General features: G+C 55.4%; 2 protein-coding genes across 3 annotated transcripts; both read right to left on the bottom strand.

Moving 5' to 3' along the window:
• Positions 1 to 27,888: 27,888 nt before the first annotated feature.
• Positions 27,889 to 30,209, bottom strand: FOXL3 (forkhead box L3). Its single transcript, XM_060172288.1, has 3 exons — positions 30,112 to 30,209; positions 29,132 to 29,336; positions 27,889 to 28,714 (listed from the first exon to the last, which is right to left on the bottom strand). Exons 1-3 carry the CDS (start codon positions 30,207 to 30,209, stop codon positions 28,334 to 28,336), a joined length of 684 nt encoding a protein of 227 aa, XP_060028271.1. The 3' UTR covers positions 27,889 to 28,333.
• A 6,996-nt stretch (positions 30,210 to 37,205) lies between these two features.
• FAM20C (FAM20C golgi associated secretory pathway kinase) lies at positions 37,206 to 57,384 on the bottom strand. 2 transcript variants are annotated; one of them, XR_009545003.1, is made up of 11 exons: positions 56,580 to 57,384; positions 55,263 to 55,441; positions 52,496 to 52,574; positions 41,875 to 41,967; positions 41,022 to 41,137; positions 39,919 to 40,099; positions 39,530 to 39,639; positions 39,342 to 39,423; positions 38,624 to 38,683; positions 37,852 to 38,161; positions 37,206 to 37,812 (listed from the first exon to the last, which is right to left on the bottom strand). XR_009545003.1 is itself a non-coding variant. In XM_016189066.2 (10 exons), exons 1-10 carry the CDS (start codon positions 57,029 to 57,031, stop codon positions 37,912 to 37,914), a joined length of 1,602 nt encoding a protein of 533 aa, XP_016044552.2. In that variant the 5' UTR covers positions 57,032 to 57,384; the 3' UTR covers positions 37,206 to 37,911. The 2 variants fall into 2 exon arrangements, 1 of the variants encoding a protein (XP_016044552.2); XM_016189066.2 differs by having other exon boundaries at positions 37,206 to 38,161.
• Positions 57,385 to 69,087: the final 11,703 nt, after the last annotated feature.

The following is a 69,087-nucleotide window of genomic DNA, read 5'->3' as shown; positions in this document are numbered from 1 at the left end:
CCAGGAGCCAGCCACCGGCCCTCTGTACACATCCCGCTCTCCAGGAGGCCCCCCCCACAGAAGCTCCCCTCTCCAGGGGGCTACCCACAGAAAACGCTCTTCTCACCAGCTCAGAGGTAGTTGATGGGTCCCCCTGGCTTTGCTGTGGAGCTGGACTTCTGTAGGGGGAGGATGGCAGGCTGGGGCAGGTGCAGGCAAGGTGGGGTAACTCTTGGGACCACCCCCATGTGCTCCCGAGGGAGGCTACTCCAGTCCTCCATTGCCTGATCCCTCACAGCTCCCTCCTCTGCCCCAAGGGTCCTCCCCTATGCCCCCAGCCCCACTCTTCCTGGGTACTGCCCCCTCTGTCCCTAGGGCCCTCCCCTGTGTCCCCAGCCCCACCCCTTCTGGGGTCCCCTTGTCATTGGAAGCAACTCTGAGAATGTGGCATGGCCAGGTGGCTGGTACAATTACAAAACCCTCCAGTGGGGTAGATAGCATAATGGTTATGCAAAGAGACTCTCATGCCTGGAACTCCAAAGTCCTAGGTTCAACCCCCCATACCACCAATAAACCAGAGCTAAGTAGTGCTCTGGTGAAAACAAGCAAAAACAACAAACACATCAAAACCCTCCACAGGTCTTCCCAGCTGTCAGGCAGCCAGGTGTCTCTGCATGCTGCTCACTGCCCACTGCCCCTGCCCACTGTGCCGCCCCTGCCTGCTGCCCCTGCCCACTGACCCTGCTCACTGTGTCACCCTTGCCCACTGCCCCATCACCCCTTGGGGTGGGGTCTGACCCCCCTGGGATGGGGCCTGTCCTTCTGGGTGGGGCCTGCCTCCCTGGGTGGGGCCTGAGGCAGGAGCTGGGTGCAGCACCACTTTGTGCAGCTAATTCAGAGCTTGAGTGGCTCCTGGTCTGTGTCTCCCACATGGGACCACAACCCCCATATCATGATTGACTCTGCCAGGCCCTCTGAAATGGCATCCACCACGCCATTCCCATGGTCAGGTGCAGGGCACCTGGGCTCCCCAGGCCTCAGTTTTCTGCCGTGTCCTATGGCAGTGCAGGCAGGGGGTCCTCTCTGGCCCAGGTGACCAGGCGGGCAGTGGCCCTGTGCTCAGCCCTGCCCAGCAGAGCCCCTGTAATTTGGGGTGACATCACGTGCCTGTGTGATGGAGTTCCCGCAGGAGGAGGGTGAAATTTGTGGCTATCCCAAAATAGCCCAGAGCTGCCCGCCACCCCAGGAATGCCGGAAGCCACACCCTCTGGGGCCAGAGGTCGGCCAGCTCCCAGGCCTCCATGCTCCAGGGACACAGAAGCTTCCAGAAGATCAGGGTCAGGGCACCCCGGAGCCACGGGGGACCTTGCCTGGGATGGAGGATGGGGGTGGGAGTCTGGTAGGGTCTCTGGCCCCCATCATACTTCAGGCCTGAGGGCCACCACTGCCCCATCTATGCTCCCTTGGTTATATGGGACCACGGCTACAGCCTTGAGTGGCCAGGGACAGTCTGAGTGACTCACTGGACAGACTGGTGCCAGACTGCAGGACCCCAAGACTCACCCATGTGTCCCCCCAAAGGCCAGAGCTGCACATGTGGTCACATTAAAAGGGAGAGCTATGTTAGGATCTGGGGTTCTGTGCTTGGATCTTGGTCCTGTGCAGAGTGAGCGTTGGAGATAGCACAATGGACCCTGAATTGCCTTCCCTCTGACTTGCTGTCCACAGATACTGACTCATCTGTTTCCAGGTAGGGAAACTGAGTCTGTGTTAGAGATGAGCAGCTGGGCCACGCAGCCAGCACCTACCTCTCTGACTCCCCTGCAGTGGAGCCAGGAGTTGGGGGGACAGGCAGAGAGGGCAAAGGGGGGTCTGACCCCCAGCCCACGCTATGAGCACTCCTAGCTGCCCCTGGCCCAACTGCTCCACCCTGTGTCCTGGGCTCAGTGCTGGGGGCCACTGGGGGCTGTTCCTTCTGCCTGGGTCCCACCATAGCCACCCACAGTTACTGCCAACTCCATGCTGCCTCTGTGTGGGGGCCTGGGAGGGGCGCGTGAGTCTGGGGTGCAGTGGTGCTGGGGCATGTGCAGCCTCTCCCTTGGGTGCAGGCGCGTGCTGCCAGCTGGCCCTGCATGTAGGTGGTGGCCTATTGGCTCTTACTTGTGACAAGGGCAAGGGATGGAAGGATCTGCCCAGGTGGGTACCCAACCTGCTCCAAGGCCACAGTGCATCCCTCACACCAGTGTCACCTGCCAGCCTCTCCTGTGTGGGTGCTCCCAGGGCTCTGTGCAGGTGGAATGGTGGAGAGACCTGCAGGTTAAACTCACCCGCAGGCCCTGGGGGCCTCTGCCCATAGCCCTCCTTGTCCTCCTCTATTGGAAGCTTCTTCAGGGCAGATGGCTGGGGCCCTGGGAGTGAGGATGCCAGCCCCTCATTCATGGTTAAATCATCAGGCCTGACTGGGCAGGAGTGGGGCATCCCACTTTCTTCCCCCAGTTTCCCTGCAGAATGCCCCCCCCCCCCCCCGCACCCTGGAGATGCAGGGAAGGGCAGCAGGGGTTTGGGATTAAGTGTGTGTGTGGGGGGGGACAGTCTGGGAGTGCAGCACCTACCTCTCTGACTCCCCTGCAGTGGAGCCAGGAGTTGGGGGGACAGGCAGAGAGGGCATAGGGGGGTCTGACCCCCAGCCCACGCTATGAGCACTCCTAGCTGCCCCTGGCCCAACTGCTCCACCCTGTGTCCTGGGCTCAGTGCTGGGGGCCACTGGGGGCTGTTCCTTCTGCCTGGGTCCCACCATAGCCACCCACAGTTACTGCCAACTCCATGCTGCCTCTGTGTGGGGGCCTGGGAGGGGCGCGTGAGTCTGGGGTCTCCAGGGGGCACAGACCCCCCCTATGGCAGGACCCAAGGGAAGAGGGTGTTGGGGGCACATCCAGGGCTTGCCCTTCTGGGTGGGGCAAGCCTATGTGGACACTGCCCCCTCCCTGAAGCCCTGTGTTCTCTGATCCCCCAGTCTGGAACCCTGCTCTCTAAGAAGGCCCGAGTGTCCTTTGCCTCCTGGACTTCAGTCTCACCCCAAATTTGCTCTCAAGCATCCCCTCCCCCCAGATGGTTATAGTCTTCAGCAGACCTGGGGGAGGGGGAGGAGGATTCCTCCAGCCTCAAACTACTACTTATGCTGGCCAGAGGGCTGGCCCTAGGGGCATGGGGTGGGGTGAGGGGGCTCACAGTAGGCCTGATTAGTTGACCAGCTGGGTAGCAGCCCTACCCCTCCCTGGAGTCTCTCCCTGCCTTGCCCCCCCCCCCCAACACCCTCACTCCATTGAACCGTAAGGCCTTTAAGGTAGGCCAGCGCCTAGGCCCAGACTGGACAGCTGTCCAGGCCTGTGGTCCTCATCAAGAAAGGCTGGTGTGGCAGAAACTGGGGGAGGTATGGCAGAGGGTTGGGGTGGGGGGAGTTCCAGGCTGGCTGCGAGGCAAGGGCTGAGGGGCCTGGGGTGGTGTATACTCTGGGCAGGTACTGTCTGACCTGTGAACTGCTGACCCATTGGGTTGTGTGGCCAGGAACCTGGCAGCTGGTCTCTGAGGTCCAGGAGACAAGTTCAGGCCAGAGTCCAGAGGCTCTGAGGTCCAGAGGATGAAGTGATGGGGGCCAGGTCAGTTTCCAGGTGCTCTGAGATCCTGAGGACTAGGGGCCAGGCTTGAGGACTAGAGTCCAGGAGTGGCCACCAGGGGAAGGGCCAAGAGGGCAGGAAGCCTGAGGTCACCCTGAGGTCAGGAGAGGAACACCCCTTCCTTGAGGGGACAGAGACTGGCTCTCAGTAAGACAGGACACCTTCCCACAGTGAATGGTGACACTTTTCAGAGAAAGGCTCAAGGGGGGCCGGGCGGTGGCACATCTGGTTAAGCACACACATTACAGTGCGCAAGCACTTGGGTTCAAACTCTGGTTCCCACCAGCAGGCAGGAAGCTTCACAAGTGGTGAAGCAGGGCTGCAAGTGTCGGGGTCTGGGCAGTGGCCCAGTGGATAAGGTGCTGGACTCTCAAGCATGAGGTCCTGAGGTTAGTCCCTGGCAGCACACATACTAGAGTGATGTCTGGTTCTTTCTCTCCTCCTATCCCTCTCATTAATGAATAAATTAATTAATTAAAAAAGAGAGGGAGAGGGAAACAGAGAGGGAAAGGCTCACAGTGGAACATATCGCAGGAAAGTCTGGTGAACTATAGCACCATGGGGCTGGGGTGGGGGGGACTGTTTCCAAGGGGTGGGCCTGGCCTGCTCTGGGGCATGAGCCCCGGTGAGACCATCATCTATCATTCCGTCTGTCTGTCATCTATCATCCATCCACCACCTATCAATCATCACCTATCATTTACCAACATATCGATTCATCAATCAGTATCTATCTATCTATCTATCTATCTATCTATCTATCTATCTATCATCCATCTTCTATCATCCATCACCCATCTATATCAGAGCTATAAAGGACTGATGTGGCACACACCCAAGACCACAGTGCTAAGCAGACCAGTGAACAGGACCGAGAGGACTGCACAGCTGAGGAAGAGCTCAGAACCCAGCACTGGCCTCCAGCCCAGCCCGAGGTATGGACAGCCCCCAGCAGGGCCTGGCTCACCAGCTGAGGAAGCAAATAGGCAAGAGGTTGACTGTCCAGTGCTACTTGTAGCCACTGATACTGGACCTGGGAGGCCCCCTGATTTGGGTGCTGGTCCTCAGGACCCATGGGAGGCAGGGTGGCTGGAGGGCAGTGTCCTAGGGTTTCCCCTTGTGACATGAGGGCCAGAACCCCAGCTGGGAAGGATCACTCTTGTCCTCTTTAGTATGTCACCAAGGGCAGTGTGAAGCCCAGGCCACTCCTGGGGGACAGGGGCTGGTCACTTCTGGGGGAAAGGGGCTGGTCATTTCTGGGAGATGGGCTGGTCACTTCTGGGGGACAGGGACAGGCCACTTCTGGGGGACAGGGGCTGATCACTCCTGTAGAACAGGAGCTGGTCACTTCTGGGGAGCAGGGACAGGCTACTCCTAGGGGACAGGGGCTGGTTACTCCTGGGGGACAGGGATTAGACATTTCTAGGGGATGGGGGCTGGTTACTCCTGGCCCAGTTGGGGTCCTGCTCTGCTCTTTCCCTGTCCCCAGGGCTGGCATTGCTAGACATGCTGGTGACCAGCCTTGCACTGCCCAGGCAGCTGGGCTGCCTCTGTACCCTAGACTGTGCCAGCCTGGCTCTGTGCTTCTGTGCTGAGCCCCCCTCACTCCAGGCCTGGCGTGTTTTGTCTCCTACAGGTGAAGCTGGGCCTCTTAGGCTCCGCCCCTTGGGTGTCTGCTGCACCATGGCTCGCTTACCAGATAGTGCTGGCATGCTCCACCTTCTGCATGCCCTCCTGCTCCACTGCCCGCCTCCCAAGGCACCCATCTCTGGTTGGGTTGATGCTGTGGGTTGGTGTGGGGGCCACTCTCCTGGTTCTCACCAGGTGGTGGATGTCCTGCCCATCCTGGGAACCCCGATCATCTCCGATGCCTAATTAGCTGGCACATAGGCTGTTTCCAAAATATCTCCCTCTTTTTTGATCTTTGGAAAAGCTTGGTACCCAAGGCAGGTCCCAGCTCTCTGGAGCCCCCTCTGGCAGATGGGGAGTCTGGGGGCCTCTTCATGGGGGAGCCAGGCCATGGGCCAAGTGTGTGAACCCCAGCTGCTGGCATGGGTAGATGGATGCACACCAGGGTGGTCTGGGGGGTGTCTGGAAGCCCAAGGTGTTCTTGAGTGGGGGGTGGATTGGCTGGGGGCCCAGCCAGGTCCTGGTGTTGAGGTCTTCACTCTTCTAGAGCCCCTGGCAGTCACCCTCCTGCTCCAGAGACCACACAGCTGGAGCTGCCAATTGAGGAGACACCCCTGGCCCTGAGTATGGGTGCTGGGTTGGAAGGAGCAGGGGCAGAGGGGAGGCAGCTGCTGGGGACAGGAACCCAGGTGTGAGCCCCATGCCAGGGAGACCCCATCTGCTCCATGGCTACCCCAGGACCCCAGTGTACTCCTGCCCAGCTGGAGGTCCTGGGAGAGCCCTCTATGCTCCAGCTGGCAACAACTCCTCCTCCTCCTCCCAACTTTGGATTTCTCTGAGAAGACGCCTTAAACCTCTCAGGGGGTCAGTCTCTTCTTTCCCCTCCCAGGGCCTGTGACATGGGATGTATTGGCTTTCCTTAGAGGAAGGGCCTGAGAATGACCACAGCTCCCAGCAGATATCCAGGCAGTGGGCTGAGCCTCCCCAGAGGGGCTGCCCCTCCTGGGGGGAACACACACGGCCCCCTGCAGGTGTGAGACACAGTGACTCAAGGTGTGTCTGCAGGTATGGACACCTGTGTGTGGGGGGGGGAGGTGAGAGGGACAGTGGCTGCCAGCCAGCTGGGGGCCCCGTCAATCAGGAGTTCAGGGTTAAGACAGAGGTGAGAGTGAGTGCTTGAGAAGGAGTTGTCCCCCCCCTCCAGAAAATAAGAACTCCGAAAGTCCAGGTGGTTTTCAGGACTGTGGGGCTCAAGCAGGCAGAACTCTGAGTCTACAGGGAAGGGAGGCGGGCAGGATGGACCTCAGAGAATTCTCATTGTGTCTGCAGGCATCTGTCTCTCTCCTTCTCTATCTCCCTTCTCCTCTCAATTTCTTTCTCTCCTATCAAATAAAGTATAGAAAGGGGAAAAAAAGTAACAATAGTTACTGGGAGCAGAGGATGGACAGCGTCAGGGAAGTGAAGGTGGCTAATACGAGGAGAGAGAAGCAGCCACCAGCCGTGTTACAGAGGGCCTCTGGGGTCAGGGAAAGTGGGGTGTCAGTTGCCATCCCACCCCAAGGCAGAGCCTCAGAGACAGTGAGCACCTGATCGATGGCAGATGTTCACTCAGATCTTCTGGAACACCCTCCTGGCTGTGGACTGAGCTGGACAGGGTAAGCGGAGCCCACTATTCCAAGAGCCACAGTCCTGGACTCAGCAGGGCAGCTGGGCAGGGCTTTGTGCTGTGGCCTTTGGGCTGCTGCTGACTGTCTGCTGGGCCCTGCTGTGTCCTGGGACAGAGGCCCTGTGTGTGGAGGCCCAGCCCTGCTGACCACTGTTGGCAGAGCCCGTTGCCCGGTGAGGTGCTTCAGAGCCAGAGGGCAGCCAGGCAGTGGCCCTGGAGACCATGCTTCCCCAGGCAGAGCCAGGAGGACAAAGCTGGACTTCTATGCACCTCAGAGACAAGCTGCCTGGACCTGAGGTGGATTCTGATAAGCCACCTCCCCGTGTTCTTTGGAAATAAAGAGACAGTCTGAGAGGACCCCAGGGACAAAAATGGTTGACAAGACCATCCCACTGAGTGCAAAGGGGTGGTGACAGGGGCATGGCTGGGTGGAGACCCCAACAGGGTCTGGCCACCTGGTTACAGACAGCAACAGGCAGCTGGCACAGAACTTCCCTTCCCTCTCTCTTGCCCTCTCTTTCTCCCCCCTCTTCTCTCCCCCTCTGGTTCTCTTTCCCTCTCTCTCCTTCTCTCTCTTTCCCTACCTCTCTCTCTCTCTCTTTTGCTGTCTCTCTTCCTCTCTCCCTCACTCTCCCTCCATTTCCTTCTATCTCTCCCCCCTCCCCACCATAGATGAATCTAGAGAGCTGACCCAACAAGTTGGCTGCCCCAGGGCCCTTGTCTTCAGCTAGGCCCTGGGGTGGGGGGCATGCATCTCAGAGTCAGTGGGTGGGGGCATTTACACCCTGAAGATGGGCAGTATAATCCAGCCCCAGCCCAGGATCTGGGATATTGGTGGCTGGGTCCTACTGGGCCCTTTTGTCCAAGGCCCCTTTATCCCAGAACCACAGCTGGGGGTCCTGCTGGGTGGGGGTGCCTCTGGATAGGGATCATGTTGGGCAGGGCCAAGCTGTGGGGTCCAGAGGTGCCCAGAGGTGGCCCTGTTCCCGCTGGCCCCTTCTCCAGGCCCCCAGAGAGGACGTGCCAGTGCCCACATTCCACAGCCAGGAGCACACCTGGCTTCCCGGACCACCTGTCCCAGCTTGCAGCTGGAGGCCTGGTCTGTCCCCGCCCCCCCCAGGGCCCATCGACCCCAGCCTGTCACCTCCCTCACTGGGAGGAGCTGGCAGTGGGCCCCAGCCTGGGGACAGGCTCTGTGACCTGACGGAGTCCCCGCTTTCTTAGGAGGGGGTGTGGGCATGAGGGGTGGAGGGGGATGGCCTGCTAAAGAGATGTCTCTTCTTTAAGGGTGCTGCCTTCCTGTGGGTCCAGGGGTCCCCAACACTGAGTGTCCCCCCCTCCTGTGCCTGTGTCTTCTGCTTCCAGCTCAGCTGTGGGGGCTGCAAGGCCTCCAGCCAGCACTGCACTTGGCCAGACTCTGACAGCCTACCCCATGCACTCTGCTGGGCTATTCAGTGTCAGGGGACTTGCCAGCCCCTGGCAAATCCAAGTGGGGCTTCTCACTGGGCCTGTGTGCTCTGGAGGGACCCCAGAGTTAGAGCAGACCTGTTCCTGGGGGATGCCGGCCCCATCCCTCTGTTTTCTATCCACTGGCCCTCATTCCATCTATTCACCCACCTACCACCTCTCTCTCTATATATTCCACCCATCCATCCCTCTGTCCTCCACCCTCCAACCACTCACTCCATCTATCCTCCCACCATCCCCCCATCCATCATCTGTCATTCCTCCCCCCAAGGCCCCTCCTAAACCTGGCTGCCATCTCTGATGTGGTGAGGCCACTGTCAGGAAACTGAGCTTGGTTGTGTGTGTGTGTGTGTGTGTGTGTGGGGGGGGGGGGGTTGTTGGGGTCTTATGCTGGGACCAAGTTCTGAGCTTCCGCTGTTGGGCCCCTCCCACTGCCCATGCCCTCCCTCCGCCTTGCCCCCACAGTGGGGGAATGACAATGGGATCAGGGGGCTGGGGGGTGGTGGCTGGCGAGTCCTAACTCGTGGGGTGCACGCCTGGCTGGGCGGAAGCCCTCGGGCCCCAGCACGCTGCCACCTGCCCAGCCTGCCCCCCCCCCCACAAGCAGGAAAAAAGCTCATAGTCAACTAAAGCCTGGGCTGTCATTCCTGGGAGGCAGGGACCCTCCCACAGCCTCCCCAGCTCAGAGCCACAGGGCCCCCACAGATGGGCTCTCCTAAAGCCCCCTAGCCCAGAGCCATAGCCCCCCTGCCAGCTGGACTCTTCCACAGCCCCCCAGCCTAGAGCCATAGTCTTTCTCCCATAGCTGGGCCTTCCTATAGCCCCTCAGCCCAGAACTACAGCCCCCCCACCAGCTGAGCCCTCTCATGACCCCCAGACCAGACCCCCTAGCTGGACCTTCCCACAGCCCTCCAGCCCAGAGCCACAGCCCCCCCCAGCTGGGCCCTCCCCCCCCCCCCCGGCCTTCCATCACCCTCCATCTCCTGGGACTTCCAGCCATACCTCCTACCTGGGGAGTGAAATTTGGACCTAGGGCCTGGATTTTCTGAGAGCAGAAGTAGTTAGCCTGAGTGTCCCCTTCACAGATCTGTATAGGGTGGGCAAACACCAGTCCCCAGGGACACCAGGATGTTCCCATACTCCCAAGAGATGGATGTGCCACCGTCACTCACTGTGCAGAAAACCCCCCATCTCCCCACCCCACCCCACTCCACCCCAACCTGACCCCCACAGTCAGAGCAGATCAGCTGAGGCCACTCCAGTATGATGTTGGGGAAGCATCCTCCATCCCGGGCCTCAGGACGCTGTGGAGCTCAGGGGAGGGGTGAAGATGCCTCCCTGGCCCCTGGCCCCCTGGTCCACTGGCCCCCCTGTCCCCCAGCCGAAACTTACAGTGGCTGGGCCAGGAGGGAGGTGGTGCTGGCTGGGGCATCCAGTGCCAGGCTGGGCACCAGCCCGTTGTTCCTGGTGCCAAGTGGATGAAGGGTTGGCCGCCCAATAGGCCCCAGAAGAGCTCAGCCATGGGACACAGAGCTGGCTGTGGTGGAGGGGACACAGTGGGGATGGGGAGCAGGTCACGCCTAGCTCAGGACTTTCCTCTCCTGCTTTGGCAGTGGGCTTGGCTGCATGGGAAAGGGTGCATGCCTGGCAGGCAGTGCAGTGGGGGACAGTGGTGGGCAGTGGAATATGACCTATTTTTTTTTTTTTTTCTGTTTGGGATCCTCTGGGCTTCTTGAATCTTTATGTCTTTGATGTTGTCTAGAGAAATTTTCAGTTATTATGGCCTGGAAAATGCTTTCTTCCTCTCCTTCTCTTTCTTCCTCTGGTATGCCAATAATGCATATATTGTTTCTTTTTATTTATTTATTTATTTATTTATTTTATTAAAGAAAGGATTAATTAACAAAACCATAGGGTAGGAGGGGTACAACTCCACACAATTCCCACCGCCCAATCTCCATATCCCACCCCCTCCCCCGATAGCTTTCCCATTCTCTATCCCTCTGGGAGCATGGACCCAGGGGGAATATGACCTATTTTGAAGACAGAAGAGACAGCTCAACCTATTAGAATTTGCATGACAGGAAGTCGGGCGGTAGCACAGAGGGTTAAGCACACGTGGCGCAAAGCGCAAGGACCAATGTAAGGATCCCAGTTCGAGCCCCTGGCTCTCTACCTGCAGGGGAGTCACTTCACAAGTGGTGAAGCAGGTCTGCAGGTGTCTATCTCTCCCCCTCTCTGTCTTCCCCTCCTCTCTCAGTTTCTCTGTCCTATCCAACAATGACATCAATAACAACAATAATAACTACAACAATAAAAACACAAGGGCAACAAAAGGGAATAAATTAATTAATTAAAAAAATGAATTTGCATGACAGAGATCCCACGTTCAATCCCGGCACCACCTTGTTCAGAACTGAGAAGTCTTCTGGATCTCTCTCTCTCTCTCTCTCTTTTTACTCCATTCTCACCTTTTCTTTTCTTATTTTACATTTATTTATTTATTTATTTTCACTTTTGTTGCCCTTGTTTTTTTATTGTTGTAGTTATTATTGTTGTTGCTATTGATGTTGTCGTTGTTGGATAGGACCGTGAGAAATGGAGAGAGGAAGGGAAGACAGAGGGGGAGAGAAGATAGACATCTGCAGACCTGCTTCACCATTGTGAAGTGACTCCCCCGCTGGTGGGAAGCCGGGGGCTTGAACTGGGATCCTTGCGCTTTGCGCCAGGTGCACTTAACCTGCTGTGCTACCTACCACACGACTCCCCTCACCTTTTCTTATAATAAGTAATCTAATTGAATAACACCAAGTAAAGTAAAGGTGGAGAGACTGGTACATTCTTCTCTTCTTTCCACCATACCCTTGCTCAGCTCTGGCTTACAGTGTTGCCAGGAATTGAACTGGGGACCTGGGAGCCTCAGGCAGGAAGACTGCTGTGTGCACGGCTGTGCTATATCCCCCTTCCTGACCTTTGTGGTTGGTGCATTCATTCTAACACCCAGATTAAGAGACCTGGGGCCAGGAGGGACATCACAGAGCAGCCCAGGAAGCCAAATTCCCCACCCCAGAGCTGAGGAGAGCTCTGGTCTCCCTCTTTCATGACAATAATCATGAAAACAGCCTGCTTTGGTAAAAGGCACCATAAAAGGGGTGATGAGACACTGCAGTGGGAGGCTGGCCACACCTACACCCCAGAGAGGAAGGTCCAGTCTCCAGGCAGCTGTTTTAACCCAGAGGAAGCGGGATTGCTGGCCGGTGAGTGACCAGGAAAAGGCAGGTTCAGACCACAATGGGCCCGTTACTCACTGGAGCTCTGGTCAGTGTCCGCTGTCTGACTAGCTCAGGACTGCCAGCCGGGGTCAGTGGGGGAGAACCTGGCTGAGAGCCACCCAGACCTAACAGTCCACTCCCCAGTGTCCTCCCTGCAGAAACACCGCCGCAGTGTGTGTGGTTGTACTGTGGCTGACCTGTGACTTTCCCTTGGGCTCTGCACCTGCTCCCTGGGAATCCTGAATGCTGATCTCTGACTTGGAGCCATCGCCCACGCATGCACTTGTGACACATGGGGACCCCTGATTCCTGGAGCCCAGCACCAGGACCAGCAAGGGACGTGGGGACAGCAGGCAGTGGGCAGGCCCAGAGGACTGCAGGATTCTGGCCAGGGCTGCTTAGCAGCGTGGCAGGAAGAAGCGGCCCTGCCTTTGCTCTCACGTTTTAGGGCCCTGGTCAAGGCCAGAGCTGCTCTGGCCCTTCCTGGCTGGGCTGCGTGGCCATGGGACTGGCTGTCAGGGAGGGTGCTGCATTCTCAATTCCACAGTGAGTGGGTGCTGTGTGTGTGTGTGGGGGGGACACATGTGGGGAGCCCTAGACCACCCCCACACTGGAGTTGGCTGGAGAGAGTGGTGCTCCTAGGGTCTGGGGTCTGCTCACCTCTACCTGCTGGACAGTGTCCCCCTCTCTCCTGGAGAGGATCCTACCCCTCGACTCTGTGCTACAGGAAGCACTCCCTATTGTGGACCTGCCTCAGTTTCCCTTCTCAGCCCAGATACTGACTTGCAGCTTCTCTGGAATCATCCGGGAAAGCATAAACTGGAGCTCCCGGCTCAGCCCTGTCACCTCAGAGCTTGCTGGGGTGGTCAGCCCAGGCGGTCAGCCGCTCAGCTGTCCACAGTGAGTCTGAGGACATGGCAGTAGGCCTGCGGCTGAAGCTGCTGCCTCCCCCACCCTCTCAGGGCCCCAGGGTATCACGCTTCATCTGCAAACGTTAAGTGAACAAATCAGACTTTGCTGTTCCACTGAGGCGGGCGAGAGAGGATTCCTCTGGTTATGATTCCAGCAGAACAAAGCTAATTGGAAAGCATTTGATTTCAAGGTTAGACAGCTGACCGCGGATTAACTATGTTGGATTAATAAGGTTTGCTCTGGAAAACGCGTCTTTGTTGAACATTAATCAAGGGGTTTCATAACAGTGTTTGCATTCAAATGTCACCCAGAACTGTGCTCTATAGATACAGCCTGTGGGCACACATGCTGAAATGCTCTCTTGCACACATACACACGCACACACACACATGTACACAGTGATGCAGGTGTGCAGTACATACACTATGTACATGAAGGCACACGTATGAGTGTGAGGATGCACAGGTGTGTACACCATGCACCGAGCACACTGTGACTGTGCTATGAAATAGACCCTGTCCCTGCTGGCAGGCACCTGGCCTTGCTGACTGCAAGCCCCCTTGTCCCTGTGTCACCTGGGACACAGAATGGAGTTGCTGCTCTGCCCACTGGGGTCTGGCCACTGCTTTAACACCTGGCTTCCCAGTATAGGCTGCAGAGACGTCTGGATGCAATCAGTGCCTGCTCCCCTGGGCAGCCCTGTGAGGAGGGGGTGCCCACGGGGTGTGGGGCCCTTCAGGGGAGGGAGCTTCACGGAAGACTCATCGCCTCCCTCTGCCACTGGTCCCCCAGTCTGGGAGGACAGGTGGGTCCCTGGGGGTCACACTAGGAAGGGTGGCTGTGTGGCCTGCTGCCCCCTCCCCACTCTGGAAGCCCTCAGAAAATTACACCCTGAGCTCTTTGTTGGAGGTGGGGAGCTCTTGGTTGAGTCTTATCTGCCTCTGGTCTTGGTGGCTGTTTGTTCTGACGTGAGGTGGGGCTGCTGTCTTCGGGTGTCAATAAACTCGGCTGTGGGATTCTGGCTCTGGGGCCCTGGGAAGGTGGCAGGTCAACCTTCATTGAGCTGCCAACTCTTTCTTACTGACAATAGTCTCTGGGTGGGCATTCAGCCCCAGCCTGGACCTACCCATGGCCCAACTCTTGCAGCCTGGGCACTGGGTGGCAGAGTTGCTGTTTGTCCAGAAAGAATTTTCTAGCAAGAACTTCCCCAGCCTTTCTTGTTGGGGGTGAAGGGGAGGTCTCCCTTCTGGGGGATCAGGCTTTTTCTGAGTCAGCAACTTGCTGTGGAGCCCACAACCCTTTCTGGGGGACACAGCCTCCTCCCACCAGGCCCAGACCCTACAGCCCTTGGCTCCCCTATCACACCTGTTCCCAAATCCCCCACTCTCCCCTGAGCCCCTGCCCTGTCCCTACCCCCCACTCTTTCCTGAGCCCTGCTCTGGCCATGTCTGGCGAGGCCCTGCCAGTCAGCTGGCTGCCCTCAGCAGGGCAGACTCCCAGGCCTACCGGCTGCACCAGGAGCAGAGTCAGAGAGGGCAGGTGCTGTCGGAAGTGTGATTAGACGTGGCTGCCAGCGGGGCTGGGCTGGAAAGGCAAACACTGATAAAGGGGACATGCGGTGGCCTGAGCCCTGCCAGGTGATGTCACCAAAGCACCTGCTGTCTCCAGGCAGCTAAGGGACTGAGGGTGGCGAGTTCACATGTGTGTGTGCTGAGTACATGTTGAGTGCACATGTATGTGCTGAGTGTAGTGTGTGCTGAGCGCACGTGTGTGCATGCTGACTGCATACGTGTAAATGCTGAGCGCACACACATGTTCATGCTAAGTGCTACACATGCTGGCCTGGCCTCCGGAACTTCTCTGAGCTCATGGGGCCAGTGGGAGGTGTGGGGCTGCAGTTCAAGGCCAGACAACTAGGCAGCCAGTGGCCAGGGACCCTTCTTGCCAGCTGTGGGGACCCAGTTTTTGCAGGATTTGTAGGACGCGGGCTGTCCTGGCCTCGGGTCTGGTGGGAACCCTTGTCTGAGAGGGCATTCCGTCTGCCTGTGCCTCTGCCATGTGCCTTCACACACTGACTCATGTGGGTGGCCTGGGAGTTTGCAGAAGCACAGCCTTTGAATCCTGAGGTCTGGGGACTCCACGCTGTGGGGTTGTGGGGTGCAGGGCTGCTTTGAGGGTGCAGCCCCGTAGCAGAAGGAGCTGGAAGGTGCCAGCAGCAGGTATGGGGGGGGTTCTGGCCATTGACCATCTCCATGGAAACCCTCCTGGTAGCCCAGAGTCCTGAATGGGGCCACTCCCTGCCCTTACTGTGAGGTATCCCAAACCATACCTTTAAACCTGAGGCCTTAGGGGCAGCAGCTGCCCTGACAGGACACCCCAGCTGGGGCTCAGGCACAGGCCCCCTCCACACTTAGTCCTGGGTTTGAGAGCCTGTGGCTGGCTCTGATCCTGCTAAGGATAGGACCCAGGAGTGTCTGTGTCCTTGGGGGACATGGTCTCTGTCTGAGCCCATTCCCTTCCATTGCTGGGGCCACCTTGGGCTGGAGGGAGTTGAGGACTGGACCTCATTGGTCAACTCATGGATATGGGGCCACTGGGACTGTCCAGGAGGAGGCCGTGTGACCTCCAGTGTCGGGTGGGGTGTGGGAGGCAGCAGGGTCCAGTAGCCAGGAACCTTCTTCCCCGCTCGACCTCAGATCCCAGTGGGAACTGGACTTCAGCCCTGGAACCGGGAGAACCAGTTTCTGCTGTTTGCAGGCCCCAGGCCCTCTCCCGGAACACATGAGGGCTGCTGTCCCCCCCCCCCCCCAACCCCACTGGCAGGGTCCAGAGTGGATGTGGGCTTTCCTGCAGGGGGAGGCCATAGGCCACCATGTGGAGAGGCACCAGCTCCCCACACTTCACACCAGCCTTCTGACAGTGCTGAGATACCTCTCAGAGGTCAGCTGGGTTCCAGGAGGAACATCCTGGAAGGGGTCCCCCACCCGGTCTAGTCCTCTCCTGCACCGCCACTGACCGGGCTCCTCTCAAAGGTTGAGCAAAAGGCTTCATGGGAGATCACAAGTCAGGGGGCAAGTCAGGGGGACATGGGCGACGTTCTTCCCTGAGTCTAGTCCCCAGCCCACCTCAGCTGTGGAGACTGAGGCAGTTCTGTATGACACCCCACCTGGAGCCAGGACACCCCACCCAACAGTGGCTCAGACAGGGGCTCCACTCTCTGGGCTTTGGCTTTGTCCTCCGGGGGGCTGAGGGCCGAGGGCCTGGGGGGGCTCTCTGAGAATGTCTGCTTCCTCTGTTGGCCCTTGATGCCCACCTGTGCATGGTTAATTACTTAATCGGCACTAATTCTCAAGCCGTTAATACCCGCTGCCACCCGTGAATAACGTCTCCCGGAGAACGGACTGTCTAGGACACTATTTTTACCATCTTTGCAGAAAAAAAGCAGTCACGCTGTCAGCCTTCCAGCTGTTTCCCGGCTCCCTCCACACTTGGCTGTTTGGTGCTAAACTTAGCGGCGGGAATTCTGGGAGCCCCTTCACGCGCCAGACCACACGTGCCCCCCAGCCCTGGCGGTTTCTGATCTGCCTGCCTTGAGGCTCTGCTGCATGCCTGCAACACACACATGTCACACATGTCCTGGGCCTGTCTGCCATGGTCTGTCCCGTGTCGTGGATGTGCCTGGCTTTTGGACATGTCTGGCCCAGAAGCCCCACCACAGGATGGGAGCAGGCAGCTCCACCCTGAGCCACTCCTCCCCCACCCCAGAGGGTGCTCCCACCCAGAGCTTTCTCTTCCTAGCATGCTCTCCGCAGGGGCGGCCCCCTCCCAGGGATTGGGCCTCTTGCATGTAGACCAGCTGGCCCAGACCCTCGTCCCAGGAGCTGCTTTAGAACTCAGATTGGGAAAGCATGTCTGTGCATGTGTGTGAGCCTGTGTCAGTGTGTGTGTGTGTGTGTGTGTGTGTGCGTGTGCACACACACACACACACACACACACACACACACACACACAGTGAGCCCTCTTGGTGCAGCTGGGTCCTGGTGGGCTTGGATTGTGTGCAGGTTTTAGGCTGCATTTCATTGTGTGTTGGGGGCATGTTTGTGGGCAGGGTTAGCCATGGCACATGGAGCATGGAGAGGCCTCAGGGCCAGGTGGGTGGTGCGGCAGTCAGGGAGTGGATGCAGGCGGGTCTGTGGACTGAGCTTTTGGACCTAGGTCTCAGGTAAAAAGGCCTGGTGGGTCAAGACTGGGGGTGCCTGATTGCCCCCTTCCTCGGGCTTCTCTGAGCCTGTGGCAGGTCTGTATGTGTGGACAAATGTGTGCCTAGTGAACACACGAGTGTGTGAGTGTGCACTGCCTGTGTGGGTGCTGGCGTGCTGCGTGTATGTGGGTCCGTGAGCTCCTGTGACTCCACTCACTGACACGAACACATATATGCCCTGGCATGTGCACCATGAGCAGGCAGGCACCAGGCTCCCATCGTCATGTCAACCAAATATTTTTGGCCTCTCCACTCGGAGCCGAGTGCAGCCTGGTGCTGACGGACAGACTCCCAAACCGCGAGCATCTCGAGCCCCTTTCAAACCCGAGCAAACAGGAATCTGCTGAGCCCAGTCAGCCTCCTCTCTGGAGAATTTAATTTCTGAGCTTTGATCTGCTCCCAGGGCCAGGAGGACTTGTTATTTCTAAATAATGAGCTGAATGTTTGTGCTCCAAGCCTGAACTTTTCTGGTCTGGGCAGAAAGGCAGCTCTGCACAGCCGCCCTTTGATGCGGCCAGCGGCCTGTCCACACGCCATGAAAGGCCCTTCAGAGGCCGCGGGTAGGAGGGGTGAGCCCACAGCGCCCACACAGCTGGGAGGAACCAGCACCTCCCTGGGCCTTGCTCTCTGAGCTCTGATGTGGGGGACAGGTCCTAGGGGAAGTGGCTTAGTGACCACTGCCTGCAGGGGCTCTTCGGATGAGGCTAGAGCTGGACCTGCCCTGCAGTGGGGTTGGACTCTGCTGTCCAGTGGGAATGGGCCCTGTTGCCCAGTGGGGCTGCACCTGCTGTCCAGTGGGGTTGGACCCTGTTGTCCAGTGGGAATAGAACCTGTTGTCCAGTGGGGTTGGAACCTGCACCCAGTGGGAATAGACCCTGTTGTTGTCCAGTGGGAATAGACCCTGTTGTCCAGTGGGAATGGACCTTGTTGTCCAGTGGAGTTGGGCCCTGCTGTCCAGTGGGAATTGACCCTGTTGCCCAGTGGGGCTGCACCTGCTGTCCAGTGGGGCAGGGGGGCAGTGCAGTCTGTCAGGGACAGAGCCAAAGCAGAGTTAGAAGCTGCCGGGTGGTGGACTCTGCTGGTGGGGCTGGCTGGGCAACACAGAAGCCAGGTGGGCAGCCAGGGAGGGACTGGGCCGACATCCTACTTGTCCCCGAAGGTGTCAGGCCCTCGTCCCCAGCTGGGCCTTGCACGCTGGCCAGCCGTGGCTGCTCTTGCCCTAGCCCTGGATCTGGGAATAGCCAGGGCCCAAGGGAATGTCAGAATCTGCCCAAGGCCATATCTGTTCTGCTGAATGAGTGGCTGCGTGTGGCCAAGGGTCCCATACAGGGACAGACACCTGCTCATGGCAGGTGTCCACCTTGCTGTGGCTGTCAGTGTTCTTGCTCCGTTTTCTCCAGACCTGAAAGTGTTTCACAACCCAAGGTTTGCTTACTTAACTTTTTCTTTTTTTTTCCTCTTCAACTTCTTCTCCTTCTCCTTCACCTCCTCCTCTGCCTCCTCCTTCTTTCCTTCTCCTTCTTCTTTTTCTCTTCCTCCTTCTCCTCTTCCTCTTTCTTCTCCTTTTTCTCCTCCTCCTCCTTCTTCCTCTCCCCCTCCTCCTTCTTAGCACAGCTCATTCTAAGGATTGAACTTAAGAACTCAGAGCTTCAGGCAGGAGCTTGCTCAGGATTTACTTTTGAAAGCATGCTATGAGTGGCTGAGGGGGCAGAGGGCATTCTGAGCAGGTGCTAGCCTCCTACCTGCCATGCTGGGGCTGCAGGTGTCACCAGGGCCGGGCTAGGGTGGATGTCAGACCATAGTGGGTGTGCAGGAGTTGCCCAGCCAGCAGGAGGAGTTGGGGTACACACTGAACCCCTGGGTGGAAGTGAGGGGTGCAGGGACTGGGGTCCTTGAGGCATCAGGTATCCTGGTCCACACAACATGGGAAGCAGATTAGAATGGGAAGGAGGGGCAGCTAGAGCTCACCTGAGAGGGTGCCTGCTCTGCGCTGCACGTGGCCTGGTTTCAAGTCCTTGTGACCACATGGGGACACCAGGGCACTGGGGGATGCTTTGGCATAGTATGTCTTTCCCTCCTTTCATCTTTGTATCTTTATTTTTCTTTTTTAAGTTTTTATTTATAAAATGGAAACACTGACAAGACCATAGGATAAGAAGGGTACAATTCCATATAAAAGTCCCACCAGCAGAACTCTGTATCCCATCCCCTCCCCTGATAGCTTCCCTATTCTTTATCCCTCTGGGAGTATGGACCCAAGGTCATTGTGGGATACAGAAGGTGGAAGGTCTGGCTTCTGTAATTGCTTCCCCACTGAACTTGGGCGTTGACAGGTCGATCCATACTCCCAGCCTGTCTCTCTCTTTCCCTAGTGGGCAGGGTTCTGGGGAAGCAGGGCTCTAGGACACATTGGTGGGGTTGTCTGCCCAGGGAAGTCAGTTGGCATCATGGTAGCATCTGGAATCTGGTGGCTGAAAAAGAGTTAAGACATAAAGCAGAACAAATTATTGACTAACCATGAACCTAAAGGCAAGAATCTTGTGGATGGAGATTTGGGGTCTCCATTTTGGAAAAAGCTAGTAGGTCTATTTTAGGTATATTCCAAGGGGCCCATGACCCAACTAGTTTTTGTCTGCACCTGACATCCAGTATGCAGATGACATAAGCTATTGTCTGAGGGTATGGTGTCACAGTTGGAAAAAGGACCAGAAAGCTGAGTCAGGGAAAACAGTTGCTCCCAAATATGGGAAAAGAATATAAATATTGTTAACTGTAAACCCCATCAATCTTACCCGGGGCCTATAGTCAGCACAGGAGCCTATGTAACCTCTGCATCTCTGTAGGTCTGAGCTCACATTCTGTGGTCACGGCTAAGAACATTCCAGGCTGTGCCAATTTCAGGACTCATCATCCTTGGGTGATAGAGTGTGCTATCTAACCTCCCTTCGGAGAATGGAATATTTCCCACCCTTTTTGATTCACATTGAGGGCCAGGTCCGATAGGGGTGTCTCTTTCTTTATCTGAAGAATCGAAGAGTAGCGAAGCCCCAGCAAGCACAAAACAAACAAAACAGAAGAAAACAGCTCCTGCAAGGAGACTTCCCATTCCCACTGGCCAGGCCAGCAAGGACCAAGTCTGGGGACTGTGGGGACCCTGGGCTGGAACCTGCAGGATCACCCTCCAGTTCTTCCCCAGGGCCATCAGGAGGCAGGTCCCTCTGGGATCAGACAACCTGCCCACATCCTTGAGGCCTGACCCATGGGTCCCACACAGGAGCTGCTGTGGGCTGGGTTGGCTGTAGTGGGGAAGCTCTTCCGTGGGATTCAGAGCCCCACACCTGCAGAGGACTGGGGCTGGCTCTGTCAGTGGAACTAAGCACCCAGCACCTGCAGAGGCCTGGGTCTGACTCCTTGGTGGGACTCAGTGCCCAGCACCTGCAGAGGCCTGGGTGTGGCTTCATCAGCAGGACTCAGCGTCCAGCACCTGTAGAGGCCTGGGGCTAACTCCTTGGCAGGATTCAGGGCCCAGCACCTGCAGAGGCCTGGGGCCCAGCCCATCAGATAGACAGCCTGCTGGCTGGCTGACTGGTTGGTTGGGAAGTGACCTCATCGCCAGCAGTGCTGATTGCTTATTTGATGTGGGCACCTGCCCGCCTGGTGTGTGAGGGCGACTTCCAGCTGCAGCCCAGGAGCTGCCAGGTGGGGAGGGCATCTCAGGGAGCAAAACAGACCGCCTGTGAGGGGAGCTGCAGTAAGGGTTCCTTCAGCTGCCAACCAAGAGGTGTGGAGTTGGACAGGAGTGGCAAGAGGAGTCCTCGAGGGTCAGGGCTGGAGCTGAGGCGGGGTTCGAGGCTCCCCCACACACACACCTCAGCTGGGCGCTGGCCTCCCATTTGGAATGTGGGCGGGGCTGAGAACTCACCTGCGGGGCCATGGGTCGCCAGCGCTCTGCCGCCACCTGGTGGCTTATCACGGGAGCGCCTGCCCTGGAGCTGCAGGTGTGCGGCGCTGGGGCCTGAGGCTGGGGTGGGGGGCTTGCGGGAGGCCTGAGACTGGGGCGGGGGTTCTCCTCCCCACACACAAATTTGAGTGTTCCTGAGCCCGGTTGGGCCTGGGCGAGATGTTCAGCTGGGGAGCAGCCCTGGGGTGAAGGCCACCTGCCAGGTGTCACTCCTAGCCGTTCACAGGTGTGCTGGGCTCTGGGCCAGGTGACGTCTCTTGAGGCCCTAGCGGCCCCGTTATCAGGCTCACCTGGCTTGGTGGCCGTGTTCTCTGACTTATCTCCTGTCACCAAGGCCCCAGCGGGCGGGGCAGCGCCCGTCCCTTCGCACCAGGAAGGTTGAGGAGGGCAGGCGGGGTTTGCAGAGATGTGTGGGGGAGTATGCACCCTAAGACCAGGCCCGGCTTTCTGGGTCCTCCAGGCACTCTCTTCCTTTTTTCTTTTCTTATTATTATTTGCCTCCAGGGTTATTGCTGGGGCTCATTGCCTGCACTACGAATCCACTCTTCCTGGGGGCCATTTTTTCTCATTTTCTTGCCCTTGTTGTTGTCATTATTGTTTTTGTTGACATTCATGTTGTTGTTGTATAGGACAGAGAGAAATCAAGAGAGAAGGGGAAGACAGAGAGGGGGAGAGAAAGACACCTGCAGACCTGCTTCACTTCCTGTGAAGTGACACACTGTAGGTGGGGAGCCTACGATTGGAAAGCTACGATTCTGAATGACTATGAGCCTGACAATAGGCTCCACAGTGCAGGAAGCAGACTTTGCCAGAAAGCAGAGAATCCTGCTGTTATCACGGCAGCCTCCAGCAATGCTCCCTCCGACTCTGTGAACAAGTGGGCAGCAGCCAGTGAGAACGGACACAGAAGCACTGCTGGCTCAGACAGGTGGGCACCCACAGGTGACAACACCCCCCCCCCCCACGGCAGCACACAGCATCTGTGTAAGACTCTGCCCCATAGAGCCAGTCTTGTCAACATTAGAGGAGCAAATAGGAGATCATCCTCTGACCACAGTGGAGTTACACCAGAGATCAGGAGCAGAATGCTATCTGAAGAATGTAGAAAACTTGGCAAAGATGCACCACATCCTGAACTACAGGCCAGAGAAGAGTCAAAGAGGAGACCAGGAAGGGCCTTTTCCACCACCTCTTCCATAAGATGGATGAAGTCCTGCCCTTCCCAGCTCATCCTTGAAGTACAAAGCCCTCAACACCAAAACAAAATCATTAAGAGAAAATTAGAGGCCCATGTAACATAAATATGAAAACTCTGAACAGCAGTGCATCGAATTGAATCCAACGCTTGTAATAAGAAGATAATTTGGGGTGGGGTTAGATAATATAATGGTTGTGCAAGGGACTCTCATGCCTGAGGCTCCAAGGTTTCAGGTTCAATCCCCCATACCATCATAAACCAGAGCTAAGCAGCGCTCTGGTTAAAAAACAAGAAAGAGGGAGTCGGGCGGTAGTGCAGCGGGTTAAGCGCACGTGGTATAAAAAACAGAAAAGAAAAGAAAAATATATGCTCATGCCTGTGAAGCTTCTCCCAAGAAACTAAGGTGATTAATGTTTTTTTACTTTATCTATTTATTTATTTATTTATTTATTTATTTATTTATTTATTTATTGGATAGAGGCAAAGAGAAATTGAGAAGAAAAGGGGAGATAGATAGATAGACCTGCAGACCTGCTTCATGGCTCACAAAGCATCCCCCTGCAGGTAGGGATCAGGGGCTTGAACTCGAGTCCTTGCATATAGGACATGTCTGTTCTGCCAAGTGCACCACTATCCAGTCCCCTAATATTTAAAATCATTAAGTTCAACTGACCATATTAATAAGGTACAAAGGGAACACACACACACACACACACACACACACACACACACACACACACCAGTAGGTGCAGGGAAAGAATCTAAGAACATCTATTCCCAATAAAAGCCCAGCAGACTGGGGACAACAGGCCACTTCCTCACCCCACAAGGGACATCGACTTTCAAAGCTGGCAGCTAGCATCACACTCAACAGTTAATGGGATGTCTTCCCTCAGAGCCAGGACAAGAAGCCCCCTCTCTCACCAAGTCTATTCAGCACTGCTGTGGGGGGTGCCAGCCAGGACTGAAGAAATGAGCAAGTGGGAAATATAGAGGAAAATCCTTCCAGACACAGAAGACTCAGCTGTCTACTGTAAGGTCTGATGTAGGCTGGAGCCACCCGGGCACTATGTGGGAAGAAGGTCTGTGCTGTGCTGCCCCGCCTCTCTGCCTCTCTGCCTCTCTGCCTCTCTGCCTCTCTGCCTCTCTGCCTCTCTGCCTCTCTGCCTCTCTGCCTCTCTGCCTCTCTGCCTCTCTGCCTCTCTGCCTCTCTGTCTCTCTGCCTCTCTGCCTCTCTGCCTCTCTGCCTCTCTGCCTCTCTGCCTCTCTGTCTCTCTGTCTCTCTGCCTCTCTGTCTCTCTGCCTCTCTGCCTCTCTGCCTCTCTGTCTCTCTGTCTCTCTGCCTCTCTGCCTCTCTGTCTCTCTGCCTCTCTGCCTCTCTGTCTCTCTGCCTCTCTGCCTCTCTGTCTCTCTGTCTCTCTGCCTCTCTGTCTCTCTGTCTCTCTGTCTCTCTGTCTCTCTGCCTCTCTGTCTCTCTGCCTCTCTGTCTCTCTGTCTCTCTGCCTCTCTGCCTCTCTGCCTCTCTGCCTCTCTGCCTCTCTGCCTCTCTGCCTCTCTGCCTCTCTGCCTCTCTGTCTCTCTGCCTCTCTGCCTCTCTGCCTCTCTGTCTCTCTGCCTCTCTGTCTCTCTGCCTCTCTGCCTCTCTGTCTGTCTCTCTGCCTCTCTGTCTCTCTGTCTCTCTGTCTCTCTGCCTCTCTGTCTCTCTGTCTCTCTGTCTCTCTGCCTCTCTGCCTCTCTGCCTCTCTGTCTCTCTGCCTCTCTGTCTCTCTGTCTCTCTGCCTCTCTGTCTCTCTGTCTCTCTGTCTCTCTGCCTCTCTGTCTCTCTGTCTCTCTGCCTCTCTGTCTCTCTTCAGTCTCTGAATGAAAAAGCCAGGGTTGGTGATGTTTCCCTGGCTCCAGTAAAAAGAGAAAGAAAGAGTCCTTATTTCTGCAGACTGATAACCCTCATGAACTGAAAATCTAGACATGATTTGTAATTGCTTAAAAAATACAAGAAAAGGGGGTTGAGCGGTAGTGCAGTGGGATGAGTGCACATGGCGCAAAGCGCAAGGACCAGCGTAAGGACCCCAGTTTGAGCCCCCGGCTCCTCACCTGCAGGGGGATTGCTTCACGAGTGGTGAAGTAGGTCTGCAGGTGTCTGTCTTTCTCTCCCCCTCTCTATCTTCCCCTCCTCTCTCCATTTCTCTCTGTCCTATCCAACAACAATGATAGCAATAACAATAAGAATAACAACAATGATAAACAACAAGGGCAACAAAAGGGAAAATGGCCTCCAGGAGCAGTGGATTCAAATACAGGCACCACTGATCCCCAGCAGTAACCTTGGAGGCAAAAAAAAAAAAAAAAAAGAAAAAGAAAGTGGGGGTAGACAGCATAATGGTTCTGTAAAGAGACTCTCATGCCTGAGACTTCAAAGTCCCAGGTTCAATCCCCTGCACCACCACAGTCAGATCTGAGCAATGCTCTGAAAAAAATTTTAATTAATTTAATTAAAAAAGTATATATTATGAAAAGGAGAAGGAGAAAATGAAAGCGAAAAGGGACTGAGGGGCCGGGTAGTGGTGCGCTTGTTTGAGTGTACGTATTACCATGCACAAGACCTGGGTTCAGGTCCCTGCTTCCCACCTACAAGGGAAAAGCTTTATCAACACGGGAGCAGGACTGAAGCGCACTCTCTCTCTCTCTCTCCCTCTTCCTCTCTCTCTCCCTCTCCCTCTCTCTCTCTCTCTCTCCTTCTCCCTCTCCCTCTCCATCTCCCTTTTATCTCCTCTACGCCTCACAATTTCTCTCTGTTCTAGCAAATTGAAAAAAAAAAAGAGTTAAAAAAAATGTCTGCCAGAGCCAAGGATTCGTCCTGCAGGAAGCAAGCCCTAGTGAGAACCCTGGTGGCAATGGGGGAGAAATAACGGTGAGCTTCTTAAGAGCCTGGGCTTCCCACGACCAGCTGGTGGATGTAGCAAAATCCAGATTGTATACCACAATCACATGTCCCAAAACACGCCTGGAGGGCCCATCAGGGTGAGTTTGGCAGCTGGACCCCAGCAGTGCTGGTGGGACCTCTGGACGCTAGTGGGACCCTGGACGGATGACGGATGAAGAGCCGATGAGCAGACACCGGCAGGACCCTGGCTGGATGGATGAAAAGCCTCTGTGTGGACACTGGTGGGACCCTGGGTGGGAGGATGGAAAGCCTGGGGAGTGGACGCCTTTGTCTTCCCCAGATGCCAGAGGCTGTATGTAGCATCTATTACCCAGACTCTGAACACCACAGAGGCCAAGAGGGCAGGGCTACAAAGTTGACAGCGAGAGCCTGCAGGCAAGTGCTTGGACTAGGCTGGGCCATCCCCGCCTGCAGAGGCATGGTTTGGGGTGCAGTCCAGGAGTAACTACCCTGGAGTGCTGGGCTGCACGGCGGGGAGGGGGTTTGCCTGTACTGGGCCACTGGGGACTGAGGTGGAGTCTCTGTGTGTCTGTCTGTGTGTTTGTGTGACTGTGCAGGTGTGTCTCTGCTTGTTTATATGTCCACGTACCCGTATGCGCTTGTGTGTATGTGTGCCTGTTGGTCTTTCTCTCTCTCTGTCTGTATTTCTTTGTGTTTGTGTGTCTGTCTTTGTCTCTGCTTGTTTACCTGTTCATGTAGACATGTGTGTTTATGTGCCACCGCGTGTGTGTGTGCATGTTGATGTGTTTCTCTGTTCATGTGTGCATGTATCTACGTGTGTGGGGTGTATGTGAGAAGCCCCCCCCCCACATTTTCCCATTACCTTCCCCAGTCTCGAAGCTCAGCCTGAACTGCTCTGCTTTGTTATTAACAACACACACACCCACACGCACAGGGCATGACCCTGTGGGACACAGCTTCTGGGCCCATCATCGAGGGTGCTGGCTTCTGTGGGGACGCTGGTGAGTTCTTTGTGTCTGGATGCAGGGCCCAGCCACGTCCATGGCTCGGCCTCCACAGTAGCCTCTGGAACTGAGAGCTTGGGATGGGGGATGAGGTTGGGAGCTGGTTCCCCAGTGGGGGGAGCACAGTTGGACATGGCACTGGACGAGAGTCCTGGGTCCCTAAGAGAGTGCCACCATGACCCTACTTGGCGTCAACACTAACACATACTCAGCCTCTGGTACCCTCCACTGCCATTGACCCCCGGAGCTGACCGCTCGGGACCCCTGGCCTGGCATCTGCATTGAGGGTGGTTGGGGGCCCCACTGGCCCTGCCCTTGTCTTCCTAGGCTCACCCTGTGCTCAGGCTCCTTTCAGTGGGGACCCTGTGGCCTGTCTTCTTGCCCAGGGGTTCATGGGGAGGCCTGACCCTCTGGTCAAATGGGACAGCAGGCCACCACAGCCAGCCCATGGCTCCCCACGGGACATGTAGATGGGGCCCTGGAACTCCACCTATACCCCCCACCACCTGCCTTTGCAGGAGGCCTGGCCCAGTGGCCCACATGCTCCAGGGCTTTGTCCCCACACTTTCCCTCAGGCTTCTTTGTAGCCAACATGGTGGTCCCGCATGGGGGACCCTGCGGTCGAGGGGCTGGGAGAGGCCCCCAAGCTGCCACCTGCATGGGCACCCACTTTGTTAATGAAACGCACTGATCCATGGCCATGGCTGCCGTCAGCTGGGGTGACGAGCTCAGAGGCAGTGTACCTATCGGTGATCAATCAGCGGATTTGCAAGGAGGCATAAAGTATTTAATTATAATTGCGCGGCTCCGGCGACATTTGAATAGGTCAGTGGCGGCCTCCCCCTGCCTCCCGCTGTGTTTCTGGTATTAAATGCCAGTCACTCCCAGGGCCCAGTCACAGGCGTCCACAGATCGGAAATGTCCCCCGCTCCCAAAGCATGATTGATACCCCTTTGAAAAACAGACGTTCCACCCAGCCGTCTCCCTTCTCCCCACCCCATGACCCACTCCATGACGTCCCGGGGTGGGGGGAGGTATACCCCCACAAATGGCCACCTTCAGCCCCCACCCCAGACCCCCAGGTGTGTCCTGTCCAGGGAAGGGGCCTGGCTTTATTCTTGGGCCAGCAGCAGAGGAAGCCAGGCCCAGACATTCGCCTCCTGCTGCCACCCACACCAGCAAGGACAGGGGACTGGGAGTGACAGGCATACAGACAGCATACTCACACAGGCTGACCTGGGTGCCACAGCATGGGGTCCCTTGTGTAAGCAGGGACCAGTGCCAGCCCCACCCCAGCCACATTTGCTGGGGGCATTTGGGCAAAGCTCCCCTCCATCTGTGAGGCCAGAGGGCAGCTTATCCAGGAGGTTGCCAGTTGGCCAGAGTGGGTTCCCCTGTGCTCATTGGGGGGCCCAGGCATTGCTCCTGCCTCCCCACCAACCAAGGAAGAGTCCGAGAGGACCCCACTGTAGGGCAGACAGAGGCAGGGAGCCTCCTAAGGGAGCACCCCGTGTAAAGGGATGGGAGACTTGCTCCAGGTCCTGGGAGAGTGGAGGTGAAGCAAAGTATGCCCACAAAAACCACCTAGCACATGGGGAAAGTTTCACAAGTGGTGAAGCAGGCCTGCAGCTGGTTCTCTATCTCCTCCTCCTCTCTCAATTTCACTCATTTCTATCCATTAATAAACAAACAAACAAACAAACAAACAAAACCCACCTAGCCCATGGCCCTGCCAACCACATCAGTTGTGACCCGCTCTGCCGTGTAGATGAACCAGAGGCTGGTCGGATGCCAGCCTTTCACACAGCACTGAGATGAACATGGCTGGGGCTGGGGATGCTGCTCCCAGCCCAGGGCTCTCCCAGTGGCTGCACAGCCTGTCCACCCGTTCTGGGAAGCCTGAGCTCAGCCCCTTCCTCCCTGCCTGCCCTCCTGTCTGTGAAAAGTGCAGGGGCTGGGAGAAAGCACAGGTGTTCTGCAGAGGGCTGTCCTGCCCAAGGCTCTGAGGCCCCAAGTTTGGTTCCCCTCAGCATGACGACCAGCTGAAGCTGGGCAGGGCCCTGGGGAAAGTGAGCCAGTGGGTGGCCATATCTGTGGTGACCAGCAGTCCTCATATCCAGTCCTGGCACGCAAGGATATCTACCCGGCCTCTGCTCTTGTCACTCTTCTGGGCAGACCCCAGACCCCTTCACAGGATGGCTTCCTGGGGGGCCCTCTGGGCCCCTGTTCTGGCAGTGACCGGTGGTTCCAGGCATCTCTCTAGGCCAGGCCCTGCAGTCAGGCTGGGTTCTCTGTGGAATGGCTCCTCTAGGTGAGTCTGTGGGGTGGTTTGTGGTAGCAGCCAAGCGGGCTTCTGGGCTGGGGGAGGGGCTGAGGTCACCCTGGAACCTGGCTGGCTGGGGGCCATCTCACATTGCCCAGGGGTGGAGGCCAGCCCATGGGGTGCCAGACAGGGAGGGAGCACCCCCCAGTGCCCCCCAGGGCTGTGGGGGTGTGGGGAAGGGGTGGGGGGCAGAGAGGATATAGTCGATGCTGAACTTGATGGCTGGGGGCTCCTGGGGCTGGGTGGCGGGGCTGGCAGGGGGCTGTGGACGGGTGCCAGCAGGCTGTTGGGGCCCCCGGGTGTCCTGGGCGCCCCCTCTGCGTCCACCCCGAACCCCTTCACGCCGGGGCCCCCTCCGCCGGCGGCGGTAGTTGCCGTTCTCGAAGAGGTCCAGCAGGGACTCACAGCCGCCTGCGAATGTCCAGTAGCTGCCCTTGCCCTTGTCCTGGCCCTCAGCCCGTGGGACCTGCGGGAACAGCCTTCAGCAAGTGCCCCCCCACACACCTCACTTGTGAGTACCCTCCCTGTGGGACCTCCTCAGCCCCACACAGACTCAGAAAGTGCCCCCCACCTCATTTGTGAGTACCCCCCCGTGGGACTCTCTCAGCCCCCTGCCGGCCTCAGAAAATGCCCCCCACACCTCACTTATGGCTACTCCCTATCACGGAATGCCCCCTCAGCCCCACTTCCCTCTTGGGACCCTCTCAGCCTCAGAGTGCATCACCCCACCACACCCACAGGGCCCCTCCTTCCACCTGTGGGACCCCCTCAGCCACCCCCTGGCCGCCCTCTGGGGAACACCTCACCTTCATGCCCCACGGAACCTACAGGGACCTCCAGCCCCAGCCCCCCCCACCCCTGTGGGGACCTCCCAGCCCCCCACCTTGACGAAGCAGCTGTTGAGGGACAGGTTGTGGCGGATGGAGTTCTGCCAGGCACGCTGGTTGGCGCGGTAGAAGGGGAAGGTGCGTGTGATGAAGTCGTAGATGCCAGACAGAGTGACCCTGCCTGCTGGGCTCTGCTGGATGGCCATGGCGATGAGAGCAATGTAGCTGTGGGGAGGGGTCAGCGCCTGGGGGAGGGGGCAGCTCCCAGCCCCCCTCCTCCAGCCCAGGTCCTGACCCACTCCCCAGCCCAGGTGTGACTCCTTCCCAGCCCAGGTGTGACCCACTCCCCAGCCCAGGTACCCCCAGCCCAGGTCCTGACCCACTCCCCAGCCCAGGTGTAACCCCCTCCTCAGCCCAGGTCCCCCCAGTCCAGGTCCTGACCCACTCCCCAGCCCAGGTGTGACCCACTCCCCAGCCCAGGTCCTCCCAGTCCAGGTCCTGACCCACTCCCCAGCCCAGGTGTGACCCACTCCCCAGCCCAGGTCCCCCCAGTCCAGGTCCTGACCCACTCCCCAGCCCAGGTGTGACCCACTCCCCAGCCCAGGTCCCCCCAGCCCAGGTCCCCCCAGCCCAGGTCCTGACCCACTCCCCAGCCCAGGTGTGACCCACTCCCCAGCCCAGGTCCCCCCAGCCCAGGTCCTGACCCACTCCCCAGCCCAGGTGTGACCCACTCCCCAGCCCAGGTCCCCCTAGCCCAGGTCCTGACCCACTCCCCAGCCCAGGTGTGACCCACTCCCCAGCCCAGGTCCCCCTAGCCCAGGTCCTGACCCACTCCCCAGCCCAGGTGTGACCCACTCCCCAACCCAGGTCCCCCCAGCCCAGGTCCTGACCCACTCCCCAGCCCAGGTGTGACCCACTCCCCAGCCCAGGTACCCCCAGCCCAGGTCCTGACACACTCCCAGCCCAGGTCCCCTCAGCCCAGGTTCCCCCACCCCAGGTCCTCCCAGCCCAGGTCCCCCAAGCCCGGATCCCCCACCTGTAGGCAGGCCTGGTGAGCGGCCTGTCCTGACTGCTGGCCCCGCCATCAGCGTCATCGCTGAAGCAGTTGTAGGGGTACTGCGAGCTGTCGAACATGCTGCCGCCTGGTCCCCGCTGGGATGCTGCTGCCTCTGCCCTGCTCCTGGGGTCCCCCCACCCCACCAGCACACATCCAATCCCGGAGCGGGGGGAGGCCCTAGCCAGTGGGCGGGAGGCGGAGGGCAGCGAGGGGGCTCGGGAGGCTTAGCACAGGGGCGTCTGCAGAGGGTCTTGGGGGCGGGGTGTAGGGAGTCCTGGAGGCATGTTCAGGGAATCCTGGGGTGGGGTGCAGGAGGATCCTGGGGGTGGGTGCAGGGGATCCTGTGGGCAGGGTGCAGAGGGGTCCTGGTGGTGGGGTGGGTGTGTTCTGGGGGGCAGGATGCAGGGGATCCTGGAGGTGGGTGCAGGAAGTCCTGAGGTGGGTGCAGGAGGTCCTGTGGGAGGGATGCAAAGGGGTCCTGGGGGCAGAATGCAGGGTGAGGGGTTTCCTGGGGACAGGATGCAGGAGGTAGAATACAGCAATAAGGGTATCTGTGGGGTGGAGGTGATCCTGGGAGGGTGTACCTTATGCCTCTCCCACCCTGAGTGCCAGGACTGAGTCCTCCCCCCACCCCCACAAGGTCCCAGCCAGATCCACCTCCTTTGGGCCACCAGACTCCCCTCCTACCACTTTGTTACAGTGCAGGGTGACCCGGCTGCAGGGACTGGACACTAGGCTGCTCTGTGACCCCCCCCTCCCACTCAGGGCCAACTGCTGGGTACTGGGGATGTGCCCCACCAGCCAGGCCACTAGCTCACATCCCTAGCCTCCTGGTGGACTCAAGCCTCAGGGGACACCTGTGGGGACCTGGGGAGAAGGAGCGAGAACCATTGGTGCTATAGGTCCATGTGCCCCTCTCCCCCCTGCTGGCCCTTCCTTACCTCAACTGGCCCGATACAGCCCTTCTCATGCCTCTGATGACCTGTCTTGGGGCTGCCCTCTGCTGGGCAGTTCTGAGTGGCCACCTGGCCCTCATCCATCTAGCCTCGAGGTCCTGTGGGATCAGCTCTGGGTCACGGGTCAGACTTGAATGCAGGGCCTGGCAGGGGCACACCTGGTTAAGCACACACATTGCAGGGCACAAGGACCTGGGTTCAAGTCCCCACTCCCCACCTGCAGAGGGGAAGCAGGGTTGCAGGTGTCTCTTTCTCTCTTCCTGTCTATCTCCTCCTCCCCTCTCAATTGCTCTTTGTCTCCATCCAAAATAAGTGAATTATTTTTTATTTTTTATCTTTAAAAATATTTATTTATTTATTTCCTTTTGTTGCCCTTGTTGTTTTTATTTATTTATTTATGAGAAACATAGGAGGAGAGAGAAAGAGCCAGACATCACTCTGGTGCATGTGCTGCCGGGGATTGAACTCAGGACCTCATGCTTGAGAGTCTGATGCTTTATCTACTGCGCCACCTCCCAGACCATGTGAGTTATTTTTTTTTTTTTTTTCCTCCAGGGTTACTGCTGGGCTCGGTGCCTGCACCGTGAATCCACCGCTCCTGGAGGCCATTTATTTCCCCTTTTTGTTGCCTTTGTTGTTGTAGCCTCGTTGTGGTTATTATTATTGCCATTGTTGATGTTGTTCGTTGTTGGATAGGACAGAGAGAAATGAAGAGAGGAGGGGAAGACAGAGGGGAGAGAGAAAGATAGACACCTGCAGACCTGCTTCACCGCCTGTGAAGCGACTCCCCTGCAGGTGGGGAGCCGGGCCTCGAACCAGGATCCTTATGCCTATCCTTGCGCTTTGCGCCACATGTGCTTAACCCACTGCGCCACCGCCCGACCCCCGTGAGTTATTTTTTTAAAGAGTGAAATGAAGGAGTCATGTGGTAGTGCAGTGGGTTAAGCGCAGGTGGCACAAAGCACAAGGACCAGCATAAGCATCCTGGTTCGAGCCTTTCAGCTCCCTATCTGCGGGGGGGGGGGTGGGGGGGTTGCTTCACAAATAGTGAAGCAGGTCTGCAGGTGTCTGTCTTTTTTTTTTTTTTTTCCTCCTCCAGGGTTATTGCTGGCCTCGGTGCCTGCACCATGACTCCACCGCTCCTGGAGGCCCCTTTTTTTTTTCCCCCTTTTGTTGCCCTTGTTGTAGCTTCATTGTGGTTATTATTATTGCCCTTGTTGACGCAATTCGTTGTTGGATAGGACAGAAAGAAATGGAGAGAGGAGGGGAAGACAGAGAAGGGGAGAGAAAGATAGACACCTGCAGACCTGCTTCACCGCCTGTGAAGGGACTCCCCTGCAGGTGGGGAGCCGGGGGCTCGAACCGGGATCCTTACTCCGGTCCCTGCGCTTTGCGCCACATGCGCTTAACCCACTGCGCCACCGCCGGACCCCCTTGCAGGTGTCTGTCTTTCCTCTCCCCATTTCACTCTGTCCTATCCAGCAATGACGACATCAATAACTACAACAATAAAACAATAAGGGCAAAAAAAGGGAATAAATAAATGAAAAAAAACTAAAAAAAAAGAGTGAAATGAAATAAAAATTGAATGTGAAGGGGAGAGAGGTCTGCAGGTGCCTCTCTCTCTCTTCCCCCTTTCAATTTCTTTCTGTTCTATCCAATAAAACAGAAAGAGGGAAAATGGTTTCTGGGAGTGATAGATTTGTGGTGCAGGTACCGAGCCCCAGCAATAACCCTGCTGGCAATACAGAAAGGGAGAAAGTCAGCCAGCCAAACTCAAAGCTACACAAAGCATGATTGAGGCCCTTGGTGACAACAGAAGCAGGTAGGGCAGGGGGCTTTGAGGTGGGGCCTGTCTGGGAGTGACAGGGCCCTGCAGATCCTGCTGTGGCTGTCCTCGATGGGGAGAGGTCCTGACCCACAAGGGTCAGGCTGGGGCCCCAGACCCTTACCTCTTCTTTTATTTATTTATTTTTTAGTATTTATTTATTCTCTTTGTTGCCCTTGTTGTTTTATTGTTGTAGTTATTGATGTTGTTGTTGTTGGATAGGACAGAGAGAAATGGAGAGAGGAGGGGAAGACAGAGAGAGGGATAGAAAGATAGACACTTGCAGACCTGCTTCACCACCTGTGAAGCAATTCCCCTGCAGGTGAGGAGCCGGGGGCTCGAACTGGGATCCTTCCACTGGTCCTTGCGCTTTGCGCCACCTGTGTTTAACTTGCTGCACTACTGCCCAACTCCCTATTTAATTTTTTTAAAAAAATTATTTATTTATTTAATCATGAGAAAGATAGGAGGAGAGAAAGAACCAGACATCACTCTGATACATGTGCTGCCAGGGATCGAACTCAGGACCTCATGGTTGGGAATCCAATGCTTTATCTACTGTGCCACCTCCCGGACCACCAATTTTATTTCTATCATTGTCTTTATTTACATTTTTTCCCTTTTGCCATCCTTGTTGTTTATCATCGCTGTTGTTATTGTTGTTATTGCTGTCCTTGTTGTTGGATAGGACAGAGAGAAATGGAGAGAGGAGGGGAAGACAGAGAGGGGGAGAGAAAGATAGATACCTGCAGACCTGCTTCACTGCTTGTGAAGCAACTCCCCTGTAGGTGGGGAGCCGGGGCTTGAACTGGGATCCTTACAACAGTCCTTGTGCTTCATGCCATGTGTGCTTAACCCATCGCACCACTGCTCAACTCCCTTTCTTTTTTTTAATTTATTTTTTAAATATTTATTTATTCCCTTTTGTTGCCTTTGTTGTTTTTTTATTGTTGTTGTTATTGGTGTCGTCGTTGTTGGATAGGACAGGGAGAAATAGAGAGAGGAGGGGAAGACAGAGAGGGGGAGAGAAAGATAGGCATCTACAGACCTGCTTCACTGCTTGTGAAGCAACTCCCCTGTAGGTGGGAAGCCGGGGACTCAAACCAGGATCCTTATGCCAGTCATTGCGCTTTGCGCCATGTGCGCTTAACCTGCTGCGCTACAGCCTGACTCCCTTTTTTTTTTTTTTTTTTCCTCCAGGGTTATTGCTGGGCTCGGTGCCTGCACCATGAATCCACCGCTCCTGGAGGCCATTTTTTCCCCTTTTTGTTGCCCTAGTTGTTGCAGCCTTGTTGCAGTTATTATTGCCATTGTTGACGTTGCTTTGTTGTTGGATAGGACAGAGAGAAATGGAGAGAGGAGGGGAAGACAGAGAGAGGGGGAGAGAAAGATAGACACCTTCAGACCTGCTTCACCGCCCATGAAGCGACTCCCCTGCAGGTGGGGAGCCAGGGGCTCGAACCGGGATCCTTACGCCGGTCCCTGCACTTTGAGCCACGTGCGCTTAACCCACTGCGCCACCGCCTGACTCCCCTGACTCCCTTTAAAAAAAATTTTTTTTTAAAGATTTTATTTATTTATTCATGAGAAAGATAGGAAAAAGAGAAAGAAAGAACCAGATATCACTCTGGTACATGTGCTGCTGCGGATTGAACTCAGGACCTCCCACTGGACCTCCCAGTGATTTATCCACTGTGCCACCTCCTGGACCACCCCTTTCCTTTTCTTACAACAGCGTGAGACACCTGCACCTGTCCCTGAAGAAAAGCTAATAGGCAGGGAGATAGCACAAAGACTACACACACAGACTCCTGCTGGTGGCTCAGAGGTCCCGGATTCAGTGCTTCATAGAACTCTTAGCCAGAGCTGAGCTGAGAGCAAAAAAGTAAATATAAGGGGGCGGGCAGTAGCGCAGTGGGCTAAGTGCAGGTGGCGTGAAGCTCAAGGACCAGCGTAAGGATCCCAGTTCGAGCCCCCGGCTCCCCACCTGCAGAGGGGTCACTTTATAAGCAGTGAAGCAGGTCTGCAGGTGTCTCTCTCCCCATCTGTCTTTCTGTCCTCTCTCCATTTCTCTCTGTTCTACTCAACAATAACATCAATAACTACAACAATAATAACTACAACAATGATAAAACAACAAAAGCAACAAAAGGGAAAAAATAGCCTCTGGGAGCTGTGGATTCATGATGCAGGCACCAAACCCCAGCAATAACCCTGGAGGCAAAAAAAAAAAAAAAGTAAATTTAAAAAGGCATCGCTGACACTGTACTGGTCCTTCCTGAGATGGTCAGAGCTGGGGAGGGGGTCAAGGCTGGAGGGTGGTCAGAGCTCGGGAAGGGGGGGTGGTCAGAACTATAGGAGGGGGTGAGAGCTGGAGAGAGGGATCAGTGCCTGGGGGTGGGGTGGACAGAGTTGTGGAAGGGGGTTGAGAGCTGGGGAGAGGGGTCAGAGCCCAGGAAAGGGGTTGGTCAGAGCTGTGAGAGGGGGTGAGAGCTGGGGAGAGGGGTCAGAGCCTGGGGAGGGGGTGAGAGCTGGGGAGAGGGTCAGAGCCCAGGAAGGGGGGTGATCAAGAGTTGTGGGAGAGGATGACAGCTATGTGTGTGTAGGGGTGAGAGCTGTGAGAGGGGGTGAGAGCTGGGGAGAGGGGTCAGAGCCTAGGGAGGGGGTGAGAGCTGGGGAGAGGGGTCAAAACTTGGGGAGGGGGGTGGCCAGAGCTGTGGGAGAGGGTGACAGCTATGTGGGGGGTCAGAGCTGGGAAGGGGGGTGAAAGTTGAAAGGGGGGTCAGAGCTGGGGAAGAAGGGGTCAACTGGGAAGTGAGGGGTCAGAGCTGAGGAGGGGGATCAGAGTTGGGGAGTGGGAGCTTGAACCTGGGTCTTTGAGCGTGGTAATATGTGTGCTTAACTGGGGGCACCCTGCCTAGCTCTGCATCCCATCATTCTACAAAGCTCACAAGCCAAGTGAGTGGAGGCTCATAGGGTGGCAGGAAGCCTGGGCCCCTCGGTACACCACACAGGGAAGGAGGAATTGCACCACAGAGCAGGCCAGGTGGGTGTGGAGAGGGTATGGGTGGACAGAGGACAGGCTCTGCCTAGGGCTGGTAGAGGGCACAGGAGGGAGGGGGGCACTGCTATCTTTCAGGGCTCTGGCTGGCAGGAGGCCGCCTGCTCAGGTCATGGACACAGGACACCCTCCCTGGGGCTGAGGGTGGAAAGCAGCCTGGAGCGGTGGCCTGGGAGTCTGCCAAACCCTAAGTGTCCCCAGAGGGTGAAGTGAGGCTAATGGGACAGTGCCAGGCGTGTTCCCTGTCGGAGGCTCTGACTGCTGTTGCCTCTTGTGTAACCGTTGAACCTTGAGGCTTTTGCAGGTGGAGCTAGGGGCCACATGGAAGGGGCTGGCTGCTGCTGGGATCCAGGGACCTCAGGGTGGCCCTGGCCACCTTCCTGCCTGGGGGAGCAGCCTCCCACACCATCACTACAGCAGTGACCAGCAGCTGCTCCACCTTTGGGGGACCAGGTGGAAGTTCTGCCCTCTGGCAGGTCTGTCCTCTGCTCACCCAGCCCTCCGCCTCCCTCTCAGGAGGGGAACTTGGGGAACTATGTTTACAGGGACACTGAGGCCCTACCTCAGGGAGCCCTGGGACTGACAGCCATCCCCTGTGGCCCTGTGGGCTGGCGGGTCCTCATCTGTGCCCCCACTTGCTCCTTGAGCGGGACTCTCAGTGCAGACTCAGACCATGTTCCCCCACCCCCCAGGTGTCCAGTGAAAGATTTCTGCTATGGTGTCCTGGCTTTTCTAGGACCATCTGATTCCTCCCACACTTCCTCCTGGCCTCTACCACAGCTTGTGGTCACCACCCCTTGGCAGGACCTGCTGAAGCCATCCCCTCCACCTGGTTTCCTTCCTGAGGAAGACCCGACCTCCTGTCCTGGCCCTGAATATCCTCCCACCCTCTGTCCTGGCCCTGTCCCCCACCCCTTTGTCCTGAGTCCTGTCCCCCATTCCATCTGGGGTCAGTGGAGTTGTGGACAATGGGCACACTCTCCACCCTACTCCCAGCCCAGCACTCAACACACCACAACTCCCCAGGGGTCGGATCCCACTCTGGCTGCACACAGTACCCCCCGCCATGGGGCTCCCTGTTGCTGGGGGTGCAGGTGTGCTTGGCCCTGACAGGTGGCTGGTGACAAAAGCTGGGACTGTTGCTCTCCCCCACTGTCCAGTGGGCAGCTGCCCATCAAGGGTGTCTGGCCCTGGGCCCCCAGCATGGCATCCTTGGGTCTCACACATGCCCACGTATCTGCTGTTTCTTTATTGCACTGTTTCCACACTGCAAACTCCCACAAAACTGCCCAAGGGAGGGGCTATGTGTGGCCAGGCCATGGGGGGGCCAGTGTCCATCCCAGCCTGCTGGACACAAGGACAGCCATTGGCCACCCTCACACCCAGCAGAGTACAGTCTGGGGCAAGCCTCCCACGGCCAGCAGGAGCCCCAAATCCTGGAGGGCTGGGGAAGGGGGTCAGTGCTGTCTGAGCATCCAGACAAGGGCCCCACCATGCCCTTGATCTGGCCCTGCCTATGTCCATGGGTCCCAGACAGAAGTACAAAAGGGCGGCCTCCCTGCAGAAGGGTGTGACCACATCCACTGCCCAGCTGACGTCCACTTCTGTGCCGTTGTCCTCTGGCCTCCAGTGCTGGAGTCCTGGAGTGTGTCCAGGGCCTGGGGAGCATGTCCATCCAGTCTGGGGAGCATGTCCAGGGCCTGGGGGACATGTCCAGAGCCTGGGGGCATGTCTAGGGCCTGGGGAACATGTCCGGAGCCTGGGGGCCTGTCCAGGGCCTGGGGAGTACGCCCCGCCTGGGGATGTGCCCAGGGCCTGAGGGGCGCCTCTAGCACCTGGGGATGTGTCCAGGGCCTGAGGGGCGCCTCCAGCACCTGGGGGTGTGTCCAGGGCCTGGAGGCATGTCCTAGCTTGGGCAGTAGCCGCACCAATCACTACCTGGGGGCAGGGGCGTTGTGCAGCAGGCCCAGGTCGTCATCCAGCACACTGGCTGGCCCAGCCCTCTGCAGGCAGTCCCCCACAGCCCGCAGCACCACGCGCAGCCGGCGGTCCAGGGCGTCCAGGTGTGGCTGGAACAACACGGGGGTCACACGGTCCTCCCGCAGCGACTCGGCCATCAGCAGGCTCAGCTTGTACTCCTCCCTGGCCAGCAGCTGCAGCCGCAGGTAGGTGGACTTCCGGATCCTGGGGACAGCCAGAGCTGGGTGCTGACCCTCACCTCAGGCCCACTGACCCCACCTGGGGGTCCTCTGCCCCTGCCTCCCGGGGCACCCAGCATGAGGCCTACAGGACAGGAGGGGTGCCTGCTGGGGGGCGTGCTGCCCAGCCTATCTGGGGCTCTGAGGGGTCCTGGGCAGAGGGTCCCACTAGCTATCTCCTAGCTGTGCAGAAGGGCTGAGAGAGGCATTGGGGTGCAGACATGGGTGTAAGGGATGAGAGGTTCAGGCTGTGGACAGCTCTCCTCCTCATGCCTGACTGGGCGGGAGGCACCTGCAGCAGGTGAGGATCAGGTGAGGGCATACTTGTGGCAGGTGGGGGGTGGGGCACCTGCGGCAGGTGGGATGAGGTGGGGGTATATGTGTCAGGTGGGGATGAGGGTACTTAAGACAGTTGGGGGATGGGGCACCTGAACAGGTGGGGGTGTACCTGCAGCACTGCTGTAGAGGCACCAGAATGGAGAGTTCATCATGCGAGTATTTTCCAAACCTGTGGAAAATACTGAGGGTCACAGAGCGCAAGGACCCAGGTTCAAGCCCCTGGTCCCCCACCTGCAGGGGGAAAGCTTCAGGAATGGTGAAGCAGGGCTGTAAGTCTCTCTCCCTCTCTCTCCTCCTCTCCCGCCCCTCTCATTTTCTCTCTGTTTCTATCCAATAATAAATAAATAAATAAAAATACTGAGGGTCATGGGGGCAAGGGGGTGGATGCTGTGTGGGGGGCCCCAAGGTGCAAGCCACAATGCGGGTACCCTACAAAGGAGGAGGCTGCAGGGACACCATGCGAACCCTGAGGAATGGGTGTGGGCCCGCTAGTGTCATCCTGGCCTTGGATGTGTCCCCAGACCAGCCATAGGCAGAGCCTGTGTGCTGACCACTACCTGGCCCTGGCCCTGCCCCCACACCCCACTCCAAGGTCACTCCCCAGGTGTGACTGACTTCCACACATCCTTTGTGTGTCCTCTGTGGGGGCCCCCAGGACAGGGTGGCACTTGGCCACAGCGCCTCTGCCCCTCACAAAGCCACCGGCCTGTGTGCCTGTTTCCCTAGGCCACAAGAGGCTCTGCTCACAGGCATCTGGGGGTCTGGGGGTGGTGCTCAGCCATATAGGTCTTGGGGGAGGTAGTCCCCTTGGGGATGGGATGGCTCACCCCCGGCCATTGTCCAGGTGGATGATGAAGGTGTCGTTCCCAAACTTCTCAAAGGTCTCGTAGTGGTGGCGGTCCATGTTCCCTGTGGGGGGACAGAGTGTTCAGAGCTTCCCCCTTCCCTGTACTCCCGGCTTCTCCCCAGGATGCACCCCCACCTGGCGTTTTCCCCCCCGGCCTGCCGCACACACCCATGAGGAAGTCAAAGATGGTCATGTCCATGATGTCTAGCACACGCTGGCCGCTGTCGTATGGGGGCGTCTGTCTCACCTCCTCGCAGTAGTCGGGGTCCACCTCCCACCTGAGGGGAGTCTGTGTGAGTGGCCTTCACCTGCTGGGCGGTCTCCTCTTCCCTGGGCCTATGGGTGCCATGCCTGAGGCCCGAGGTTGCATCAACAGGAGCGCCGGCCTAGGAGCTGAGCCCTGCTGCCCTGCCCTGGGTACCTGGCTGTGGGTGTCTCTGAGGGGAGCAGAGCTTGGACAGTGGCCATGGGAGGGCCCGGTGGGTCTCTGAGCCAGGACTTGGCTCCTGCCTCAGCCCCTATCCCCTGCTCCCCGACCCAGCCCCTGCCCTGCTCACTCCGCTTTCTTGCGCTTGTGGTAGGAGCGCCGCCAGGGGTTGCGCCATGTCCTCCTCTTCGCCAGCGCCAGGTCGGGCAGGAAGGCAGCCAGGGAGCCCTCAATCTGGTCGGGCTTGCCGCACAGTGCATGCTCCGTGGAGCAGTAGTAGGAGCACTCACCATAGAAGCAGATGTTGTTGGCTGCAGGAGAGGACAGGGCTGAAGGACTCCTGGGGGGCTGGGCTGGGGGCTCCCCAGGGTGACTGGGCTGAGGGGCCTCTGGGGGGCTGGGCTGGGGACTCCTCAGGGTGACTGGGCTGAGGGATTCCTGGGGGGCAGTGGAGCTGGGGGAACCCTGGGAGACTTGGCTGGAGGATCTCTGGGGGACTCGGGGGGCAGAGGGGCAGAAGACTATGCTGGGGTCTCCTCAAGGGGACTGGAGGGGGCAGAGGACTGGGCTGGGGTCTCCTCAAGGGGATTAGGGGGGACAGAGGACTGGGCTGGGGTCTCTTCAGGGGGACTGGGGGGGCAGAGGACTGGGCTGGGGGCTCTCCAGGGAGACTGGGGAGGCCGAGGACTGTGGTGAGGGCTCCCTGAAGGGATTGGGTGGCAGAGGACTGGGCTTTGGCTCCCTGTGGGGACCGGGCATGGGCACCCCGGGGGACATGCTGGGTGGGCAAGGCCCTAGGTTCTAGCCCCCAGGCCCTACCTTCAGGGACCCCACGAGGGGGTGAAACAGACTTGTAGGTCTCTCTCTCTCTCTTTCTCTCTCTCTCCATTTCCCCCTCCCCTCTCAATTTCTGTCCCTATCCTAAAGGAAAAAAGAAAGCAAAAAATGGCCTCTGGCAGCAGTGAATTCATCCTGCATGCACCAAGCCCCAGTGATATAACCCCAGAGACAATAAAAACAAATAAATGAAGCAAATAAATAAAAACAAAGCAAAATGAAGACATTCAGAGCCAGGGAGGTGGTGCACTGGCTAGGACAGTGGCCCCAGCACCACTCAGGAGGTGCACACAGTGCGGGGTGGGGGGTGGGGGCAGCTCTGGCCAGGCCTGGGCTCCGCCACCACCTCCCTCAGCTGGAAGCAGGCAGCAGCGTCTGGCAGGTGCAGGTTGTCACCTGGGGAGATGAAGAAGGTTCTCCACAGCTTCTTGTCCCTCGTGACATCTCTGATCTCCCTGGTCATGTTGACTACACGGCCAGCCACGGGCGGGACCCGGCGGAAGTCTAGGATCCTGCAGTGGGGGAGAGCTCAGACTGGGACCCTTGGCCACCTGTCCAGGCTCTGTCCCCACCCCGTGGCTAGGATGTCCCCAGTTAAGCCCAGGTGAGGATGAGGTGAGACCACCTCCTGAGCAAAATGCTCTGGCCAGGCCTTGACCCCCACCTTCTGACCCCTGATCCAGGCCTGTGACCCCTCTCCTCTGACCCCTGAGCCAGGTCTTGACCCCTGCCCTCTGACCTGAGTGAAGCCAGTGACCCTGTGTTCAAGGTACAGGGGTCCCGATGGATGTGTCCACTCTCCGGGACGTGTTTGCCCCCCCTCACAGGGGGCATGCAGACCCTAGAAGGGCACCCTGGGTTTGGGTGTCCAGTTTGTGCTGACACTTGCTCAGCACCTCTCACCCGTGGGCACTGTCCTGGCGGGGTGGGTGGTGAGCACCCAGGCTTGCGATGAGCTGTGTGCACAGAGGTTACCTTAGGGCCTCTGATCTGGAGCAGTGAGCGCTCGCCTGGGGGGCTCACCTGGGAGAGGCTTCCCTGGTGACACCTGGAGGGGTTTCACCTGGGAGGGCTCACCTGGGGGAGCTCACCTGGAGGAGTTCACTTGGGAGGTGCTTACCTGGGGGGACTCACCTGGAGGAGAACTAGGGAACTGATCTGGGGGGGGCTGGCCTGGAGAGGGTTGTCCAGGAGGGGGCTGCCCTGGAGGCAGTTCACCTGGAGGATGTCACCTGCGAGAGGCACCTACCTGTCCAGGTGGAAGGCGGCAATCTCTGCGTTGTGCCGCTCGTAGTCTGAGAAGTAGAAGAAGTCGGGGGGCGTCTCCTGCTCCCGTGTCTGCCTGGAGAGATGAAGAGCACAGCCGAGGTCAGCTCCAGAACCTGTCCTGCTCTCCCCACCTGCAGGGGGAGACTTCACAAGTTGTGAAGTAATGCTGCAGGTCTCTCCTTCTCTATCACCCTTCCCTATCAATTTCTTTCTGTCCTATCAGATTAAATAAGTAAAGCTTAGAGTTTTCTTCAAATAAAAGAGCCATCTCTCATCATCAAGCTACATTTTTTTTTGACAGATCAGTTTTATTTTCTACTGAAAATATCCAAATGTTACCCATATGATCCAAGGTACCTTGGATCATAACAGTCTTAGCCTGAAAGCTCATCATTATTACTTTAAAAATTCTCATAGGAATGTAGTTTTTAACATTTTCAGCTTCTTCAGATCTCAGTGCAATGATCGGTAAAAACAGTGTGAATTTGGGGGCCGAACGATGGGTGGCACATCTAGTTAAATGCATATAGCGCTGAGCGCAAGGACCCATGCAAGGATCTGGGGTTTGAGCCCCCGGCTCCCCACCTGCAGGGGAAGCATGCTTCACAAGCAGTGAAGCAGGTCTACAGGTGCCTATCTCTCTTCTTATCTATCTTCCCTTCCCTCTCAATCTCTTTGTCCTATACAATAGAATGAAAAAACTGGCCACCAGGAGCAGTGGATTTGTAGTGCCAGCACTGAGCCCCAACGATAACCCTGGAGGCAAAAATAGATAAGGAAAGCATATATGTATTTGTTGACCTTACAAAAACAAACAAACAAAAACCTGTCCTGTGCTGCTGCCAGGTGCCCCTGGTCCCAGCACCCAAACTCCAATGGCCAAGGGTTCCATCTGTGCTAGAGCCCCTGGCTGAGTCTAGACACACTTTCTAGGGCCGGGCGAGGGGACAGCTCTAAATTCCCATGGGGATTCTGCAGACAAGCCACTTCCCACAGCATTAGAACAGAGGTGCTGGGAGTCCGGTGGTAGCACAACAGGCTAAATGCAGGTGGTACAAAGCACAAGGACTGGCATAAGGATCCCAGTTCGAGCCCCCAGCTCCTCACCTGCAGGGGAGTCACTTCACAAGCGGTGAAGCAGGTCTGCAGGTGTCTTTCTCTCCCCCTCTCTGTCTTCCCCTCCTCTCTCCATTTCTCTGTCCTATCCAACAACGACAAGATCAATAACAACAACAATAATAATTACAACAATAAAACAAGGGCAACAAAAGGGAATAAATATTAAAAAAGAATAGGGGCGCCCCAAAAGCCCCTGGTTCTCCCCCCAAAGCCCTCTCCTGGCAGCTAGCTGAGGGTGTTGAGAAGACCTCGCCTGGCCCCTGGCGCTGGCCCACCTGTGGACTCAACACTTGTGTCTGTTCAGTAGTGGCTGGATCTGCCGGCCACTGGCATTTAGTCAGCAACTTCCAGGAAGGAACGTGCCAGTGCTGGGTGCTACACCCCTTTAGTGAGACTGGCCCACCCAGTGCTGCCCCAGAGCCCTGAATCCCAGTCGTCGGCAAGCCCTGCTCACACCAACACCTCTACAGAACCTTCCAGAAGTGCCATCTCTTGGCACCCCTGAACTGGTGGCTTTGTCCGGAAGGCAGGACCGGGGGTGGTGAGAGCAGGGCCCCTGCCATCTCAGGAGAACCAGAGTCCCTGTGGGAATGCTTGGGCTGACAGGGAGTTTCATTCTTTCACAAACATTGTGGATCTAGCCACAGAGGGTGGCCTTGCCGGCTACCGCCCACATGCTGTGGAAGCTTCCGGAAGGGATTGTTTTGAGGTTAGAAGACAGCACTGACTCAGCTGGGATGTGGGTCCCAGCACAGCCCTCCCTATGGCACCCCAGCTCCAGGATTTTTGTGGGTTCTGACCAGAAGTGGGCGTGCAGGTTTAAATGAGAGTCTTCTCCGCAGAACTTGTGAGACTCCAGGATCACCCAAATTTACCCCACCCACCCCACCCCACCCCACTCTGATGTCTGCTGTGGATTAAATTTGCTTCCTTTGGAAAACATAGGCCTCCTCTACCCTCCCAGGCAGTCCCACTGCACCCCAGTCAGGGCTGTGCCCCAGGAGCCCCCCAACACCCCATCATGCTGGACTGCCATGCACTCTCCTGGGCTACCTCTCCCACGGGGGGCTACAGGCACTGCACCCAAGCCCAGTGTGGGACCTCTGGGCTCCAGAAAGAGACTCCCAGGGAGGGGGCTTTTCAGGCGGGGTCACCTGTGGACCTCACGTCCAGAGCCTAGCCCTGAGCACAGAACAGAGGGACCACCACAGGGCTGCTGAGGAGAGCAGGGTGTTGGGCTCCCCAAAGGCACCCTGAATTCTTTTTTTTTAAAGACTTTTTTATTTATTTATGAGAAATATAGGAGGAGAGAGAAAGAACCAGATATCACTCTGGCACATGTGCTGCCAGGGATCAAACTTGGGACCTCATGCTTGAGAGACCAAAGCTTTATCACTGTGCCACCTCCTGGACCACAGGCACCCTGAATTCTTACCACAGTGGTGGTGGTGGGTGTGTGTGTGTCCTACTGCACCTCCCCCAGGCTGGCTCAGAGTACCCAGCTCCTAGGGGCAGCCCCGTTCACAGCTGGGGTGCTGCTCTGTGTCCCACCCAGGACCCCTGCCACCCCAGCACCTAGATGCTCCCTCCTCTCCAGCCTTCCTCACCCCTGCCTGACACCATCCAGTCTATGTTGGAGCCCCCACCCCCTCACCCCATACCCTTTACCAGCACCTTCTCCTCCAGTCCCCTGGACTGCCACCCCCCACCCTCTCTGCCCGGCACCACACCCAAGTCACACTCTGTAGATGTGGTGGGTGCTGGGGTGTTGGGCAGGAGCAGAGCTCAGCCAGCAAGGCAGAGGTGCGGGGGGGGGGGGGGGCAGAGGGTAGCTCAACCTGCATCTTCCCCCATGCTGCTTCCACTGTCACCTCTATCACCATTGCCTCCACCTCCTCCACCATCACCACCACCACCCTTAGCTTCATCACCTCCATCCTCACCACTCCATCCTCACCCTCATCACCTCCATCCACACCATTGCCATCACCTCCACCATCCTCACCACTGTCACCATGCTCCCAGGCAGCGTCCCCTGCCAGAAGCAGAGTGAAGATGCCTGCCCAGGCTGCTTGTCACTCCCTCCTCACCTGGCTCCCTGAGCAGGTTGTACACCTGGCCCCAGGTGGCACTGACCCAACCCTTCCCGGAGGCTGCGAGGATGCCACCCCTATAGGTCACAGGAAGAGGCCATAGCCTGGCTTTCAGGAAACAGTCCGGAAGAGTAGGCAAGTGCTGAAAGACTCTTTGTGTGGTCTGCAGTGACCTCGCTGCCCAGGGATCCCAGGGCTGTGTTCCCTGGCCACTGTCCACACGGCACATGCAGCTGCCCAGGGTGCCCCGCCGGACAACAGGCACAGGGTGCTGAAGGGCTCCCTCCTTGGGTTTTAATCAGATACTCCCGGGCTCCTGCCTGTGAGCAATGGACAGGGGCTCTACGGGCCACAGTGGTGCAGAGATGGGGGTCCCTGCACAGGAGGACTGTGATGGCCCGATCCCCACTACCTCCTGGCCTACCTCAGAGCAGCTGTTGTGGAAAGGAAGCACTTGGAAAAGTACTGAACTCAGTCCCCCTTGGGGGCTGGCAGACAGGGTGCCTGGGGCTCTTCCTGCTGGGGGTGCAGGAAGGAGACAGGAGATGGTATCTGAGCACGAGCCATTGCCAGAACAGCAGGGTAGAGGCGGCCGGGATGGAGAGCCCCTCCTGCCTTGCCATGGCCTCCCTGGCTGGTTGTCCCCACAGCAACGGTCAGCATTCAGCCGTGGCATGGCTGGAAAGCCCAGAGTCTGCCCAGCAGCTGAGAAGCCAGGCACAGCTGAGCTGCCCGCCACAGTGGATGAGGAGGGGTCAGAGGGAGGTGGACTCCAGCGAGGGGCCAACGAACTGGGAAGGCCCAGAATAGCCCACCTGGTAGAGTGCATGCAAGGGCCCAGTTCAAGCCCCCATCCCACCTGCAGGGGGAAGTTTTACAGGTAGTGAGACAGAGCTGCAGGTGTCTCTCTGTTTCCCTCTCCTCCAGGTCTGAGCAGTCCCCCCACCCTGTGGTCTGACAGACCCCAGAAATGGACCCCATACCTGCTGGGGCTGAAGGCCAGTGTGGGTTCAGCCATCTGGGACCTGAGTCCCCAGACCTGGGTCTGTGCCCCTGAGGTCAGAGAAGCTGGGTGTGACTATGGGAAGCTCCTGGGTGGAGCTGGCCTGGACTCCTGTGGGCAGTCACCCTAGTCATCTTGGGAGGCACTGGAGTGCAGAGAGGGCTGCACTGCTGGTTTGAGCACCAGGACACCGGAGTGTCCAGAGCTTCCAGTAGCACACTGGATGCTGACCTAAGGAGAGTGAGCCAGGGTCTGCAGGGGCCACAGGGACCGTTTCCACCACAAGGAGCCTGAGCCTCCCAGTGGCAGTGGGACCCCTGCCTATGAGTGGGAGCCAGGACCTCCACCTCCAAGGGACAGCTGGGACCTCTGCCCTTCTCCAGCACTTTCAGAGAAGAGGCATGGAGAGACAGTGCCCAGGAGCTCCCCATCCTGTCTCTGCTTTCACCAGTTCCCGCAGCTCCCACCCCAGGCCAGGCTAAACCCAGGAAGCACACCTGCAGGCAGTGAGGCCGCAAGCCAAAGCTGCCTCTGGCTCGCTCCTGGCTGAGGTCTGCTTTGGGCTCCTTGAGCCCCAGGGATCTGATGGGGAGCTGCCTCCATCTCCTGGGCCTCGTGGGCCTCCTCCACATTCCCCTCCCCCCACCCCAAGGCAACCAGCTTAGACCCCACAGCCCAGCCTCACCTGACAGACAGACGCCGGCCCTTAGCCTGGCCAGTTGTCCAGGTTAGCGGGAGGCCCTGACTCCAGACCGAAGGGTTACGCCAGTCACTAAGAGGGGGTGGGTGAGGACCCCTCTTGCCCCACAGCCCCTGCCAGTGGGAGACCTGGCATTAAACAGCTTAATATATCCCAGTAATGACATGGTGACTGTGTTCTGCAGTGTGAGTGACAGGAAGATTATCTGAGGGAGAAAGGCTAATTTCTGCTCCTGTGCCTCTATCTGGTGAGTCAGGGATCCCTGAGCTTAGAGGGAAGGTGGGGCTGCCCCCCCAGACGCCCACCTGGAAAGGGTCCTGGGGGATAGTCTGAGGGCTCCTGCTGCCCCTCCCCTCCCCCAACCACTGCAGCTCTGAGCCAGCCCTGGCCGGGAGGGAGATTCTAGGCCTTGCCTAGCCAGACCCAGGAGCCAGCCTGCACACAAAGGGGCCTTGTGCTCCTGCCCAGCCGCTCCCCCCTCCCCACTCCCAGCAGCACCCGGCATTGGACGCCAGTCACTGGTGCAGGATGGGGTGTGCCAGGGGCCTGGGCACACCTGGGGCTGGGAGACACAGCTTCTTCATGGAAGGAACAGTGGGTCCTGTTCCAGGGTCCATACCGTGAACTCTGAGTCCCTAACCCAGAAGCTCACACTCACCTTCAGGACCCTGGGCATCCCCAAGGCTGCTCACCAGCAGAGTTGGGGTTCCCACTCTCAACCAGTCTCAACTAGTGCCCCCTGGGCTCACACCCTAGGGTGGTCAGCTTGGAGCTCTAACCTGAGTCAGGACAGATGCACAGTGGTTCCTGGGTCATGGAGGCATTCTTGGGTCTTTGGGTTCCTGGGTCATTGAGGGGGGGTTTCCTGGGTCATGGAGGCATTCCTGGTCAAAGGAAGCTTCCTGGGTCATTGAAGGGTTCCTGGTACCATTAGCAGGGGTTCAGTTCCTGACAGAGAGCTCCTAAGAAGCCTGCCCCTTAGGCCAAAACTGCCCTCCTGGGCTACTGCTCTAAGTCATCCAGCTGACTGAGGTGCTCAGATCCACTGCCCCATACTTCCCACTTCTCCACAGCTGGTCTCCAGGTGAGAACAGGAGACCCAGTGCCTGGGATATGGTGGGCAACTCCACTTTCTGGATAGGCTGCAGCCCAGGGCAATCAAGACGGCACAGAAACACAGCCACCTGGGGACTTGGGCACCACAACAGCAAGGAGTGAGACAAGTGAGGCAGTGCCTGTCATCACGCCTGGAACCCCAAACCCACATGCAAACCCCAAAACTCACTCAACCCCTTACCTCCCTGTGCCCCTCACTTCCCTGCACCCCTCACCTTCCTGTACCCCCATCACCTCTCTGCAGCCCCACCACTCCCCATACCCCCATCACTTCCCTGCACCCCTCCTTTACCTCCTGGCACCCTCTCACACACAAGCACCCCTTACTACCACCCATTCCAGGCAGCATCCCAGGGCCCCCCTCTAAGCTGTCCCTGCCCAAGGTGGCTCCCTGGGGCCATTCCCTCTGCTGCCAGTTCCTCTCACACAGGACTTCCAGAGTTTCGGTGCACCCATGGGGCACCCTCCAGGGCAGGATCAGCTCAGGCTATAGGGGATGGGCAGTCTGCAGGCACTGGTCACTTGCCCCAGGATATGCAAAGCAGGGAGGACTGTCCTAGACCTGACTTAGGTGGACACTGGCCATGGGGAGGCCTTGGCAGGGTCCAGAGGGCACCAGTGGTCAATGTCCCACTCCCTACCTTGAGGGGCACTGCTGCAGCCCCAGGAAAGTGGACTCTGTGCTGGAGACACTGTCAAGGCTGCTGTCGACTCTGGCAGCTGGAGGCACCCAGGCTGAGCCAGCAGCCACAGTGGTGCTTTCCAGGGGCCAGGTGCTCATTCACTCAGACTCAGTCCCATCCTGCGCTGTGGCCAGGCTCACAGGCCAAGCAGGGGCACTGTCGAGTGGCAGTGGGCAAACAGAAATGCCCAGCAGGCCCCTGGCTCACGGGCCCACTTGTCCTGAGTAAGGAGAGAGAAGGTCCTGGCTCTTGGCCCTGGCTGCTGCCCACCCTGGCCCGCCTGTGTGTGCCTGAGTCTCCATTTCCTCCTCCAGTGAGAGCTGATAATAAAAATAAAACCTCCTCTAGAGGCTGCAAAGGTCAGGAGACTGAACAGGCAGGGTTGCCACCGCCTGCCTGCTCCATCAAGAGACACAGACCTCCCATGACGGAAGAGGGCTCCGATGTAGACTCTGGGGGCATTCTTAACCCTTGAACACTGGCTTAGGACATCCTCAACCCCTGCACACTGGCTGAGAACATTCTTAATCCCTGTACACTAACCTAGGATATCCTCAGTGGCCTCCTCTTCATCCACTGGCCCCACTTCTGCCTCACTGTGGCAGCTAGTTCTTTTTTTAAAAAAAAAAAAAAAATATTATTATTTTCCCTTTTGTTGCCCTTTTTATTGTTGTTGTAGTTATTTTCATTGTTGTTGTTATTGATGTCATCATTGTTGGATAGGACAGAGAGAAATGTAAAGAGGAGGGGAAGACAGAGAGGGAAAGAGAAAGACAGACACCTGCAGACCTGCTTCACTGCCTGCAGGTGGGGTGCCGGGGGCTAGAACTGGGATCCTTACGCCAGTCCTTGTGCTTCGTGCCACGTGTGCTTAACCTGCTGCAGTACCGCCCAACCCCCGGAAGCCGGTTCTTTATTGCCCAAGTGCCATCTTCCTTGGTGACTATTTCCTGACTTCTCTGTTCTAATGAACTTTATTTAATCTTTTCTGTGACTTTGATGCTTGCTGGCTCCCTGTCTTGGCAACTTCACACACTCCTGACAAAACACACCAGACAAACGTTTCTTCTGACTGGACTTGCTTTCCTCATGGAAGACAGAGAAGGGGACCATGGAAATGTGCCTGAAAACTCTGCAGGCTGCTGGAGAGACAATGTAGTAGTCAGGGCACAGGCCCTGTTGGTCCAAGGCCCCAGGCTGAAGTGGAAGTCCCAGTTTCCTGGTGGAGGAGAAATAGCTCTGGGCCCAGCCAGGGGGTGGCATGGAGGTGGGCACAGCTCAGTGACTACAGGACACTTCTGGACAGGGAAGGGCAGGGGGCAGGTTGTGTGGCTGTGAAGGCCACCTTCTCAGATGTGAAAACCTCCAACTGGCCAGCAACAGAGCTCACCAGGCAGGGAGGTGCATGACCTTGGCACCACGTAGGAGCCCCATGGCACCAGAGGAAACTCCAGTGCTGTGGTGTCTCCTCCTCTCTCAGTGTCTCTTTCAGAAAAAGTCAGGCTGGGACAGAGAAGCCCTACACATGAGGGGCTCCAAGAAGCCAAAAAATAAAAATAAAAAAATAAAAAATAAATCCATCTTCAACCTGGAAACGAGGGCATGGAGGATGCTGGGGCTTGTGTGAGCCACAGGCTCCTCAATGTCTGTTAAGGCCTATGCCACTGAGCTTCCTGTGACCCCAGGAATGACTCTGGAGGACCCCGGTCTTGTCCACTGTCCCTTTTCTGGATCCTCTCAACTCCAACACTGGAGGGAGGTCCCACCTCTGCCCTGAGCCCATGAAAGAGCCTTGCCTTTCTTTCTCCTTCTTCTTCTTCTTCTTCTTCTTCTTCTTCTTCTTCTTCTTCTTCTTCTTCTTCTTCTTCTTCTTCTTCTTCCTCTTCTTCTTCTTCTCCTTCTCCTTCTCCTTCCTCTTCCTCCTCTTCTTCTTCTTTTTAATATTTATTTTCCCTTTTGTTGCCCTTGTTGTTTTTTATTGTTGTAGTTATTATTATTGTTATTGATGTCATAATTGTTGGATAGGACAGAGAGAAATGGAAAGAGGAGGGGAAGACAGAGAGGGGGAGAGAAAGATAGACACCTGCAGACCTGCTTCACCGCCTGTGAAGTGACCCCCTGTAGGTGGGGAGCCAGGGGCTCAAACCGGGATCCTTATACCGGTCCTTGTGCTTTGCGCCACCTGTGCTTAACCTGCTGTGCTACCGTCTGACTCCCTAAAGAGCCTTTCTTTTTTTTTTTTTAATATTTATTTATTTATTCTCTTTTGTTGCCCTTGTTATTTTTTTTTTATTTTTGTAGTTATTGTTGTGGTTCTTGATGTCGTCGTTGTTGGTGACAGGAGGGGAAGACAGAGAGAGGAAAGAAAGACAGACACCTGCAGACCTGCTTCACTGCCTGTGAATCGACTTCCCTGCAGGTGGGGAGCTGGAGGCTTGAACCGGGATCCTTACGCCGGTCCATGTGCTTAACCCGCTGCGCTACCGCCTGACTCCCTGAAAAAGCCTTTCTTAACAACACTGTTACCTGTGGATTTTAACTGCTCATGGCTTGGTCAAGGCACCCAGCGTCCAGTGGGCAGAGCAGGATCTCAGTCACTCTGGACACAGCCTAGCAGCTGGGGACAGGTCAAGGACACTGCTACCAGCCTGCTGGGAGCCCACCTTCTCCACCTGCAGGTGGGACCTGCCCAGGAGGAGGAGACTGTCCTCCTTGAGCTGGGGAGAGGGTCTCTGGCCAGAGAGGCCATGGGGCTGTGATGGGGACTGGCACATCCCTGAGACCACAGCCCTGCAGAGCCCACCTAGGAGGGACAGTGGAGACTGCCCACATCAGCACTGCCCATGCAGTTCTCTGGTCACCTGGACCAAGGTCACTTGGCTTAGTCTTGGGAATGCAGCCCAGTTCCAGCACCCCAGACACTGGGGGAAGGGGGAGAATAGGGCCAAGTCTGAGCCCCATCCCAAACCTCCCATTCCACTCCCAGCCCCTGGCTCCAAACTATCAGCCTCATGTGGCTGGGCCTGCAGAACCTGGGAAATGTTCCTGAACTCACTACTCACTCCTGTCATTCTCCACATCCAAGCACTTCCCTCACCTGAAGGCCACCTCCCCAAGGCCATTCCTCCTCTGAATGTTGTCCCCCCAAGGCCATTCCCCCACCTGAAAGCCATCCCCCCAAGGCTATTCCCCCTCTGAATGCTGTCCTCCCAAGGCTATCCCCCCACCTGAAGGCTGAACCCCCCAAACCATTCCCCCTTTGAATGCTGTCCCCCCAAGGCCATCTCCCCACCTGAAGACCATCCCCCCAAGGCTATTCCCCTAAAGGCTGCACCCCTAAAGGCTGGCCCCCAAGGCCATTCCCCCTCTGAATGCTGTCCCCCCAAGGCCATTCCCCTAAAGGCTGTACCCCCCAAAGGCTGACCCCCTAAGGCCATCCCCCCACCTGAAGGCCATTACCCTAAAGGCTGTTCCCCCAAGGACAGCCCCCCACCTGAAAGCCATTACCCTAAAGGTTGTCCCCTCAAAGGCTGACCCCCCAAGGCCATTCCCCCAAAGGCTGTCCCCACCTAAAGGCTGTATCTCCTGAAGGCCAATCCCTCACCCGTCCCCCCACCTGAAGACTGTCCCCACCCTAACCCCAAAGACCCAGAAGAAAAAACCCGTTTCCAGCCCATTTTGAGCTGAGCCCAAGAAACAGAGAGGAATCAGTGACCACAGTCAGCCCAGTCTGAGGGGCCTCCTCTGGGGGTGGACATTTTTATCCCTTTGCAAAGCCAGTGTATGAAGCCCCTCGCAAGTGAAACCACAGACCATGGGTACCAGGGTGAATTGTGGGGGCTCCCCATCCCTCCACTGCCACACCACACCTTATCCCCTGCACTTACTTCATGGGCTTGAACAGTGCCTGTCCGTAGTTCTGGAAGGTCATGATGAGCTTGAGCTGGGTGCCCCCCGATTTCATGGCTGTAGGGAAGGACAGGGGTCACAGGCTGTACCTCCCCTGTGGGCCTGCTCCTGGGCAGTCAGGGTATCTACAGTGGCTCCTCTGAGATTCTGGGGGGTCTCTGCTGCCCTGACTATAGGGTAGTCTTCTAGAAGGATGGTTGGGTGTGTGCACCCCCAGAAATCAGCCAGGGGCTCTCCACACAGGCTCTTTATTGCCTGGGCTCTTCCCTCCCTGTCACGGGTCTGCCAGAGCCCCCAAGCCTGCCCCAGCCAGGGTCTCTCTGTGTGGGTGAAGGTCTGCGGACAGGGAAGCCCCAGCCTGCACTGAGGACAGGGGGCACGGTGTAATTCAGGGTCTCAGGAAGTGAGGGGCTGATGGAAATTCTCCTTGAAAACAGTGCTAGGGCATCTTACAGTCTGGGCATATCATGGGCTCCCAGCCACCCTCACAGCCCATGGGGCAGATCCTGGCACCCATAGGCCTGGTGGACATAGCTGGGTGCATGAAGCTGCCATGGGCACAGCCCAAGTGGGCACCCGGTGAGCAGAGGCCTGGTCCCAGAAGCCCTTTTCCCGAGTGACCCCTCTTCACCCCTGCAGTCCTCCACGGCTTCCCCATGGCTCTCTCTCTGCTTCTGTGCCTAGTGCCATCCAGGTGAGAGGCTGGTGCCACTCAGGTGAGCTGTAGACAAGCCTCGGACTCTGGGCACTCAGCAGGGGGGGACACAGGTGCAACCCACGTGGCAAGAGTGGCCTCTGTTACATGCAGAAGGTGCACAGCTCAGGTTTCATCTTCTGCTCCCAACATCTCTGTCCTCCTGGATGGTCCAGGCCCCACCAGCTCTTTCTGGGGACAGCAGGGAGAGCCTGGGGCAGCCAGAAAGCCCTGCTTGGCTGGACCTGACCCCAGGCGGTAACTGGACTCCTGGTGCCCCAGCAGTCGGTGCCTCAGCCAGAGGACACCTGGGTCCTGGGCCTCTCAGTAGGAGGCCTGGCTAGACCAACCCTGCCAGCTTCTGCCACAGCTGGTACCTTTGTTCAGTGCCACAGGGGCCTTGTCTTGAGTGGGATGTAGCCGCTGGAGCCTTTGAGAAGCAAAGGTGCCTGCAGGCCTTCATGACTACTTCCTCCTCTTAACTGTTCCAAGTACAGAGTGGTTCACTGTGTCATTTATTCTTTGCATATATGACGGGCAGGATAGTGGTTTTAATTATCACCAGTCCCAGCCACGGGTGCCTCATGGTAGAAGGGAGGCTACCACCACTGGCCGGGCTATAAATAACCTCCTGGCCACACGCCTCCCTCTGGGCTGGAACAAGCCATCCTGAACTGGGGGAGCTAACAGGGCCACTCAGTGGGAGAGCTCTGGGAGCCTCAGGCAACATCCCCAAGCACGCCGGCGAGGCTCAGTGAGCACGGAGACGCACATCTGGGATCAGAGTGCTCACTGGAAAAGGAGTGGCTGAGGACAAGGCCAGCATGGTGGTGTCAGTGTCTCTGCACAGGGCAGAGGAGGGTGTTTCTAGGCTCTCTGCACTCCCATGGATGTTGTAGCCTCTACCATCTCCTGCTTGTGGCCTGATGGGCCCTGGGGTGACCCACACGTGGCTTGCACAGGGTGGCAGTGAGCACACAGCTCTACCCAGAACCTGTCTCCACCAACCTTTCAGCAGCTGCATCTGCAACCAAAGTGTCCAACTGAATGTGGGCACAGACACTGCCGTTCTCCTGGGGACACCTGCAGTCAGGGACACAGCTGGTCCCTCTGCTCCTGATGATCTAGAGGCAGGGCTGCACTGGGCACAGCTACATCTGGGCAGACACACACCTGAGCAAAGTTCCTGTTCCTCTGTTCACCTCTGAAAGGACCTTCTCTTCCCCAGGGGGGTGGAGAGGGGCACTTTCAGATGTAGACTCCTGGGATGAGTGTCCAGCCCCCTGGGTCATGGCCCATTGAGTCTCTCACTCTGTGATGAATGGGGCCTTTCCATATAGCTGCCTACAGGTTAGGATCAAGGGCCCCGGGGGCTGGGTGGTGGCATACCTGGTTAAGCGCACATGTTACTATGTGCAAATACCAGTGTTCAAGCCCCTGGTCCTCACCTGCAGGGGGAAAGCTTTGCAAGTGGTGAAGCAGTACTGCAGATGTCTCTCTGTCTCTCTCCTTCCCTGTCTCCCCCTACCCTCTTGATTTCTGGCTGTCTCTATCCAATAAATAAAGACAAATTAAAAAAAAAAAAAGATCATGGGCCCCACAAGCCTCCCTCAGAAGCAAGAGCCTGGGAGTGGGAGGTGCCTTGGAGTGATCCAGAGCACTCCGATCAGGCACCCTCAAACAGTGTCTGGCCCCCTGGATAGAGCCTGAATGACCCTGGCTATGCCCCCCACACACACACACTGAACAGCAGGGCTCTCTCTGGTCAGAGCCTCTAAGCCTCATGTCTTCTGTTTGCTGAGCTGGGTGCACACGGCGGGGGTGCACAGGACTAAGCTGCAGACAGGGGCACACAGATAAAGGTTCTCATAGCTAGGGTGCACATGGTTAGGGGCGTATGAGGGGTGCACATGGTGGGGGCCATCTGCAGTCAGGAGGCTCTGGTTTCCCATAGGGTAGGCTGTGGTGGGCAGGGCACTCTGATGAAGACCTTCCTGGACTGCCTCTCACCTGAGGCCCGTGGCCCTGCCCCAGTCTGGCCCAGCACCTACCCACGCTGGTGATCCTCTGCGTGGCCAGGTCCTGCAGCAGCTCCCCGATGGCCGGGTTGTGCCTGGAGTACAGCTCGTAACGGTTGATGCCCAGGTGAAACTTGAGCCAGTTGGGGTAGGCGTCCACTGCCGCGGCCCCTGTGGGCAGCGGGCCACGTCCCTCAGTGCCGTCCTGTGACCTGGACACAGAAGGGTGACAGTCAGTAGGGTGGCCCACGGGCGGGGGGCTCCCCAGACTGGACGATGCAGATTCATGGGGCGGGCGCTGTGCCGGGGCAGGCCTGAGGCGCCTATCCTGGGCACTAATGACACAGTGGGCTATAATTCCCACCTTCACTGGGAGAGCAGCACAAGGCTATAACTAGGGTGAGCCGGACCCAGCCGCCGTGATGTCAGCACTGTGGGGGGCAGGCAGGCAGCCCACCTCTGACCACAGGCTGCGATCCCCGGCACGCCCGTCTGCCAGACCTTGCCGGGCTCGGCTTTTGTTCCAGCAAATGGGAGGATGATGCAAGAGCTAAAGCTGATTTTAATGGGAGCAGTTCTGGGTGGGGAGAAGGAGGGGAGGAGGAACTTTTTCCAGCCCAGGCTCTGTGGAGGCCCACTGTCACTGCCCACGGTGGGCAGACAGAGCTGCAGCCAGCTGGGCCGGAGAGGTACTGGGACTTGCCTGAGACTGAACCCACTTGCAGGTGTGGCCCTCTGGCCCCTGTGCACCTGCAGCCTGGGACCCACACTTGGCCTCTCAAGTTTCCTTGAACTTGGCCACAGACAGCCAAACGGCCACCAGATCCCACTGTGTCTGGTTGGAAACGGGGCCTGGCTGGATTTTGAGAGTGAGGGATTTCCATGGAGCTGGCTGCCCATAGTTGCCTGAGTGACCTGGCAGGTAGCTGTTTGCTCTGGCCTCTGCGGGTTAATGTGTCACCTGTGGCTTGCAGCATCTGCTTGTTCTGTGACTTGGGGTGGGGGAAGGAGATGGGGGTGTCTATAACAGGTACTGTCACCCGGCCCCACGAGGGCACATAGCCAGGGAAACCCTGTCCAGCCTCCTTGGTTGGCACTGCCCTGTCCATCCTAAATCCAAACTCCTAGTGTGCCTGGATCCCCAGCAGCTCCCTGGAGAGGGCAACTCAGTCCTAGGCATGGCTTGGGCTCGCTGTGGACTCTGCTGCCCATCTAGTGACCTGGCTCCCACCGACCATCCCCTGTACAGCTGGGCTCCAGGACCAGAGGACAGTAGGCAGGGGCCCTGGCCTCGGCCTGCACCCCTTTCCCGGCCCAGGACCGCCAGATGGGTGCAGGATGCCCACTCACCAGTCGTGGCCCTCGGCTGCCTTGAGGTTGGGCCTGCTGTCGCCGCTGACGCTGAAGAGCACGTCGTTGTCGCCCAGGGGTGGTGGGGCCACTTGGTAGAGCGGGTGCTGGAAAAGCCTGGCGAGGAGTGGAGCGCGGGCGGGCCCAGGGGTGGCGGGGGTCGCGGGGGGCAGCAGCCGGCGGCGTTCAGGCGGCCGCGGGGCGCGGGGGTCGTCGGCTGGGGGCCCCTCCAGCCCCCGGGAGCTGAGGTTGGCGGGCTCGGCGCTGAAGTCCTGCAGGGCGCGCAGCGTGTGGCGGGCGGGCGCGGGCCGGGGCGCCCCAAGGGCGCAGGAGCAGCGGGGCCGCGCGGGCCGCAGGCGGGGCAGCAGGTCCAGCGCGACGTGCAGGGCGCCGGCCAGCAGCAGCCCGGCCACCACCAGCGCGCGCAGCCGCCGCAGCAGCGCCAGCTTCATGGCGGGGCCTCGGGGCGGGCGGGTCCTGGGCCGCGGCGCTAGGCGCGCAGGGGGCCCCGGGGTAGGGGCCGGGGCGGCCGAGCCGCGCACAGGCGGCCCCCCGCCGCCGCGCCCATGTCCGACGGGGGCTGTCCACAGGGGGGTCTGGGCCCCGGGGCGACACAGATGCGTTGTCCCCTGAGACCCGGGGCTCCGGCTGGGGTTCGGCGAGGTTCCTGGATGGGAGGGAGGGTTCCGGCAGGCGGACGGAGAGGCCGGGCAGGTGCACGACCCCGGCTCCGCGCCCCGTGCCCCGCGGCCGCCAGCCGGCTGATATCCGCGCGCGGGGAGCCGCCCCCCGCGTCAGCGCCGGCGGATTGGCGCCTCCCCGTCTCCTCCCTTGGCCGCGCCTCGGGGCCCCGGCCGCCCGAGGGAGTCCCGGTCAGGACGGGAGAGGTCTGGTGGCCGAGTCCCCGAGGACTGCCCCCCCCTACCCCGGCTTCCGCCGTCCTGTGAACCCCAGTTCCTGTGAGCCCCCTCCTCTCTGTGCGCCCTCCGCCCCGTGAGTTTCCCGCTCTGTGCACACCCAGGCCCGTGCGCCCCCTGCCCTGTGAGGCCCCCCCCGCACCCCCCAGTCTCTGTGAACCCTCCAACCTGGGCACCCGCGCCGTGTGTACCTTCAGACCCAGGGGCACCCAGACCCTATGCGCTTTCTTGCCCCTGGTGCCCCACCCTCCATCTGCCCTTGAGCACCCGCGCCCCTGGGCCCCACAGCTCTGTGCACCCCAAGTGGTTGGTTGAAGAGGGGTTCACCAAGAAACTTTGGCCGCAGCCAGAGTCCTCAGGATGATGTATGTCCCCATCCTGCACCTGAGGTCGCTGGAGTGGAGGGCGCTGGGGGGTGAGTATGGCATGCTTGTGAGAGCTGCTGTGTGCACACGTTAGGCTGAGCCAGCACACTCGTGTTCATCCTCCAGTGCACAGAATCAGCCCCCTTCCCACTGACTGCCATCATGTGGAGGTGATCTGACCTGAAGCCACAGTGAGGACAATAACGGACCTGGGGAATGGAGGAGGGGGGGGATGGTGGTCAGGAGCTGGACAAAGCAGGTCGAGACCCTGGCAGGGATTCTGATTCTGAAGCCTGGGCAAGCAGTGAGAGTGGGGGTCATGGGGGGGTGCAGAGTGAAGGCAGCTCTCACCTGGAGAGGTGCCCCCCACACACACACTGCCCCAGCACCCTTTGGATGAAAATTTATGCTGTGGGCAGGGCTACCCAGAGTTCAGTGGGGACTCCTGGGCCAGGGCAGAAGCCACAGGGCAGTGCCTCTGGGAGAGCTCCCAGGGCTGGGAGCCACTCTGGACCCTGGTTTCACATCTCCCCACCCTCTGGGGACAGGGTGTCTCACAATCATTTGCCTGCCTACTGTCCACTGTACCTCCCCCCTCCCATGCAAAGCACTGCCCAAACTGAGTGCCCTGAGGGTAGCCCGGCCTTTGCTGTGTTGCCACCAATATGCTTCTTCGAGGCAAAGCAGAGCTGGGACCGCAGGTCCCACTCTGGGACCACAGGACCCACTCTGACCCAGGTGTCCAGAAACTGGAATAACCTGGAAAAGGGGCCTGAAGAGTGCCCCCAGGAGGAGAGAGTGGACCAGAGCAGCGTCCGAGCCCCCAGTCCAGCTGACAGGCCAGTGTCTGCCCTGCTATGGCCAGACCCAGCCTGTTTGCTAAGGATGAGTCATATGAGGAGGCCGTATTTACTGCTGACCATGGTGACCTCGGCCAGTCTCAGGCCTGGGGGCAGGAGTGGTATTGTTGGGCCCAGGCAGGAGGCTGTGGTCCTCATTGGCATGTGTATGTGGGGAGGGCCCTGATGCTCTTCTGGGGAACCAGAGGGTGTGTGAGCCCCCACCGCTGGCCAGGACCCAGTGGAGTACCAGGGCCAGTGGGGTGCAGCCGACAGCGGGAGAAACCAGCACCCTGCATGGGGGTGAGGGCCCAAAGGTAGCACTGGGGCAGTGTTTGTCCCCTGGATAAGCACCACCTTGCTCTCCTGTTTTGGTCAGTAGCTGTACCACTGCTGCTCCCATGGAAGCCCGGGGTTCTGGAGACTGGTCCTTCTTTCTCACATGCACAGCACCCAGGCTTGGAGGTAGCTTAGTAGGCAGAGGACATCTGACCAGACTTGAAGCCCTGGGTCTGTGCCTTGCCACCACATGTGAGTACCACAAACAGCACCAGGACAGCTATGTGGATGATGGAATGATGCTGTGCTGTCTCTCTTCTCTTTCACAAAAATATAGATGAATAAAGGGGGAGGGTTTGGGAGCTGACAAAAGGGCTCACTGTGCAGAGAACTTGCTTTCATCCCAAAAGCTCCAATTCAGCTCCTTGCCCGACCCCACCCCTGGTCACTCTGATTTTGTTTTAATTAATTAATTTTTTGAATATTATTTATCTATTGGGTATAGAGAGAAAATGAGAGGGAAGGAGGAGATAGAGATGGAGAGACAAAAAGACAGCAGCAGCAATGTTGCTTCATTGTTCATGAAGCTTCCCCCCTGTAGGTGGGGGCTGGGGCTTTGAACCCAGGTCATTGCACACGGTAATGTGTGCACTCAGCCAGGTGTGCCACCCCAACTCTTGGTTTTGAAAAATGAGAGCGTAAGCGAAAGCAGAGGAAAGGAAGGAGAAAAGGGCTCCAGCTTGGGAGGTGGGACAATGGATAGTGCTGGATCCTCCAGCACAAGGTTCCAGGTTCAGTCCCCCAGCAATCTGTGTGAGCATGATGCTCTGGTTCTTTCTCAAACAAACAAATCAATAAATCTTTAAAGAAAGAGCAGGGCCACCACTTAACAGCACTGCACACATGAAGTCCCAGGAAAACAGCAGGCAGGGCTGGGCGGTGGTGCACCTGGTTGAGCCACACTTCCATGTGCAAAGACCTGGATTCAAGTCCCCAGTCCCCACTTACAGGGGGAAGGCTTCATGAGCGATGAAGCAGGGTTTCCAGTCAATCTTTCTCTCTCTCTCCCTTCTTTCTCAATTTCTGTCTCTCTCCAAGACAAACAAATTTGAAACACACATTTAAAAAATCACATAAAGACAACAACGAGATATCACTTGACTCCAGTGAGAATGCCATACAAAAATAGCAGCAGGGAGTCGGACAATAGCGCAGTGGGATAAGCACACGTGGCGCAAAGAGCAAAGACTGACAGAAGGATCCTGGTTTGAGCCCCCAGCTCCCCACCTGTAGGGGCTTCGCTTCACAAGTGGTGAAGCAGGTCTGCAGGTGTCTATCTTTCTCTCCCCTTCTCTGTCTTCCCCTCCTCTCTCCATTTCTCTCTGTCTTATCTAACAATGATGACATCAACAACAACAATAACTACAACAACAATGAAAAACAACAAGGGCAACAAAAAAGGAAAATAAATAAATATAAAAAAATAAAAATAAACAGTTATTTAAAAAAAAAAGATAGCAGCATCAAATGCTGGAGAGGTTGTGGGGGCAAAGGAACCCTCCTGCACTGCTGGTGGGAATGTAATTTGATCCAACCACTGTGGAGAACAGTCTGGAGAACTCTCAGAAGGCTAGAAGTGGACCTAGCTTATGGCCCTGCAATTCCTCTCCTGGGGATATATCCTAAGGAACCAAACACATCCATCCAAAAAGATTTCTGTACACCTATGTTCATAGTAGCTTAATTTCTTTCTTTTTTTTTTTTTAAGTTTTTTCTCTTTTTTTTTTACCAGAACACTGCTTAGCTCTGGTTTATGGTGGTGCAGGGGATTGAACCCGGGACTTTAGAGCCTCAGGCATGAGAGTCTGTTTGCATAACCATTTTGCTATCTACCCCTGCCCAGCAGCACAATTTGCTATCTATCCCTGCCCAGCAGCACAATTTCTTTCTTTTTTTTTTTTTATTGGGGAATTAATGTTTTACATTCAACAATGAGTACAATAGTTTGTACATGCATAACATTCCCCAGTTTCCCATATAACAATACAACCACCACTAGGTCCTCTGAATCCTTCTTGGACCTGTATTCCCCCCCCAACCCACACCAGAGTCTTTTACTTTGGTGCAATACGCCAATTCCATTATTCCATTTCAGGTTCTACTTGTGTTTTCTTTTCTGATCTTGTTTTTCAACTCCTGCCTGAGAGTGAGATCATCCCATATTCATCCTTCTGTTTCTGACTTATTTCACTTAACATGAATTTTTCAAGGTCCGTCCAACATCGGCTGAAAACGGTGAAGTCACCATTTTTTACAGCTGAGTAGTATTCCATTGTGTATATATACCATAACTTGCTCAGCCACTCATCTGTTGTTGGACACCTGGGTTGCTTCCAGGTTTTGGCTATTACAAATTGTGCTGCCCAGAACATATGTGTACACAGATCTTTTTGGATGGATATGTTGGGTTCCTTAGGCTATATCCCCAGGAGAGGAATTGCAGGGTCATAGGGTAGGTCCATTTCTAGCCTTCTGAGAGTTCTCCAAACTGTTCTCCACAGAGGTTGGACCAATTGACATTCCCACCAGCAGTGCAGGAGGGTTCCTTTGACCCCCACACCCTTTCCAGAATTTGCTGCTGTTACCTTTTCTGATGTATGACATTCTCACAGGAGTGAAGTGGTATCTTGTTGTCTTTATTTGCATTTCTCTGACAATCAGAGACTTGGAGCATTTTTTCATGTGTTTCTCGGCCTTTTGGATCTCTTCTGTGGTGAATATTATGTCCATGTCCTCCCCCCATTTTTGGATGGGGTTCTTTGTTGTCTTGTTGTTGAGTTTGGCAAGCTCTTTATGTATTTTGGTTATTAGCCTCTTGTCTGATGTATGGCATGTAAAGATCTTCTCCCATTCTGTGAGGGGTCTCTTGGTTTGGGTAGTGGTTTCTTTTGCTGTACAGAAGCTTTTTAATTTGATGTAGTCCCATAGGTTTATACTTGCCTTAGTCTTCTTTGTAATTGGATTCGTTTCATTGAAGATGTCTTTAAAATGTATGCGGAAAAGAGTTCTGCCAATATTTTCCTCTAAGTATCTGATAATTTGTGGTCTAACATCCAAGTCCTTGATCCACTTGGAATTTACTTTTGTATTTGGTGAAATACAGTGGTTCAGTTTCATTCTTCTGCATGTTTCAACCCATTGTTTCCAACACCATTTGTTGAAGAGACTCTGCTTTCCCCTTTTAATAGTCTGAGCCCCTTTGTCAAAGATTAGATCTGTTTCTCTCCTCTCCTCTCCTCTCCTCTCCTCTCCTCTCCTCTCCTCTCCTCTCCTCTCCTCTCCTCTTCTCTCCTCTCCTCTCCCAGATCAAGTAGGAATACAAAAGGAGACCACCTGGGACTGAAACAAGACAGGACTAGACTGACTACAGGAACCCACCAAATCACCAGTGAGTGCAAACACACGTGGCTGGTGACAGAGAGGAGCCTAGGGAGAGATTAAGTGGCTACTAACAGTCTGGCGGTTTATCAGTTGAGACACCACCTCCAGTCTGTTCCACCAACAAGGGGACAACTGAAGGGAGGAGAAGACTCCCCAGAGACTCACCAAGTGCAACTCTGAGTCTCCATTGCTACTGCCCTCAGAATCTGGAGCAGGGTCAGGGAGGGACACCGAGGGACAGAGATCTAACCAGGAAATTCAGGAGAAGACCCTTACCTCGGTGGCATAGCTGTGGGACTGTGAAAGTCTCTTTGCATAACCACTGGACTATCTCTGCCACAGCCTGCCTTATCTCTTGGTTAGGAGTCAGTGATTAAGTTAAGAAACCTACTTATAGTTAAAAGCCCTCAGGCTCCCATAGCCTACAGAGAAGAAAAAAAAAAAAAAGAGGCTTTTAAATCACTGAGCTCCAACTCAGGGATTAAAATACTATTGAAACAATTTCTTTTCTTTTTTTTTTTTTTTTAGATTTTTTTCCTTTCTTTTATTTTTGTTTTAAATTCTATTTTCTTTTTTTTAATTTTTCTTTTTTTATTTCTTTATTGGGGAATTAATGTTTTACATTCAACAGTAAATACAATAGTTTGTACATGCATAACATTCCCCAGTTTCCCATATAACAATACAACCACCACTAGGTCATCTATCATCCTTCATGGACCTGTATTCTCCCCCCCACCCACCCCGGAGTCTTTTACTTTGGTGCAATACGCCAATTCCATTTCAGGTTCGACTTGTGTTTTCTTTTTTTTTTTTTTTTTTACATTTTTTAAATTTTATTTTATTTTTTATTTTATTTAAGAAAGGATTAATTAACAAAACCATAGGGTAGGAGGGGTACAACTCCACACAATTCCCACCGCCCAATCTCCATATCCCACCCCCTCCCCCGATAGCTTTCCCATTCTCTATCCCTCTGGGAGCATGGACCCAGGGTCATTGAGGGTTGCAGAAGGTAGAAGGTCTGGCTTCTGTAATTGCTTCCTCGCTGAACATGGGCGTTGACTGGTCGGTCCATACTCCCAGTCTGCCTCTCTCTTTCCCTAGTAGGATGGGTCTCTGGGGAAGCTGAGCTCCAGGACACATTGGTGGGGTCTTCAATCCAGGGAAGTCTGGCCGGCATCCTGATGACACCTGGAACCTGGTGACTGAAAAGAGAGTTAACATACAAAGCCAAACAAATTGTTGAGCAATCATGGACCCAAAGCTTGGAAAAGTGGAGAGGAAGTATTAGGGAGGTACTCACTGCAAACTCTAGTATACTTATGCTTTCTTACTTTGGTGCCATACTCCAAACTCAGTCAATTTCTGCTTTGCGTTTCTACTTCTTTTTTTTTTTTTTTTTACATGCATAACATTCCCCAGACTCCCATTTAGCAATATAACCCCCACTATTTCATTCATCATTTTTCATGGACCTGTATTCTCCCCACCCACCCACCCACCCCAGAGTCTTTTACTTTGGTGTAATACTCCAATTCCATTTCAGGTTCGACTTGTGTTTTCTTTTCTGATCTTGTTTTTCAACTTCGGGCTGAGAGTGAGATCATCCCATATTCATCCTTCTGTTTCTGACTTATTTCACTTAACATGAATTTTTCAAGGTCCGTCCAACATCGGCTGAAAACGGTGAAGTCACCATTTTTTATAGCTGAGTAGTACTCCATTGTGTATATATACCACAACTTGCTCAGCCACTCATCTGTTGTTGGACACCTGGGTTGCTTCCAGGTTTTGGCTATTACAAATTGTGCTGCCCAGAACATATGTGTACACAGATCTTTTTGGATGGATATGTTGGGTTCCTTAGGCTATATCCCCAGGAGAGGAATTGCAGGGTCATAGGGTAGGTCCATTTCTAGCCTTCTGAGAGTTCTCCAAACTGTTCTCCACAGAGGTTGGACCAATTGACATTCCCACCATCAGTGTAGGAGGGTTCCTTTGACCCCCCACACCCTCTCCAGCATTTGCTGCTGTTACCTTTTCTGATGTATGACATTCTCACAGGAGTGAAGTGGTATCTTGTTGTCTTTATTTGCATTTCTCTGACAATCAGAGACTTGGAGCATTTTTTCATGTGTTTCTCGGCCTTTTGGATCTCTTCTGTGGTGAATATTATGTCCATGTCCTCCCCCCATTTTTGGATGGGGTTCTTTGTTGTCTTGTTGTTGAGTTTGGCAAGCTCTTTATGTATTTTGGTTATTAGCCTCTTGTCTGATGTATGGCATGTAAAGATCTTCTCCCATTCTGTGAGGGGTCTCTTGGTTTGGGTAGTGGTTTCTTTTGCTGTACAGAAGCTTTTTAATTTGATGTAGTCCCATAGGTTTATACTTGCCTTAGTCTTCTTTGTAATTGGATTCGTTTCATTGAAGATGTCTTTAAAATGTATGCGGAAAAGAGTTCTGCCAATATTTTCCTCTAAGTATCTGATAGTTTGTGGTCTAACATCCAAGTCCTTGATCCACTTGGAATTTACTTTTGTATTTGGTGAAATACAGTGGTTCAGTTTCATTCTTCTGCATGTTTCAACCCATTGTTTCCAACACCATTTGTTGAAGAGACTCTGCTTTCCCCATGTAAATAGTCTGGGCACCTTTGTCAAAGATTAGATGTCCATAGGTGTGGGGCCTCACTTCTGAGCTCTCAATTCTATTCCACTGGTCAGTGTTTCTGTTCATGTTCCAGTACCAAGCAGTTTTGATGACAATGGCCCTATAATACAGTTTGAGATCTGGGAGTGTGATGCCTCTAGTTCTGTTCTTTTTTCTCAAGATTGTTTTGGCAATTCTAGGTCTTTTCTGGTTCCAGATAAACATTTGTAGCATTTTTTCTATTCTCCTAAAAAATGTGCTTGGGATCTTGATGGGGATAGCATTAAATTTGTAGATGGCTCTGGGTAGTATATTCATTTTGATGATGTTAATTCTTCCAACCCATGGACAAGGAATATCTTTTCACTTCTTTGTGTCTTTTTCAATTTCTCTGAGTAGTGACTCATAATTTTCAGTATACAAGTCTTTCACTTCTTTGGTTAGATTTACTCCTAGATATTTTATTGTTTTTGTTGCTATAGTAAAAGGAATGGATTTCTGGATTTCAATTTCTTCTAGCTTAGTGTTTGCATAGAGGAATGCCATTGACTTTTGAATGTTAATTTTATAGCCTGATACCTTACTGTATTGCCTGATGATTTCCAAAAGCTTCTTGCTGGATTCCTTAGGTTTTTCCATGTATACTATCATGTCATCTGCAAATAAGGAGAGTTTGACTTCTTCTCTTCCAATCTATATCCCTTTAATTCCTTGCTCCTGCCTGATTGCTATGGCAAGAACTTCCAACACTACGTTGAATAGTAATGGTGATAGTGGGCAGCCCTGTCTAGTACCTGATCTGAGGGGAAATGCTTCCAGTTTTTCACCAGTATGATGAGTATGATGTTGGCTATAGGTGTGCTATATATAGACTCCACTATCTTCAGGAATTTTCCACCTATTCCCATTTTTTGTAGTGTTTTGATCATAAAGGGATGTTGTATTTTGTCAAAGGCTTTCTCTGCATCTATTGATATGACCATGTGGTTTTTGGTCTTGCTTTTGTTGATGTGGTGGATCACATTGATTGATTTACGTATATTAAACCAACCTTGCATGCTTGGGATAAACCCCACTTGGTCATGATGAACAATCTTTTTGATATACTACTGTATCCGGTTGGCTAGAATTTTGTTCAATATTTTTGCATCTATGTTCATTAGAGATATTGGTCTGTAGTTTTCTTTTTTGGTTGTGTCCCTGTCTGCTTTTGGTATCAGGGTGATGTTCGCTTCATAGAAGCTGGCAGGGAGTATTCCAGTGTCTTCAATCTTCTGGAAGACTTTTAAAAGTAGAGGTATTAGTTCTTCTTTGAAAGTTTTGTAGAATTCATTTGTAAAACCATCTGTTCCAGGACTTTTATTTTTGGGAAGATTTTTGATAACTGTTTCAATTTCATTAGCTGTGATGGGCCTGTTCATGTTATCCACTTCCTCTTTACTTAGTTTTGGAAGTTAGTAGGTATCTAGGAAATCGTCCATTTCTTCCAGGTTCTTTTTGTTTTAATATTTATTTTATTTATTTATTCCCTTTTGTTGCCCTTGTTGTTTTATTGTTGTAGTTATTATTGTTGTTGTCGTTGTTGGATAGGACAGACAGAAATGGAGAGAGGAGGGGAAGACAGAGAGGAGAAGAGAAAGACACCTGCAGACTTGCTTCACCGCCTGTGAAGCGACTCCCCTGCAGGTGGGGAGCAGGGGTTCGAAGCGGGATCCTTATGCTGTGGTCCTTGTGCTTTACGCCACCTGCGCTTAACCCACTGTACTACAGCCCGACTCCCTTCTTCCAGGTACTTTAGCTTAGTGGCGTATAGTTGTTCACAGAAGCCTCGCATGATATGTTGAATTTCTGCAGTGTCTGTTGTGATAACTCCTTTTTCATTTAGTATCCGATTTATTTGGGTCTTCTCCCTTTTTTGTTTTGTGAGTCTGGCTAAAGGTTTGTCGATTTTGTTTACTTTTTCGAAGAACCAACATTTACTTTCATTGATCTTTTGTATGGTTTCCTTATTCTCAATGTTATTTATTTCTGCCCTAACTTTAGTGATTTCTGTCCTTCTGGTTGCTTTAGGGTTCCTTTGTTCTTCTTCTTCTAGTTCTTTAAGATGTGCAATCAGGCTGTTTATTTGTGCTTTTTCTTGTTTCCTAATGTGTGCTTGTATAGCTATGAACTTCCCTCTTAGTACTGCCTTAGCTGTGTCCCAAATATTTTGATAGCTTGTGTCTTCATTTTCATTGAATTCTCGAAACATTTTGACTTCTTCCTTTATTTCCTCTTTGACCCAGAAGTTGTTAAGAAGTGTACTGTTGAGCTTCCACATTTTGGGACTGTTACTAATCTTTTGTTGATTGTTAAGTGTTAGTTTAGTTCCACTGTGGTCTGAGAAGATGCTTGGGATGATTTAAATGCTCTTGAATTTTCTGATGCTGTCTTTGTGGCCTAACATATGGTCTATCCTTGAGAATGACCCATGTGAATTTGAGTAATATGTGTATTCCAGTTTCTTGGGATGAATGACTCTGAAAATGTCCAATAGTTCTGGTTTATCTATCTCTTCATTTAGCTCCCTTATGTCTTTTTTGATTTTCTGCCTGGATGATCTGTCAAGTTGAGAGAGTGGGGTGTTGAAGTCCCCTACTATGATTGTGTTACTGTTAATATATTGCTGTAGCTCTTTCAGTAGAAGTTCGATGTATTTAGATGGCTTCTCATTGGGTGCATAGATGTTAATAATTGTTAAGTCCTCTTGATTGACTTATCCTTTGAGCATTAAGTAGTGTCCATTCCTATCTTTTTAAATCTTATCTATTTTAAAGTCTTATCATGTCAGATATGAGAATAGCTGTTCCTGCCCTTTTTTGTGGGCCATTGGTTTGTATGATAGTTTCCCATCCTTTCACTTTAAGTTTGTGTTTGTCTTGTTGAGTTAGGTGGGTTTCCTGCAGACAGCATATTGTTGGGTTGTATTTTCTGATCCATCTTCCTATTCTGTGTCTTTTAATAGGTGAATTCAGGCCATTGACATTTATTGATATCAAAGATTGAAGATATTTTAACGCCATTCTTGTAGAGTTTTAGAGTGTTCTGATATATGTCCTATTTATGGTGGTCTGATTGTTTATAGGAGACCTTTCAGAACTTCTTTCAGGGCAGGCTTGGTGATAGTTGATTCCTTCAACTGTTGCTTGTCTGAGAAGGTTTTGATGCCTCCATCTAGTCTGAAGGACAGTCTAGCAGGATATAGTATTCTTGGCTGAAAGCCTTTCTCATTGAGCACTCGATAGATATCTTGCCATTCTCTTCTGGCATGTAGTGTTTGTATGGAGAAGTCTGCTGCTAATCTTATGGGTTTTCCTTTGTAGGTGACTCTTTGTTTTTCTACTGCAGCCTTCAGGATCCTTTCTTTATCCTTATTCATTTCCATTCTAAGTATGATATGTCTTGGTGTCTTTGGGTCTGGGTTAATTCTGTTTAGGACCCTCTGGGCTTCTTGAATCTTTATGTCTTTCATGTTGTCTACACTAGAGAAGTTTTCAGCTATTATAGCCTGGAGAATGCTTTCTTCCTCTCCTTCTCTTTCTTCCTCTTGTATGCCAATAATGTGTATATTGTTTCTTTTGAAGTCATCCCATAGGTCTCTGTTGTTGTTTTCAGCATCTCTTAATCTCTTTTTGAGATCTCTTACTTCTTTTTTAGTTGTCTCTAATTCATCCTCAATCTTGCTAATTCTGTCTTCAGCCTCATTGATTCTATTCTCTCTGCCCTCTGCTGTTTTCTGGAGTTCATCTATTTTGTTGCCCTGTTCTGATACTGTTTTAGCTTGTTGAGCTAGTTGCATTCTTAGCTCAGTGATTTCAGCTTTCAGCTCTCTAATAACCATGAGATAATTAGTATTTTCTTCCGTAGTCTCATTTGTTGTTCCTGTATTTCTGATTACAATTTTTTCAAATTCTTTACTCACTCCTGTGATTATTTCCTTAGCTAGTGTTTGGATGTTGAACTCATTATTTTGTGCT

This window comes from Erinaceus europaeus, chromosome 15, assembly GCF_950295315.1.
Source record: "Erinaceus europaeus chromosome 15, mEriEur2.1, whole genome shotgun sequence".
Classification (NCBI taxonomy): Eukaryota; Metazoa; Chordata; class Mammalia; order Eulipotyphla; family Erinaceidae; genus Erinaceus; species Erinaceus europaeus.
The sequence above is the reverse complement of the archived record's forward strand: the minus strand, read 5'-3'. Positions and strand labels throughout refer to the sequence as shown.

Excerpts from the sequence above, each read along its gene's own strand:
- FOXL3 (XM_060172288.1), bottom strand. The coding sequence starts at position 30,209 with ATGTTCGACAGCTCGCAGTACCCCTACAACTGCTTCAGCGATGACGCT. Across the intron at positions 29,337-30,111 it reads CTCACCAGGCCTGCCTACAG|CTGCCCCCTCCCCCAGGCGC; the intron begins GTGGGGGATCCG and ends GGGGGCTGGGAG. Across the intron at positions 28,715-29,131 it reads TCAACAGCTGCTTCGTCAAG|GTCCCACGGGCTGAGGGCCA; the intron begins GTGGGGGGCTGG and ends CTGTTCCCGCAG.
- FAM20C (XM_016189066.2), bottom strand. The coding sequence starts at position 57,031 with ATGAAGCTGGCGCTGCTGCGGCGGCTGCGCGCGCTGGTGGTGGCCGGG. Across the intron at positions 41,138-41,874 it reads GCCGCCTTCCACCTGGACAG|GATCCTAGACTTCCGCCGGG; the intron begins GTAGGTGCCTCT and ends CCCCCACTGCAG. Across the intron at positions 40,100-41,021 it reads AACCTTCTTCATCTCCCCAG|CCAACAACATCTGCTTCTAT; the intron begins GTGACAACCTGC and ends CCTCTCCTGCAG.